The sequence below is a fragment of the Muscardinus avellanarius genome (assembly GCF_963383645.1).
Source record: "Muscardinus avellanarius genome assembly, chromosome: 5".
Taxonomy (NCBI): Eukaryota; Metazoa; Chordata; class Mammalia; order Rodentia; family Gliridae; genus Muscardinus; species Muscardinus avellanarius.
In genome coordinates this window covers 76,168,666-76,239,828 of record NC_137790.1, presented here as the reverse complement: position 1 = coordinate 76,239,828, position 71,163 = coordinate 76,168,666, and the positions used below count along the sequence as shown (strand labels likewise).

At 46.4% G+C, this 71,163-nt stretch overlaps 2 protein-coding genes and 1 pseudogene across 3 annotated transcripts in view; 2 read left to right on the top strand and 1 right to left on the bottom strand.

Moving 5' to 3' along the window:
- The window catches only part of PCYT1A (phosphate cytidylyltransferase 1A, choline), a gene marked incomplete at both ends in the record, with an annotated part of 44,794 nt that extends 26,343 nt beyond the window's left edge, over positions 1–18,451 (top strand). The window contains 6 exons of the mRNA XM_080696675.1: positions 1,703–1,819; positions 2,596–2,747; positions 6,326–6,404; positions 7,492–7,634; positions 16,721–16,909; positions 18,245–18,451. Coding sequence (XP_080552801.1) covers positions 1,703–1,819; positions 2,596–2,747; positions 6,326–6,404; positions 7,492–7,634; positions 16,721–16,909; positions 18,245–18,451 — 887 coding nt within the window. The remainder of the gene's footprint in view (positions 1–1,702; positions 1,820–2,595; positions 2,748–6,325; positions 6,405–7,491; positions 7,635–16,720; positions 16,910–18,244) is intronic.
- Positions 18,452–23,790: 5,339 nt separating this feature from the next.
- On the bottom strand, positions 23,791–41,469 carry SLC51A (solute carrier family 51 member A; the record flags this gene model as incomplete). Its single annotated transcript, XM_080696868.1, has 9 exons — positions 23,791–23,927; positions 24,644–24,749; positions 26,445–26,591; positions 27,052–27,163; positions 27,680–27,838; positions 28,117–28,190; positions 29,562–29,716; positions 40,294–40,388; positions 41,432–41,469. 9 exons carry the CDS (start codon positions 41,467–41,469, stop codon positions 23,791–23,793), a joined length of 1,023 nt encoding a protein of 340 aa, XP_080552994.1.
- Positions 41,470–46,734: 5,265 nt separating this feature from the next.
- LOC308263531 (NADH dehydrogenase [ubiquinone] 1 alpha subcomplex assembly factor 4-like) lies at positions 46,735–47,455 on the top strand (annotated as a pseudogene). Its single transcript has 2 exons — positions 46,735–47,061; positions 47,280–47,455. The product of its transcript is annotated as an NADH dehydrogenase [ubiquinone] 1 alpha subcomplex assembly factor 4-like (transcript).
- The last annotated feature ends 23,708 nt before the right edge of the window (positions 47,456–71,163 follow it).

Here is a 71,163-nt window from a genome sequence, read left to right as displayed (position 1 = left end):
CAAAGCAGCTTAAAAATGAAAGACTATGCCAGGCATAGTGGCACACACTTGTCATCCTAGCATTTGGGAGGCTGAGACAGGAGGGATTTCTGTTGCAGACAGCCTCAGCTACATAGTGAGGCCTTCTGCAACTTAGTGAGACCTTGTTTCAAAATAAAGAATAAAATAGGCCAGATGTGTTAAGCCGGGAGTGGTGGTACATGTTTATACCCCCCCCCTTGGGAGGCGGAGACAGGAGACAGGAGGATTGTGCAGGTTCGAAAGAGACCCTGTTTCCAAATTTAATATATATATATATATATATATATATATATATATATATATATATGTGTGTGTGTGTGTGTGTGTGTGTGTGTGTGTGTGTGTGTGTGTGTGTGTCTGGGAGTGTAGCCCAGAGGTAGAAGGGTTTCCAGGAACCCCAGTACCACCAAAATAATAATAATAATAATAATAATAATAATAATAATAATAATAATAATATAAGCTAGTGTGGTGGCATACACTTGTAAACCCAGTACTTGGGAGGCTCAGAGAGGAGGATCTGGGTTCATGGCCAGCCTCTGTTACTTAGTGAGGCCATCTGCTACTTACACCATTTTAAAATAAAAAGAATAAAAATAGAGCTGGGGATGTAGCTCAGAGCTAGAATGCCCCTGGGTTCCATTCCCAGTAATGGGGGGGGGGGGCAAGCAGCCAGAGTACAGTTTGAGTATACTTTATTCAGAACATAATTGGGACTGGGTGTAGTGGTGCATGTCTGCAATCCCAGCATTTGGTAGGCTGAGACAGGAGGATTCAGGTTCAAGGGCAGCCTCAGCTATTTAGTGAGACCCTTTGTTTACTTTATCAGTGAGACCCTGTTTTAAAGTAAACAATAAAAAATAGGGCTGGGGGGTGTAGCTCAGAGGTAGAATATCCGTGGGTTCCATCCCTAGTACCACACACACACACACAAAAGCATAACTGGGGGATCATAAGCTGAAGGTGAAGAGTTTAAATTTCAGGACAGATGCCTATTGAATAACTCTTCACTTTTAAAATAACTTTAAGAAGCTGTGTGTGGTGGCACATGCTTGTAATCCCATCGCTGGGAGGCTGAGACAGGAGGATCATGCAGGTTTGAAGCCAGCCTCAGCTACTTAGTGAGGCTCTCAGCAACTTAGTGAGACCCTGTTTCCAAATAAAGTATAAGATAGTTCTGGGAATATAGCCCGGAGGTAGAAAAGCCCCTGGGTTCCACCTCCAGTACCACAAAAATAAATAATAATAATAATAAAATAACTTTAAGAAGCCGGTCGTGGTGGTGCACGCTTGTAATCCCATCACTGGGAGACTGAGACAGGAGGATCCTGGTTCGTGGCCAGCCTCAGCTCTTTAGTGAGGCTCTCAGCAACTTAGTGAGACCCTGCTTCCAAATAAAATAAAAAAAAATATGTCTAGGAGTGCAGCTCAGAGTAGAAAGCCCCTGGGTTCCATCCCAAGTACCACAATCAATCAATCAATCAATCAATAAGTAAAATAACTTTAAGGAAAAGCAATCGCACTTTATTATTATTTTTTGTACCTGAGAAGTTTGATACAAGTAGACTAACTGAGAGTTAGTGGAGATGGATGGAACATTCACACAGTACCATTTTCATTTGTCAATTATAAGATAATGAATAAATGTATTTTTGTGATGAATTCTTTCATTTGGATTCAGATGAACGGCCTGTGAGAGTTTATGCAGATGGAATATTTGACTTATTTCACTCTGGTCATGCTCGGGCTCTGATGCAAGCAAAGAACCTTTTTCCTAACACGTACCTCATTGTGGGAGGTAAGAAAACATCTGGTGACCGTAGGTTCTGTCCATAAAAAAGATTATAGTAGTCTTTTACTCTCTCATACATGTGTAATCTGACCACATTGGCCTTTGTTTCCGTTTTTAAATGGAGGATATAGTACAGTGTCTCTAAAACTTGAAGTTGGTGAGGTGGTAGCAACCTCAAAGGAGGGAGAATTGCTGCAAACCCACTGACCTGAGAGTATTTATCTTACTATTTTGCAGTAATGGGAGTAACACTGTCTTGATTGCCTACTTAAGAATAGTATTTTCAAGCCAGGCTTGGTGGTGCACACCTGTAATCTCAAGTGCTTGGGAGGCTGAGATAGGAGGATCACAGGTTTGAGTATAGCCTCAGCAACTTAGTGAGACTCTGTTTCAAAAAAAAAAAAAATAGGCTGGGGATATAGCTTGAAGGTAGGATGTAGGTACTCAAAGGTAGGATGCCCCTGGGTGCAATCACCAGTAAATAAATAATAAATAGCATGACTGATGCAGAAATGCACAGCAGGTTCATTTCAGTCAACGATCATAGTCCCCAGTTGTATCCTTTCCTCTCACAAGTATGGGCATGCTGTTTAGTGAGTGTTGCTCCTGAGGGTGACTCTTGGATTAGGAAGAGCACTGTTACCTAGACTCAGCTACATCCAGAAGGCTTTTCTCCAGGTGGGGAAGATGGCTCCAGCCCTTAGAGGTGGGAGAGGTTGGTGACTGAGGAGGGTTAAGCAAAGAGAACCTCAACTTACAACTTTACGATGTGATGCACCCAGTCTGCAGTGATGAGTTAACGCACAACTTCAAAGGCTTCACGGTGATGAATGAAAATGAGCGCTACGATGCTGTGCAGCACTGCCGCTACGTGGATGAGGTGGTGAGGAATGCCCCCTGGACCCTGACACCTGAATTCCTGGCAGAGCACCGGGTAAGAAACTGCCAAGTCCCTCAGCTCCCAAGACTTCTGGCACTAGGGCCACTTTCCGTTAGCTCTATTGCACCATCTGTGTTTTATATAGTGATGATGACAGTGATATTGCTGATAATAGTTTTCATCTCTGACTTTTATATGGGATTTGATGATTTATAAGCACTTTTTTTTATGGTACTGGGAATAGAAGCCAGGGGTATTCTAAATCCGATATACCCCAGCCCTATTTTTATTCTTTATTTTTGAAACAGGGTCTCTCTAAGTTGTGGAGGGTCTCACTAAGTAGCTGAGGCTGGTGGTGAACCAGCGATCCTCCTGCCTCAGTCTCCCAAGTACTGGAATTACAAGTGTGCACCACCATGCCCATTTCATTTACTTCTCCTAACAGTCGTGTGGAGTAGTTATTATTTCCATTTTACATATGAGAAACAAGGTCCAGAGTGACCAAATAACCTGCTTCAGGTTACACTAGTAGCAGGGCTAGACCTAGATTCTTTTTTAGTGTGTGTGTGTGGTACTAAGGCTTGAACCCAGAGGCATTCTACCTCTGAGCTACACCCTCAGCCTTATTGATTTATTTCTAGTTATTTACTTATTTATTTACTTACTTAGTTTGTGGTAATGGAGATTGAACTTTTGAACCCAGGGGCATTCTTTCTCTGAGCTACACTCCCAGCCCTTTTTTATTTCAATTAATTAATTTATGGTACTTGAGGTTGAACCCAGGGGCATTCTACCTCTAAGCTACACCCTCAGTCTTATTTTTTAGTTTTATTTTGAAACAGGGTCTTGCTAGGTTGATGAGAGTCTCACTACTTACTGAGCCTGTCCTTGAACCTATGATCCTCCTGCTCAGCCTCCTAAGTACTGGGATTACAGGGCTGCACCACCATGGCTGGCTTATTTTTTATTTTGAAACAGGGTCTTGCTAGGTTTCTGAGGCTGGCTTCAAATCTGTGATCCTCTTGTCTTACCCTCCCAGGTACTGGGATTACAAGTATGTGCTACCACACCTGGCTTTGGGACTGGACTTTTAAATTGTGTGGTATTCCTCCCACACTATAGGTGTGTCCATCCTTGTAGGAGCCCAGCCTTTTTTTTGTGTGTGTGGTACTGGGGTTCCTAGAAACCCTTCTACCTCCAGGCTATACTCCCAGACCTATTTTTATTTGGAAACAGGGTCTCTTAAGCCAGCACGGCTGGCTTCGAACCTACGCAATCCTCCTGTCTCTGCCTCCCAAGCACAGGGATTACAAGCGTGCGCCACCACGCCCGGCGCCAGAGTACTTCTAACACAGTACTTGGGTAGGCCTGAAGCTAGGGGATATTTATTATATATAGTTATGGTTAGCACAGACCTTTTTCTAGTTCTCTCTCTCTCTTTTTTTTTTTTGTGGTACTGGGGATGCAACCCAGGGACATTCTGTATTCTACCTCTGAGCTACAGCCCTAGCCCTATTTTTTATTGTTTATTTTGAAACAGGGTCTCACTGAGTTGCAAAGGGCCTCACTAAGTAGCTGAGGCTGGCCGTGAACCATGATCCTCCTGTCTCAGCCTCCCAAATGCTGGGATTACAAGTGTGCACCACCATACCAGGCAGTTCTCTACTTTTCTACATCAGCACTTAGCAGCCAGTGGCATCATGGGGATAAAAAATTATTTTTAGCAATGCCAACAGGCAATCCCAGATGGAAGCAACTTCTAACTTCCTGTTTTCCTTGTTAGCATGTATCTCAAGAATAATCTTTCTTACCCCTCATGCTTTACTTTGCTGCTTATGATTTCCTGATGTGTTGTTCATGGATACTTGAGATGTTAGCTGAGTCTCAATGAGCATGTACCACAGTAGTTTTGGGGAGCTGGGTATAGTGGCATTGGTAATAACATTACCAAAGGCCTATGGCTTATTCAGGAAGGAGTAAATAAATGAGTATTAGCATGTCCCTAAAAAAAATTATTATTTTTTGTGGATCTGGGGATGGAACCCAAGGGCATTCGATCTCCAAGCTATACCCTCTGTCCTAATTTTTATTCTTTTATTTTGAAACCAGGTTTCACTGAGTTGCAGAGGTCTCATTAAGTAGCTGAGGCTGTCCGTGAACTGCGATCCTCCAGTCTCAGCCTCCTGAATGCTGGTATTACAAGAGTGTGCCACCACGCCTGCCTCAAAAAAATCATTGACCCCAGTGTCATTAATCTCCTACTCTTGCAAAGAGAATTTTTTTTCGAGTCTGGGGATAGAAACCAGGGATATTCTACCTCCGAGCTATACCCACTGCCCTTTTTTTAATCTTTATTTAGAAACAGGGTCTCACTGAGTTGCGGAGGGCCTAAGTAGCTGAGGCTGGCCACAAACAGCAATCCTCAGGTCTCAGCTTCCCAAATGCTGGGATTACAAGCATGCACCACCATGCCTGGCTGCAAAGAGTATTGATAATAGTAAAATGATATATCCTCAGACCTAAAAGGTCTTCTATAGCTTTGGAATTTGTATTTCTCAGTAATATAGACATATCTATTGCAGTAAAAGGGCTCTTGGTTGCTTTTATTCTCTCTGTCTTCTCTCCTACCCCTCAGTACAAAAGATTGAAACGGGATATTCTACCTCTAAACTACACACCTAGCCCTTTTTATTTTTTATTTTATTTATTCATGACCTGGGGGATGAACCCAGGGGAGTTCTACTTCTAATCTACACCCACAGCACTATTTATTTTTTAGTTTTGAAACAAGGTTTCATTAAGTTGCTAAGATTGTCCTCAAACCTGTGATTTTCCCATCTTAGCCTCTCAAATACTGGGATTACAGGTTTGTGCCACTGTCTCTGGCTTTGTTTGCTATTTTTATATCCCTCTTTTTTCATGAACTGAGAAAGAAACCAAAGAAACTAGTTAATGAAGAAATTTTTAGAATTTTTTATTTATTTATTATTATTATTATTATTATTATTATTATTATTATTATTTTGCAGTGCTGAGGATAGAACCTAGGGGCTTTCTACCTCTGGGCTATACTCCCAGACCTATTTTATATTTTATTTGGAAACAGGGTCTCACTAAGTTGCTGAGAGCCTCACTAAGTAGCTGAGGCTGGCTTCGAACCTGTGCAATCCTCCTGTCTCAGCCTCCCAAGTACTGGGATTACAAGAATACATCACCATGCCCAGCTTACTGAATGGTTTTAGAAACCCTTATTTGACCAATTCTTGTGTACCCAGAACAATAGGGAGATTCTTTCTCTCCTAGGCTCCACCCATCAACTAGCTCACCAGAAAATTCTCCTGTTATTGATCACAGCATGGAGCCTGGTGTACAAAGGGAGAGTGGCACTGCTAGTAGACCAAGAAAAATAGCTAGAAAAGAAACTAGCTAACTTAGCATTTGTGATTCATACATGACTAGGTTGGTGGTTTGTGAATAGATCATAGAATTTATGAGTAAAGCAGAGAGAGATACACAGAAAAAAGTTCATATGACATCTGCCTTCTGCTTATTGTCCTTTTCTGTGCTTAACAGTATTTACAGGTTTTTTTTTAACCTATCTTGGGTTTTAAATAATGTTTACTTGTTTTCAGATTGACTTTGTAGCCCATGATGATATTCCTTATTCTTCTGCTGGTAGTGATGATGTTTATAAGCACATCAAAGAAGCAGGTGAGTAAGTTGATATTTGTCTTCACCTAATGGGGTCTCGGGCAGCTACAAAGATTCAGTCATATCTCTGCTTTACAGTGGAACATTTGTACACTAAAAAATTCAACATCCTCCAGGGTGTGGTGGTACAAATGTGTAATCTCATTACTTGGGATGCTGGGACAGGAGAATTGCAGATTCAAGGCTAGCCTCAGCAACTTAGTGAGATCCTGTTCCAAAACTAAAAAATAAAATAGTGCTGGGGATATAGCTTGGAGGTATAATGCCCTTGGGTTCAATCCCCAGTACCACAAAAGCAAAACAAAACAAGAAATTCAGCATCTTTCAGGTCATACTTTTAATTAAAGGTGAGCATAAAACCGGCACACATCAATTCTTAGTCTAAATGTCAATTTTTTTTCCATACTGTAGGTGGAACCCAGAGGCATTCTACCTCCGAGCTACAACCCTAAGCCCTATTTTTCTATTCTTTATTTTGAAACAGAATCTCACTAATTTGAAAAGGGCCTCATTAAGTGGTAGCTGAAGCTGTACGCAAACTGTGATCCTCCTGTCTCAGCCTCCCAAATGCTGTGATTACAAGCATGCACCATCACACTCAGCTCTAAGTGTCAAATTTTGATATCTTTGTTAATTTTAGAAAACCTTTCTTACTCTCATATTTTTCTTAATATTAGGACCATGTAGCTCCTTCTTTTCTTACCTCTTGCCTTTACATTTGCCTTTTTTTTCACCCCCAGTACTGGGGATTGAATTGAACCAAGGGACATTTTACCTCCAAGCTGCACCTCCCACCCAGCCCTATATTTTATTCTTTATTTTGAAACAGGGTTTTTCACTAAGTTGGGGAGGGCCTCACTAAGTAGCTGAGGCTGGTGGCAAACCTGTGATCCTCCTGTCTCAGCCTCTTAAGTTACCCCTTGCCTTTGATTCAGTCCCTCTTCTATATGCCCATGTCTTTAGACTTCAATTTGTAATCATGGAGTCTGCTTTATGAGAAAAGGAGTATTGCTCCAGTTTCTATCTCACCCTCTGTTTGAGCATACCAGAACTTCACAGTGTTTGTCTGTATGTGTTCTTGAGTTAGGCATGTTTGCTCCAACACAGAGGACAGAAGGTATCTCCACATCAGACATCATCACCCGGATTGTCCGAGACTACGATGTGTATGCGAGACGGAACCTACAGAGGGGCTACACCGCAAAGGAGCTCAACGTCAGCTTTATCAATGTGAGTACCAACCTCACCCAGACTTCCCTGAGTCTGGAGGACACACATTGCCCCTGTTCCATCTCAGATGAACTGGCTTTCCAGTCTGATGTAGTAATCACTTCCAGAAGCTAATCAGTCCCTCTCTGTGGTTACACCATGCTAAGCTCCTTGCAAAGAGAGTAAGACAGAGGCAGGCTTAACATTCTAGTATCAAGGATATGCAGCCAATTAAAGAAACAATATGTAATTTACATAGTATACCATATCAAGACATTTAAAACAGTGCTCTTAACTTTTTTTTAATTGGAGGTGGGGTTTTTTGGTACTGGGAATTGAACCCAGAGGTGTTCTACCACTGAGCTACACCCTAAACTCTTTTTATTTGGTTTATTTTGAAATAAATAATAAAATCCTAAGTTGCTAAGGCTGGCCTTGATCCTGCAGTCCTTCTGTCTCAACCTCCCAAGTAGCTCAGAGGTAGAATGCCCCTAGGTTCAATCCCCAGCAACACACACACCACAAAAAAAAAAAAGAAAGAAAGAAAGAAAAAAAAGAAAAGAAAGAAAAAGAAAAGAAAGAAAATCTGATGGAAGCTATAGATCCTTTCCATGTATGAACAACACATGATATTTTGCATGGGATTTCCCCAAATAGACCCAAGTTTTAATTTTAATTTCTTTCTTTCTTTCTTTCTTTCTTTCTTTCTTTCTTTCTTTCTTTCTTTTTTGTAGCACTGGGGATGGAACTCAGGGACATTCTACCTCTGAACTATACCCCTGTCCTATTTTATATTTTTTATTTTGAAACAGGGTCTCACTGAGTTGCAGAGGGCCTCACTAAGTAGCTGAGGCTGTCCACGAACCTTGATCTTCTGGTCTCAGACCCCGAATGCTGGTATTACAAGCATGTGCCACCATGCCCAGCTCCAAGTTTAAAATTTTTAAAAGAGGCTGGGCGTGGTGGTGCACACTTGAAATCCCAGCAGTTGAGAGGCAGAAACCCAAGGATCATGGTTCATGGACAGCCTCAGCTATTTAGTGAAGCCCTCTGCAACTTAGTGAGACCCTGTTTCAAAATGAAGGATAAAAAATAGGGCAAGGGGTGTACCTCAGAGGTTGAATGCCCCTGGGTTCCATCCGTAAATCTACCAAAAATAAATAAATAAATAAAAAGAAAAGAAAAAAACACCAGGTATGATGCCAAGGCCAGCCTCAGCAACTTAGCGAGACCCTGTTTAAAAATAAAACATAGACTTCCGGGAAGGTGGTGACTGAGAAAAGCAGTGTTTTATGAGTCCTGCTAACAAACGATCTCTATTGCCACAAAATCAGTGCTTTTCATAGCCAGAAAACACCATCAGCAGAGAAATAAAAACTGTAAATACAAGGGACAGAGAAAAAGAAGACTAGAAGAACAACCAGAGACCAGAAAAGAAACCAGCCCGCATTATGGCAGCTGAGCTGTGCTGGCGCCATCTTGCCTCGCATCACCAGGCTCCAGAGAAGAAAGGGACTCAGAATGGAGTTCAAAACCAGAAAAGAAATACGCCAGCCTCATGGCTAAGGGTACAACAACAGTGCCATATTGCTAGCAGCGGCGGCGAGTTCACTGCGCCTGCGACATCTCCAGATCAGCGCACTCAACAACCCACCAGGCTCCAGAGAAGAAAGGTAAACAAGGAGCTGAAGTGAGCAGCTGCAGATCATTCGCGTGTAATTCAGCAATTTTTTCAGTGCAAAGAATGTCTAAAACTCCCAGTGGCCAAGCTCAGCACTCCCTCCAGGGACTCAGAACGGAGCTCAAAACCAGAAAAGAATTACGCCAGCCTCACACCTACCAAGGGTGTGGCAGCAGCTCCATATTGCCAGAAGCAGCGGCGAGTTAACCATGCCCGCGACAACTCCAGATTAGCGCACTCAATTACCGTAGGTGAAATTGTACTCCCAAGGACTTGTGCAGCTTTGATAATCTCCCTGGGTCTGAGATTTTGCAGTCCAACACAGTGAAGGAGTAGCAGTGGCAGAGATAATACACCCTAGTCGCAGCTCCCTGTGGGAAAACACCCACGCTGGCACCCCCATGGACTTGTGCAGCCTCTATTAACTCCCTGGGTCTGAGACTTTGTGATACAACCCAGTAAAGGAGTAGTGGTGACTGAGATTACCACAGACTTGAGATCCAGAGCACCCTAAGTGAAGTTGTAGTAACCCAGGGAAGAACCCAGGAAAGGCACAAACTTCTCAAATCATGGGAAAGAAGAACAACAATGGAGCAATGAATGCCCACAACCCCACAACATCAGAACCTGATAACACAGAAATTCAGAGATCTCCAGAAGATCAAATCAGGAATATAACTGTAGAAATAATATAGGACCTTCGAAAAGAATTTAGAGTTTAAAATAAATAAAGGATACAATCATTGAAGTAAAGGCCTCAATTCAAAGTATAAGCAATCGATTAGACCACATGGAGAATAGAATCTCGCTCCTAAAAGATGATCACTCCAAAAATGAACGCATAGTTTATAATTTAGAAAAAAAAATCCGACAGCAGGAATTTGACATTGAACAAATATGGGCTCATTTTAAGAGAGCTAACCTAAGAATAATTGGCATAGAGGAGGGAAAAGAAGGTGAAACCAAAGGGATCAATAATCTCTTCAGGGAGGTAATAGCAGAAAATTTTCCAAACATAGAGCAAGAGGTCAATACACAGGTCCAGGAAACTTATAGAACTCCCTTTATTTATTTATTTTATTTATTTTTTATTTTTTGATGGTACTGGGGGTGGAACCCAGAGGCTTTCCACCTCCGGGCTATATTCCCAGACCTTTTTTATATTTTATTTGGAAACAGGGTCTCACTAAGTTGCTGAAAGCCTCGCTAAGTAACTGAGGCTGGCTTCGAACCTGTGAGATCCTCCTGTCTCAGCCTCCCAAGCGCGGGAATTACAAGCGTGCGCCACCACACCCAGCTAGAACTCCCTTTAGACAAGATCAGAGAAAAGATTCCCATGCCACATAATAGTCAAAATGACCAGTGTAAAAGCCAACAAAAACAAAAGGCCAAGTAACATTCAGAGGCAAACCAGTTAGAATCACTCCAGACTTCCCAAACCAAGTCATGAAAGCCAGAAGGGCCTGGAGTAATATATTCCAGACTGTGAAAGAAAACAACTTCCAGCCAAAAATTTCCTACCCAGCAAAACTATCTATCAAATTAGATGGGGAAATAAGAAACTTCCATGACAAACAGAAACTGAAGGAATTTATGTCTTCAAAACCAACACTAGAGAAAATACTCAAGGAGATTAACTACAAAGAAGAAATAGGTAATATATGCCAGAACCAAAGAAACAAAGATTTTCCATCCACAGACAACTAAACAAAGAAGAATAAACAGTATCTCAAACATAATAAATATTTTAACATGTTAGGAATTAAAAATTATCTCTCAATAATCTCACTGAATGTAAATGGCCTCAACTCTCCAATAAAAAGACATAAAGTGGCAAAATGGATTAAAAACCAGAATCCATCCATCTGCTGCTTACAAGAAACACACCTTACAAGTAAAGATAGGAACAAACTCAAGGTAAAGGGCTGGAGCAAGGTAATTCATGCTAACAGAACTCAAAGGCAAGCAGGAGAAATAATTATGATATCGGACAAGTTAGACTTCAAACCCAAAATTATTAGAAGAGACAAAGAAGGTCATTTTTTATTGGTAAAAAGAATAATCCAAACTGGGCGTGGTGGCGCATGCTTGTAATTCCTGCGCTTGAGAGGTGGATACAGGAGGATCTCGCAGGTTCGAAGCCAGCTGCACTGGCTTAAGAGACCCTGTTTCCAAATAAAAATATAAAAAATAGGTCTGGGAGTGTAGCTCGGAGGTAGAAGGGCTTCCAGGAACCCCAGTATTACCAAAATAATAATAATAATAATAAAATAATCCAGCAAGAGGAAATAACAATAATCAACATCTATGCCCCAAACATAGGTGCAGCTACTTTAATAAATCAAACTCTTTGTGACATGAAGTCACACATATATCCCAGTACAATAATACTAGGAGACTTCAACATACCTATCACAACATTAGACTGATCTTCCAGACAATAGGTCAGTAAAGATGCCTCAGAACTAAAGAACACCATTAATCAAATGGTCCTGTTGGACACATATAGAATATTTCACCCAACTACAGTGGAGTTTACATTTTTCTCAGCTGCTCACAGAACCTTTTCCAAAATAGATCACATCCTGGGACACAAAATGAGCACTAGCAAATTCAAAAAATGTTACATACTTCCCTGTGTCATTTCAGACCATAATGGAATGAAACTAGAAATCAACTATAAGAAGACCCAGAGAAACAGCATAATGTGGAGACTGAACACCACACTTCTGAATGAAGAATGGGTCATAGAAGATATAAGAGGTGAAATCAAGAAATTTCTAGAAACAAATGAAAATAAAGATACAATATATCAAAACCTCTGGGATACTTTGAAGGCAGTATTAAGAGGAAATGTTATAGCACTGAGTGCTCACATAAGAAAAACAGAAAATCTTCAAATAAATAACCTAATGACAAACCTCAAAGCTCTTGAAAAGCTGGGTGTGGTGGCACATGCTTGTAATCCCTGTGCTTGGGAGGCAGAGACAGGAGGATCGCACTGGTTCGGAGCCAGCCTTGCTGGCTTAAGATACCCTGTTTCCAAATAAAAAAAATATAAAATAGGTCTGAGAGTGTAGCCCGGAGGTAGAAGGGCTCCCAGGAACCCCAGTACCACCAAAAAAAAAAAAAAAAAAAAAAAAAAAAATCTCTTGAAAAGCAGCAACAATTGAACCCCAAAGCTAGTAGAAGACAGGAAATTATTAAAATTAGAGCAGAAATTAATGAAATAGAGAATAAAAAAACTACAGAAAATCAACAAAATGAAAAGCTGGTTTCTTGAAAAAATTAACAAGATAGATAAACCACTAGCCAACCTAACTAAAAAAAAGAGAGAATCAACCCAAAATATGAAAATAAGAGATGAAAAAGGAGACATTACTACTGACAGTGTAGAAATCTAGAGGATTATCAGAAACTACTTTGAAAAACTGTACTCTAACATAATGGAAATCTGAAGGAAATTGACAACTCCCTAGATAAATACAACCTTCCTAAACTGAGTCAAGAAGATATAGAAAACTTAAACCAACCAATAACAATTAAAGAGATTGACACAGCAATAAAGAGCTTACCATCAAAGAAAAGCCCAGGACCAGATGGTTTTCCAAGTGAATTCTATAAAACCTTTATAGAAGAGCTAACCCCAATACTCCTCAGACTATTTCATGAAATAGAAAAAAGTGTGACTCTCCCAAATACATTCTATGAAGCCAACATCACACTAATACCCAAACCGAATAAAGACAGTTCAAGGAAGGAAAACTACAGGCCTATACCGCTGATAAACTTGGATGCAAAACTATTAAACAAAATACTAGCAACACGCATTCAAAACCACATAAAGAAAATGTTACACCATGACCAGGTAGGGTTCATCCCAGGGATGCAAGGCTGGTTCAATATACGAAAATCAATCCATGTAGTTCATCATATAAATAGAATCAAAGACAAAAATCACATGATCATTTCAATAGACGCTGAAAAAGCATTTGATAAAATCCAACATCCATTTATCATAAAAACACCGCAAAGAATTGGAATAAAAGGAACATATCTCAACATCATAAAGACAATGTACAATAAGCCCACCGCCAACATCATATTAAATGGGGAAAAACTTGAAGAATTCCCCTAAAAACAGGAATGAGACAAAGATGTCAATTATCACCACTTCTCTTCAGTATTAGAGACTCTAGCCAGAGCAATAAGGCAAGAAAAGGAAATCAAAGGAGTACAAATAGGAAAAGAAGAACTCAAACTTTCACTATTTGCAGATGACATGATACTATATTTCGAAAACCCAACAAACTCAACCAAAAGACTTATAGAACTGATCAACAAATTCAGCAAAGTGTCTGGATACAAAATCAATCTTAAAAAATCAGAAGCTTTCTTGTACACCAACCATAAATCCACTGAAAAAGAAATTCAGAAAACACTTCCACTGAGGATTGCCCACACACACAAAAAAATACTTAGGAATAAACTTAACCAAAGAGGTAAAAGATCTCTACAAAGAAAATTATAAAACACTGAAAAAAGAAATAGAAGAAGATCTTAGAAGATGGAAAGATCTTCCATGTTCATGGATAGGCAGAATAAATACCTAACTTCAAACTATACTACAAAGCCATTGTAATAAAAACAGCATGGTACTGGCACAAAAACAAATACATAGACCAGTGGAGTAGAATAGAAGACCCAGAAACAAGTTCACACATTTTCAGCCAATTGATTTTTGACAAAGGGTCCAAAAACACACTGGAAAAAAGATAGCCTCTTCAACAAATGGTGTTGGCAAAACTGGTTAACCATATGCAGAAAATTGGAAATTAATCCCACTTTCTCACCCTGCACAAGAGTCAATTCAGGATGGATTAAAGATTTGGAAGTCAAACCAGAGACCTTGAAGATCCTTTGAAGAGGGCATAGGTCCAACACTGCAACACATAGGCACAGATAAACACTTTCTCAACAAGACCCCAAAGGCACAACAAATTAAAAGGCGAATCAATACGTAGAATTGTATGGAACTGAAGAGCTTCTGTTCAGCAAAAGAAACTGTCAAGAACCTAAAGAATTTCTTTTTCAGAGCCAACAGAATGGGAGAAGATTTTTGCCACCTACCCCTCTGATAGAGGACTAATATCTAGAATATACAGAGAACTCAAACTCAACACTAAGAAAACAAAGTATCCAGTAATGAAATGGACAAGTGAACTAAATAGAAACTTCATGAAAGAAGAAATTTAAAAGGCCAATAAATGCATGAAGAAATGCTCAACATCATGGGCAATCAGAGAGATGTAAATCAAAACTGCCCTGAGATTTCACCTAACTCCAACTAGAATGGCAATCATTCAAAACACAAAGAACAACAAATGCTGGCAAGGTTGTGGAGAAGTGGGAACTCTAAAACATTGCTGGTGGGATTGCAAATTAGTGCAACCACTTTGGAAAACAGTATGGAGAATCCTCAGAAGAATGGGAACGAATCTACCCTTTGATCCAGCAATACCACTCCTGGGTATCTACCCAAAAGAAAAGAAACCAAACTACCAAACTAATGCATGTGTATCTATGTTCATAGCTGCACAATTCACCATAGTCAAAGTATGGAACAAGCCAAGAAGTCCATCAACAGATGAATGGATTACAAAACTGTAGGATATGTACACAATGGAATTTTACTCAGCCATTTAAAAAAATTCAATTACATCATTTTCAGGGAAATGGATGTAACTGGAGGACATTATGCTTAGTGAGATAAGTCACAAAAAATAAGAAATCAGATGCTTTCCCTAATATGTGAGAGTTAGGGAGAAATGGGTCATAGGAGGAACTCTAGATGAAAAAGGAAATCCTATAGAGGAGCAAACAAGACAACCTAAATGAGGGGATGGGAGGGGGGAAGAAGGAAATTCTCTAAAACACGCAATGTACTTAAACATATCGAAGTCAACCACTAAGCCAAGCAAGGGAAGGAGGGATGGGAAGAGAATGGGGTGGGAAGTGGGTAGGGGTTAAATTGGTGATGTGTACATGTATGTACACACAAGTTTTTTCCCCAATACGATGTATGAATATAATGCACCAATAAAAAATTAAAAATAAAATAAAATAATAAAAATATAAAAATAAAACATAAAAAAGGGCTGGAGGTGCTGGATGTGGTGACACATACCTGTAATCACAGTATTTAAGAGGCTGAAACAGGATTGTAGATTTGAGGAGAGCTTTAGCAAAGTGAGAGAGACTTTCAGCAACCTAATGAGACCCTGTTTAAAAAAAAAATAGGGCTGGGGCTGTATCTCAGAGGAAGAATCCCTCTGGGTTCAGTCCCAATACAAATAAATAAATAAATAAACAAACAAATAAATAGAAGGAGGAGGAGAAAAAAAGCTACTAATCATATCTTCAACATAATCAATTAACTATGCTTCCTCAGCTGCTCACAGCTCCGTGAATTATGCTATAACAGACTAAATTTTCTCAGCTCATCAGGTGTGGTGGTGCATGCTTGTAATCCTCACGCTTGGGAGATGGAGACAGGAGGATTGTGCAGGTTCAAAGCCAGCCTCACTGGCTTAAGAGACCCTATTTCCAAATAAAAATATAAAATAGATCTGGGAGTGTAGCCTGGAGGTAGAAGGGTTTCCAGGAATCCTAGTACCACCCCCCAAAAAAATTGTCTCAGTTGAATATAATTTATGTACACAGACTCTAGCTGTTATTAAATCAACTACTACAGAATCTATTTTCTCATAAGACTCAGGTATTTAAAAACCTTAAACTGGGTGGTATATGCCTATAATCCTTGTACATGCCTATAATCCCAATAATTGGAAATCTGAAATAGGAATACAGGTTCAAAGCCAGCCTCAGCAATTTAGTGAGACCTTGTTTCAAAGAAATAAAAAAATGCCTGGGATGGCCAGGCATGGTGGCACATACTTGTAATCCAAGCATTTGGGAGGCTGAGAAAGGAGGATCATGGTTTGCGGACAGCCTCAGTAACTACTTAGTGAGGCCCTTTGCAACTCAGTGAGACCCTATTTCAAAATAAAGAATAAAGATAGGGCTGGGGGTGTAGCTCGGAGGTAGAATGCCCCTGGGTTCCATCCCCAGTACCGCAAAAAAAAAAAAAAAAAAAAAAAAAAAAGAAGAAGAAGAAGAAAAGAAAAAAGGTCTGGGGAAAGCGAGGCATTGTGGTCCTGAGACAGGAGGATCGTGCAGGTTTGAAGCCAGCCTCAGCTATTTAGTGAGGCTCTTGGGAACTTAGTGAGACCTTGTTTCCAAATAAAAATATAAAATAGGTCTGGGAGTGTAGCCCAGAGGTAGAAGGTCCCTGGGTTCCCTCCCCAGTTCCAAAAAATAAAACAATAAAAAGATTATTCCTCAAAATAGCTTTATCTTTACCTAGGAGAAGAAATACCACTTGCAGGAACGGGTTGATAAAGTAAAGAAGAAAGTGAAAGATGTGGAAGAAAAGTCAAAAGAATTTGTTCAGAAGGTGGAGGAAAAAAGCATCGACCTGATCCAGAAATGGGAGGAGAAGTCCCGGGAATTCATTGGAAGTTTCCTGGAAATGTTTGGTCCAGAAGGAGCACTGGTATGGTTTTAACAATGGAGAATTTAGGGGAAATTTAGGGTATTTCAATGCTGTGGAAAAAATTATAGAAACCTTGAGCAGACTGGGATCTTGATGTTAGGAAGTTATCTAATATGATACCCTTTATCTGGGTAGAACTGTTCCAAATATTCTCCAAAAGTATTTAAAAATATTTACAGAATGAAGTTACACATTTTCCCTAAATAATTTTACCAGCTATCAGCCTCAAAATCTGGAGAAAAGATTGAGTAGCTTTACCTAGCTTACCTCTGTATCATAGTTTTAGATCAAAAGAAAGGCTAGAAGAAAGAATAGTAAAAAGGAAGCTGTTTTCATTGTAAAGAACTGATGTGGTATTCCAGGGTGAGGTGAGAATTCTGTCCCCGAAGAGTAAAGATCTTTTCAAACCAAACAAAAGATCCAACATCCAGACAATGGCCCAGAAGGGCCCTAGCATTCAGACATCAGGAAGGATCTGACTGTGAGGGTGTTTGGACACTAAAACAGATTTTTTTAAAAGAATGTGGAATTTTCTTTTCAGAGAATTTGAAAACTGGGTTTAGGCCAGGCATGGTGGTGCAGGCTTGTAATCCCAGTACTTGGGAGGCTGAGACAGGAGGATCACAGTTTCATGGCCAGCCTCAGCTACTTAGTGAAGCCCTCCACAACTTAGTGAGACCCTGTTTCAAAAATAATAAACCAGGCATGGTGGCACACACTTGTAATCCTAGTACTTGGGAGGCTGAGACAGGAGAATGGCAGGTTCAAAGCCAGCGTTGGCAACTTAGAGAGGCTCTCAGCAACCTAATGAGATACTTGTTTCCAAATAAGTAATAAAATCAGGGTGGGGGTGTAACTTGGAGGTAGAATGTCTCCTGGTTCAATCCCCCCCTACACACACACACATTAAAAGAATAAAATAGGGCTGGGAGTATAGTATAGTTCAGAGGTAGAATGCCCCTGAGTTCAATTCCCAGTAAAACACACACACACACACACACACACACACACACACACACACACACACAGAAAAAAAAGAAAGAAAAATGGGCTAGATACCCTTTTGGTCTAGTTAATGCCTTTGTTTTTACCTGGAACCTAGTCTGTAGACTAAGTAGCTTTTGAAGAACCTTTGGCATAGAAGTCAAGGATTTGGTGACTGTGGATAGCCTGGGGGAACCTTTAAATAAATAGTATAGCATAGACCATTTTAGGGAGAAGTCTATTACAAAGTGAAGAAAATGTGTAACTTCATTCTGTAATAGTCTCAGATGTTTCAGCAGTGATTTGTGCACTCCATGTGTGTCTTCTAACTCTTCCTTTTGATCTCCCCAGAAACATATGCTGAAAGAGGGAAAAGGCCGGATGCTGCAGGCCATCAGTCCAAAGCAGAGTCCCAGCAGCAGCCCTACTCGCGAGCGCTCTCCCTCCCCCTCCTTCCGGTGGCCCTTCTCTGGCAAGACCTCCCCACCTAGCTCCCCAGCAAACCTCTCTAGGCACAAGGCTGCAACCTATGACATCAGTGAGGATGAAGAAGACTAGCTTTTCATTCCTCCTTTCCTCTCCCCTCCCTCTGTCCCGTCACCTTCAGATGCTCTCTCTTGAATTCCACATTGTGATCCCAACACTAAACCTAAGGACAGCTACAAAGGAAAGATAATTGGGGCAAGAGGAACTGGGAATGGGGGAGCCCAAATTGCCCATCCCCTAAGAGACACCGGTCACTCAGAAAGCAGCTGACTACACCTTAGAAGCCTGTTCTGCATCCATCTTCCCTCCCAAGGACATTGCTTTACTCTTTATGTTATGTGATCTTGACAGGGAAATTGTCATTTTTATTAATTTTTTAAAAATTAGTCTGTCAAATATAGTAAGTAGAACAAATTTTTTGCCCTTAAAGAGTGGGCAGAAGAAGGAAGTGGCGTATACCCAGAGGCCTTTTCTCCCCGAGACACTGTAGTGTGCCTTCAGTTCTGAAGCGAAGTGGCTTGCAAAGTCCTTCAAGCAGTGAGCCTTGCTGATGGGTAACAGGGGCGGAATGTTGTAATTTTGGCTTCCTTTTAAAAAAACAAAAGCTGAGTTAGTCACAAATCCCCTAAATGTACTGCTGGCATTATGTCAGCATGGCTGAGGGAAGAAGGAGACCTGAGCCTAACTTTCCTAACTCCCAGAGGAGTTTCTTGTTGGACCCAATGGGGTCCATGGAGATAACTGATGGGGATCAGACCACATGGCATCAACTGTGGCACAGTGTTTGTCTTCTCCAAAAATTCTGTCACCCAGTTATTTGGGAGCTCTTATCAATCTCTTTCCTGTACCCTATTTTTAAAGAAAGGAACATTTTGAGGTTACTGTGATTGGGGAGGGGACAAAATTCTATACAAAGTCAGTTTAGATTCGTTTCTTTCTGAGAGTAAGTCTCTGGCTCTACTACTCCTATTTCAATGCTATTAGTTTCTCTCGCTCTCTCGCTCTCTCTCTTTAACAAAGGACAGTTTGTAAATGTCTGCAGTTTGGACTTGATCTGTTAATCCATGCTGCTCATAGCCATATTGAATACTTAGAAAGATCTGCACACAGAGCAGAGGCATAAGGGAACAGCTTCTTTGCTACAGCAATAGCTTATCTTGACCTCATCCCTCTTAAGAATGTTCTAAACTAGAACTGGTATTCCACAGTTTTTCTTTTCCTTTGAGGCCTGCAACTGGCAGGAATTCCCTCCACCAGTCCTTCAGAAAGCCAGAGCATAGATTGGCAGTACAAGAGTGTGTTAGGTTCTCTCCCTCTTTCCCACTTATGCCTGGTGATTGTAGTCCCACCTATCCCGTTAGGTTGCCCAGGGGGAATTCAGCACTTGAATTTCAAATCAAAGAATGCTGATGTGTAACACTTGCTGTTGCGCATGATCAGTTTTTTTTTATCCCCTAACATCCTGTCTCCTCAGCTATACATGACCTAGCACATAGTCAGCCATCAGTAATCCTACAGCTGGACTAAGGGGAAAATTATTTATGTTCAGGCCCCACCCCATCACTCATAAAATACCCCTTGTGGGGGTGGAGTTTGTTTTCAGCAAAGAAAACACGTCTTATCCTTCAGCTTAGGACTGTTAACAATTTCATAATCCCCTCCCTAAACCCTTTCTGGTAAAAACTGCTTTTCTGCCTGGGGATCAAGAGCTAGGATCACTGCCCTTCTGCAGAGCAGGACTATGCAGGCTTTTAAATCTAATCACCCAGATAGCTAGAACATAGCAGAGAAGAAGCATAGAGGAGACGCCCGTGGAAGCTACGTTTCTTTTCTTTTCTTTTTTTTTTTTGGTACTGGGGGTGGAACCCTGTGACATTTGACCTCCAAGCTACACCCCTAGTCCTATTTTTTATTCTTTATTTTGAAACAGGGTCTCACTGAGTTGCAAAGGGCCTCACTAAGTAGCTGAGGCTGTCCTCAAACCGTGATCCTCCTGTCTCAGCCTCCCAAATGCTAGGATTACAAGTATTTGCCACCATGCCCAGCTTGGAAGCTACATTTCTAACTCTGCTTCTGAAGAGCTTTTTTTTTTTTTTTTTTTTTTTTTTTTTTGTGGTACTGGAGGTGGAACCCAGGGGCTTTCTACCTCCAGGCTATACTCCCATACCTATTTTATACTTTATTAGGAAGCAGGGTCTCACTAAGTTGCTGAGAGCCTCACTAAGGCTGAGGCTGGCTTTGAACCTGTACGATCCTCCTGTCTCAGCCTCCCAAGTGCTGGGATTATAGGCGTGTGCCGCCACACCTGGCCTGAAGTGCTATTTTTTACTATCAAATCTGGTTCATACAAGCCTTGGGCTAGAATTTTTTATTTGAAATAGTAAAAGCTAATGTTTTCCCACATCACACAGCTCCATACAAGCTCATATTTTAACTTTGCTGCTTCAGTCTTCCTTCTTTTGGAATTCTGCCTTTACCTCTCTGCCTTCTTTTTCTTGCCTAGAAAGGTGTTAAAGGCACTACTGCAACCCACCGGCTAGTTCTCCAAGTGCACACGACACCCAAGTGCGTTGGAATGGCGAGGGAGATGCCCCGATGCGGCTTCCTCCCTACTCATTCCTCTCAAGTGTGTGTCTGGGCTCCCACTGTGGAGCCCCTCTGCTCTCAGAGGCTGCTTCTGGCATGCTTTACACTTGCAAGAGGTCTTCAGGCTGATAAGGTCTATGACACTGCTAGGCCAGCCTGTGTACATGTTACCCAGAGGCCTCCTTGCCCCTATACTGCCTTAGGTCCCACCATTAGTATAATTTGGATGGAAAACAAAAACTTACAGTGTGGCATGTTAGCTGCTGTGGGGTCAATGAGGTGCTGGACAAGGGTGCAGCTGGATGATGCATCGTTGGTCATCTGTGCCCAGCTAAATGAGGCTAGAGGTTTGTACACCCCGACCCTGCCGATCATCTGTAACCCTTAAAATGTGAATGCTTGCGGCTGCAGAGCTGTTGCCCTGAATCCCACACAAGACAGCAGTCAGCCTGGATGGGCTGAGGGTGGCAAAGGCAGGAGAGCCTGAGAAGCTGGCCAGCCTCAGAGCCTGTCTGCAAGACAGGAGGGGAAGCTCCTGAAGACAGCTCCTGAGTATAGCTGGTGGCGAGGAGGTGCCGTTTCAGCAGTTACCTGAAGGTGGCTGAACAGAAAGCTCACTCTTTCCACACACCAGGCTCAGGAGCACTGAAGAACAGAGGCTGCAACTTGAAAGGAATAGAAGTGGACGATTTGTACTGCTGGAGCTCCTTTTGATAACTGAAGCCATAGAGTGAGAAGGTTGGAGATGTGAGGAAATTGAAAATCCTGAAGAAGAAAAAACTAAGGAAGTTTGGGAGACTTCTGACTTTCCTGTCGCTGATCACTGAAGCAGCATCTGAGTTGCTCTTATTCTCTTGTGGCCACACAGCCATTTGGACACTTCCCAGGTCCCTCTGCAGTGGTTCTTCCTAGTGCATTGTTTCTGGATTATCTTCAGTTGTGTTGTGGGTAGACTTCTTTCTGGAGCTCATTGCCTTTATAATTCTCTTCTACATCCCTTATCTAAAATCTTTCCAAATCAATTATATTTTGCTGCTTTTCTTAATTTCCTAAAAGCCATAACTTCTAGATTTTCTGTTAGCATATACTCACCAGAAGTTGAACCAACACAGATAAAGTTCAAAAAGCTTCCCCTAATGATGTTTTAAAACTGAATGGTATTTTTTTTAAGCCTACCAAATGTATTTCTAAAGGTTATATTTTTCAAAGTCATAACAATGATCGTTCTTGTTTTTTCTCATAGATTGTCATGGGATAAAGAGTGGTCCCTAGCTTCTATTTTTTCAAATAAATAACTAGAATATGTTCTTGGACTTATACTAGTAAATGTTAATTTTCCTAGAAGAGTTTCTGTCTGCTGAAGCTTTATGTTAGTACTGAGATTGGGGTAGAAAACGAAAGCTTCAGGTTTAACATTGGGATGACTCAGATTGTGTCCCTGTAGGTGTGAAATGGCCTTTTACCCTTTTTTGGGAGGCACTGACTGTTCTGAACACCAGGAATTGATTGGTTGGGTGTTTTGTATTGAGAATCCCGTAAAGGAAATAGAGTGCTGGGAAGAACTGCCAGCCTTGGCATGAGCGTTTGCCCCATCCCAGGGCCAGTCTACAGTGAGGTTTTCTTCAGTCGGGGTTCAGTGTATCATCTTCCTGTCTGTTATTAACTTGTTCAGAGTTATTTTGGCTTTTGTCATTTAGCCAAATAAAGGCAACATGGTTTTACCTAAGTGTTTCATTTTCTGTATACTTATTTATGGTATGTTTTATGTATTTAGGACTTTTGTCTGTTTCATGGTACTGGGGATTAAACCCAAGGGCATTCTACCTCTGAGCTACATCTCTATCCCTTTTTAAAATTTTTATCTTGAAACAGAGTCTTACTAGGTTGCTGAGTGTCTTGTTATGTTCCCAGGGCTAGCATTGAACCTGTGATCCTCCTGTCACAGCCTCCCAAGTACTGGGATTGTAGGCATGCACCGGTGTGCTTGGCGTGGTTTTACTTGTACTCTCATTCCATTGCTTTTGCATATTAATTGCTCTCCTCAAAACCAAACTTTGTGACAGTATTACCAGGTGATTTTTGCAGCTTGAAACAGAAGATTTTTTTTAAAAAGTTACTGTTTCTTAAAGGGAAGCTCAAGACCTCACAGACCTACTGACATTAGTGCCCCAGTGATACAGCTATAAGGAAAGAACACTTCCCATTCATTCTCCAGAAGCCTGGCTTCCTTGAGATGTGGGGCCAGTGCTGTTTTGCTCAGTCAAGGCCTACTGCTGTGTACACTAGACACACTGATGTTTACTCTTCCCCTTTTCTTCTGGTTTGGGAAAGCTCAGAGTGACCTTTCGATATACAAGCTTTCAGGAATAATATTGGCACCTACAGAGGCTATGTGTCTAGTTATAGTATTTTATTTTATTTTGGTGGGGTACTGGGGATTAAACCCAGGGGCAGTCTACCTCCTAGCTACACCCCAGCCCTATTTTTTATTCTTTATTTCAAAAGGTCTCACTAAGTAGCTGAGGATAGCCTTGAACTGTGATCCTCCTGTCTCAGCCTCCCAAATACTGGGCTTACAAGCATGTGTGCCACCACACCCAGCTCCTGTTTATTTATTACAAAACTTAAAAATACCCTCCTGGAGCAAGATCTGAAACAGTTTCATTCTATTACATTGTTTGCTTTCATCTCTACAGTCAAATTCAGCGTGCCAGCTTGTGTTGACAGTTTCCCATTTGGCGAATGTCCCATATGATGAAGGACAGTGAAGAAATCTGTGCTCCCCTAATGAGTACGGTGCTCTTCCATTGTCCCAGCCATCCGCCTCAGGCTTTGAGGTTCAAGTCCAGGTGTGGAGACGGGCAGGTTTCATATCCGGCCTTGTAATCTTTCCTTCGGTAGTACATTCTTGTCAACACAGTCAACAAGAAAGTCTCCAGTATGAGCATGTGGCAGTTCATCACTGCAGTATGGGGTAAAATATAACAGAGTTATGCTAAGTCCTAGAGGTGGTATCCCACTAACAGCGCTGGCATGTGAGCTGAGCACGTGTCTCCAGTTTATCCCCAAACCAAGACCTAGAGATACTAAATTGCCAGAGTAACAAAGCAGGTCAGTGGTAGAGCCAGAACAAGAATGTGGCTGCCCACCATGATCTGAGGCAAGCATTAAAGCCTACTCCTGACCAGGCGTGATGGCGCACACTTGTAACTGCAGTACTCAGGAGGCTGAGACAGGAAGATTGAGGTTCATAGCCAGCTTCAGCAACATGAGGCCCTCTGTGACTTAGTGAGACCCTACTTCAAAATAAACAATAAAATAGGACCGGGGGTTGTAGCTTAGAGGTAAAACACCCTTGGGTTCACGTCACAGTACCACAAAAAGAAAAAGAAAGAAAAAAACACTGCTTTCTTTTGCCCTTCATTCAGCATGATCTTCAGCTTCTTAACCATTCCCACTCCTTCCCTGGAGTCGCAGATTGAACCCATGGCTGCCTGGGTTGGCTGTTAGTGCTGGCCTCAAACACAGAGAGGTTATAGTCTCCTTAAAGTCTTTGGAAACCCCTTTCTGAATATGCTAAGCAGAAGTCAGGCTGATATAATCTTTGTTCCAAGGTTCTCTCTCCTGACCCTCCCATCACATCCACCTCACAGAGCAACAGGACCTCTCTATGCTCACCTTGAGACCTGACCTTAGAGGAGAAGGGAGGTGAACAAGCAATCTGTCCACCATTGGCCAGGATGGAGAAGACGGAGGGCTGCAGGGCAGTCAGGACGAGAAGCACCTGCAGAGCAGGAGAGAAGCGAGGTGGGTCAGGCTCCGCCATTCATGATGCAGGGCTGGCTGGCCGCCGCAGGCCCACCGTTAGATCTGTGCAGTTACAGAAGTTAGGACTCACACTCAGCTAAAAATTTGGAGTTTTACTACTTGGGTAAATTACAATCTGATCTACCTAGTGTTTTATTCGAGTTGTTCACAAGAAACAACTTGTCTGAACCATGGCCACAAATGGACACTTTAATGGCTAAAAAAGGCAGCGGTTAGAGAAGAGCACTTCCATTTAGCCCAAGTTGCTGAGATCTGTGTTCCTAGATTGATGGGTAGTTAACCATTAAAGTCCCCTTGATAATTCTGTCATGCCAGGAGTGGGCAGGAGGGAGGCTATAGGTGACTAGTGCTTAATGAGTACAGAGTCTCAACTGAGGAGGACAAAAAGTTCTAAACGCAGACTGTGGCAATGGTTACACAACTGTCCATGGGCTCACTGCCATGAAACGGAACCCTTAGAAATCATTAAGAGGGTGAATTTGGGGATGGGAGCAGAGCTCACTCAGTGGCAGAGCACTTGCCGAGCATGGTGTGAGACCCTGAGTTCAATCCTTAGCATATTATGTGTGCACACATGCGCGCACGCGCGCACACACACACACACACACACACACACACACACACAAAGATATGTGTATTTTACCAAATTAAAAAAGAAGAAAAGGATGAGGATGCTAAAGATGACAGAAACCAAAGATGAAGACAGAGGAGGAATACTTGAAAATTCACATTTGGGAGGTACCTGCTTAGATCAAATAAGAATGTATGTGAAATCACTGTTAATTATGAAGCAGATTGTTTTGTGTGTGTGGTACTAGGGACGGAACCCAGGGGCATTCTACCTCTGAGCTATACCCCCAGCCCTATATTTTTATTCTTTATTTTGAAACAGGGTCTCACTGAGTTGCAAAGAGCCTCACTAAGTAGCTGAGGCTGTCCTTGAATCACGATCCTCCTGTCTCAGCCTCCAAAATGCTGGAATTACAAGTGTGCCCCATCAAGCCTGGCTATGAAGCAGATTTATATACCTTGACAGTAGGAGAAGGGCCAGCAAGGAGAAAGAAGAGTGAAGGAAAACAAGATCAGGTCCAAAGCCAGCCTTGGCAAATAGACCCTGTTTCCAAATAAGAAATAAAATTGTGCTAGGAGTATAACTTGGATGTGGAATGCCTCTGGGTTAAATCCCCAGTGCCGTGTGTGTGTGTGCACACGCGCGCACGCGCACGCACACACACACACACACGTCACTGCATTTGGTGGAAAGGGAACCTTTGGGCTTAGAGAACACAAAGTGACCCTGCAGACACCTTGATTTCAGACTTTGGGCTTCCAGAAACCTGAGACAATACATTTCTGTTGTTTTAAACTACCTGGTTTGTAGCATCCTTGGGAAACTGTAACAGCACAGAAAGGCAAAAGAAGGAGGAGGAGGAAGGGGAGAAGGAGGGGGAGGAGAATACACAACAAAAGAAAAATGAAAAACGGAAAGGGTAAAGATCTTTTTCAAATCTCACAGGAAATCCAAAGTATTTAAGATTCTCAAAGCTGCTTTTAACCTTTAGTAGTCTCACTCCTCTTTAGTAGTCTCACTCCTCACCCCAATCATTTGTAGCTCTATTATTAAACACTTTCTCTCCAAGGGCATAGTTACCTGGAACAGAGCAAATTTGGCTCCCATGTTCTGCTCACCCAGGTGTAGCTTTGCTTGGCGAAAAAGAATGCCCAGGGCCCAGAGGGCCAACAAGGTGGACACACCGAGGAGAGTGTTGATCCACAGAGCTGTGCTCTTCTCCGAAATCTGTCGTCAGACCAGAAAGTAGTCGGTGAGGGAGGCAAGCTCGTTCTTCCTTTTATTTCTTCTACCCCATGCCAGGAAAGGTAATTAAAAAGCCCCCAAAGCTGGGCATGGTGGAACATGCCTGTAATCTTAGTACTTGGGAAGCTGAGACAGGAGGATTGTAGGTTTGTGAACAGCCTCAGCAAGTAGTGAGACTTAGTAACCTAGAGAGACTCTGTTTTAAGATGTCAAGTGTAGTTTGGAGGCAGAATGCCCCTGGATTCAATCCCCTGTACCACAAGGCCCCAAAGCCTGTTGGCCTATTCCAGTCCCATCTCTCTCCACCAAAGTCCCTGGGCCTCTACTTGCCCACAACCCCCACATGGTTGCTAGGGCCCTATGTCAGGGGGTGCTGGCTCCAGCTATTACTTCTAGACCCCAAAGGATCATTGAACTTTTCCACCCCTTATGCCTGGCTTACGTCTGCTGGGTCATAGATGCCATCGGGGATGAGGAACAGGCCTATCAGGTTCAGTGTTATCTTGAAGAAGACATATTGGAAAGGACCCAACATCAGCAGCTGAAGCTTCTTTCTGAGGGGGAAAGAAGGTTAGGAAGATGGACCCACCAACCATGCACACCAAGAAGACCTCCTATTCTCTCTCTGGGCTCCGGAGCTGAGGCGAGGCTGCCATCATTGACCCCAAAATGGTTTCATGGGTGGGGCACAGGAAGAATGCAGGATGCTGAGAGCCTTGAGCACCCTTACCTCCAGACCAGAATGCTGTCTTTTGGGCAACAGCTATCAGAGTGCAGAGCTCAGGCTCATTAATCAAAATGGCAGAGGGGGCAGATAAGTAGCCCAGCGTCCACTTCTCTGTGTCATCAGAGTTTATGGGGACAGTGAGCCTCCGCAGCTTCCTTCTTCCCTGAGATTGGGTGCCCATGTGTGGGTCCTGGCTGTAGGATGTCCATCCTTTGATCACTGGCTTGTCCCATGCAAAGCTAGTTTCAAGAGCCTTGAAGCAGGACGAGGCACCAGGAGAGGCTCTCAGGAGAGTGCAGGAAGAGGCCGCGGGCCTGTGCCAGGATGCCCCCTCCCGCCTTACCTGGTGAGCAACAACCGAGGGCAGCAGGGGCAGCAGCAGCAGCAGGGGCCGGTGTGGACTCTCATTGGGGTGTCCTTCAGTGTCCTCAGTACTGCCTCCTTCCCGCCAAAGCCTTCCACCATGACCATCAGGAGCAGGTAAAAGCATACGGAGTAAAACCTGGGGTGGGGAGTGGGGCTGCCGTTCTGGATCTGTGACCCAGGAGGAACAAGAGCGAGCACAGGGCCCGGGGGCTGGGGGAGGGGAATTGGGGGCTTTGGAAAAAAGAAGTGACTGAGGAATGTAGCAAAATAAGATGTTCCAGGCAGAACCAGCAGTTCAAGAGCTCCGGATTAGCACAGGCTGGGAATTCATGAACAGCCAGCATCAAAGATAGGAGCCATGGGGAGCACGAGGGACCCCGGGGGTTGCCACCCAGGGGCGGGGCGGACACTCACGAGGTTATGGCCATTTCCACAAGCATGAGGGAGCGAGGGATCCAGATACCAAAGCAGGAGAACACAGACACCACCTGCTTGCAGAGGAGCAGGAAGCAGGTTAGGCAGGGAAGGAGAGGCTTCCAGCCCTTTCCGCAAGGCTCGTGTGTACACTGAGGCAAAAGTCTTAGAGCTGAAGCTGGACGTGGTAGTGCACGCTTGTAATCCCAGCATTTGGGAGGCTGAGACCTGAGGATTGCGGGTCACGGACAGCCTCAGCTACTTAGTGAGGCCCTCCGCAACTCAGTGAGACCCTGTTTCAAAATAAAGAATAAAAAAGAGGGCAGGGGTGTAGCTCAGAGGTCACAAACCCCTGGGTTCCATCCCCAGACCCGCAAAAAAAAAAAAAAAAAAAAAAGTTAGAGCTGGGGTGGTGGTGTGTGTAAAGCTCAGTGGCAGAGAGTATGCTTAGCATGTACAAGGCCCTGGGTTCCATTCTCTTCATCCTCCTCCCCCCCAAGTCCCAGTTGGAAAATAATTAAATCAAGGACTTATATAACAACTATAGGGGGAGTTTAAAAAAAAAAAAGCCGGATGTGGTGGTGCATGCTTGTAATCTCAGCATTCGGGAGGCTGAGACTAGAGGATTGTGGTTCGCGGACAGCCTCAGCTACTACTTAGTGAGGCCCTTTGCAACTCAATGAGACCGTGTTTCAAAATAAAATTAAAAATATAGGTCTGGGGGTGTAGCTCAGAGGTAGAATGACCCTGGGTTCCATCCCCAGTACTGGAAAAAAAAAAAAAAGAACCCTATAGCAGAGCCAGGTGTGGTGGCACATACTTGTAATCCCAATAATCCCATGCATGTAATCCTATACATGTATCCCTTGGGAAGTTTAAACAGGACGACTGCAGGTTCAAGGATAGCCTCAGCAACTTAGCAAGACCCTGTTTCAAAATTAAAAAGTTCTGGGGTGTAGCTCAGCAGTAGAACGCCCTTGAGTTTAATCCCCAGAACCAAAATAAAAATAAAAGGAACTGGGTTGTAGTTCAGAGGTAGAATGCCCCTGAGTTCAATCTCTAGTACCAAAACAAACCTATAGCAGAAGGACAGAGCTAGAAATGCACCTATGGGGGAAATTCTCTTCTACACTCAGGAATCACTGCCTGCCAATCTAGGAAAGGGGCTGGCTTTTTTAACATCAGCCTTGTGGCAGGGCGGTAGTGGTTGGATTCTCCCCAGCAGCAGGGGATCTGAGCAGGTTCTCCGGCTGACTTGATAGCTCTTAGAATCTGACCTGCCTTTTGCTAGTCCAAGCCTAGGGAGCTCAAATTACAAGCCTCTCTGCCCTGTGCAAGTGGCAGGCAACTTTCTGCTGACATAAATTGTTGGTTTAGAGGAAATTTCTCAAAATGGCATGAGCCTTGTTCCAGAACCTCCCAAAGGGCAGCTCCGGGCCCCTCACCGTGGGTGCAGAGCTGCTCCAGAGCAGAGTCTTTCTCTTGATCGGGCAGCCAGTGTTCTTGTACAGATAGACGGCATCCTCCAGGAAGATGGCAACCGAGCCCAGGGGGAGAAGGGTCATGATGGTTATGAGGGCGATTTCCACAGGGCCCAGTGCTACAGGAGGAAGGGAAGGTAGACTCCAGTGGGCTTGATATAAGAATTTGGAGATACAGAGAAAAAATGATGCACTGACTCTAAAAAGAAACGTGTACAAGAACCATTGGAATTCAAGAAAACCACCACGAACCATTTGAATGCAAAACAAACAACTGGTGAGCGATTCAATCTGTATTTTTGTCTGAAAAAAGTAACGAGAGCCAGGCGTGGTGGTGCACACTTGTGATCCCAGCACTTGGGAGGCTGAGACAGGAGGATCATGGTTCGCGGAGAGCCTCAGCTACTTAGTGAGGTCCTTTGTGACTCAGTGAGACCCTGTTTCAAAATAAAGAATAAAAAATAGGGCTGGGGTGTAGCTCAGAGGTAGAATGTCCCTGGGTTCCATCCCCAGTACCCCCCCCCCAAAAAAAAGATAACGAGCTGAGACAGGAGGATCATAGGTTTGAAGCTAGCCTCAGCAAGCAGTGAGACTCTCATCAATCTAGATATACCAATCTAGATACATTTTGTTTCAAAATAAAAAAATAAAATAAAATAGGGCCAGAGGTGTAGCTGAGAGACAGAATACCCTTGGGTTCTGGGCCCTTGGGTACTCCTAGAAATACACACACACACACACACACACACATACACACACACACACACACACACACACACACACACACACACACACACTGAACACAAAGGCTGGGCATGGTCGCACACACCTGTAATCCCAATACTTGGGAGGATGAGAGAGAAGGATTGCGGGTTTGAAGTCAGCCTTAGCAACCTAGTGAGACTTTGTTTCCAAACAAAAAATTAAAAGAGCTGGAGGTGTAGCTCATGTTAGAATGCCCGAGTTTAATTCCCAATGCCAGAAAAAAAATCCAAGTAGGGAATATAGAAAAGAGAATTGCATTTTCATCAAAACATGGGAGAGGGAAGACCATCCTAAGAATCCATGACATCCCACAAAGAATGATAGCCAGATTCAATACAAGAAGTTCAAACTTCTCAATGTAAAAAAGCCTGGCATGATTGCGCATGCCTGGAAGTACTTGGGAGGCCGAAATAGAATGGCAGATTCCAGCCAGTCTCAGCACTTTAGCGGGACCTTGTTTCAAAATAAAAAGTGGGGGCTACAAGTGGAGCTGGGAGGCAGAGCCCCTGGGTTCAATCCCCAGTACCCTTCCCCAAACACAGACAAGAGGTAAGTCCAGAGAGGAGAAAACAAATATTATTTCAGCAGATTTCCCCAAATCAACGTTCCTGCCAAGGCCTCTGCAGGTCCCTGCCCTCAGCTCACTGGGAGTGGAGCTGCCCTTCCCAAGCCACAAAGCCAAAGCCTCTCCCAGTCTCCTCTTCGAAGATCTCCCAGGATCAGTTTGTTCCCCTCCTGGCCCCAGAACGCTGGGCTCCTCCCCTGTGTCCTCACGCCCCACACCCTGCTCCCCAGACCCAGAACATTCTGTGAAGTGACTGGTGTAAGCCAGACACAGGAAGACAGACACAGGACATTCTCGCCCATGTACTGAAGCTTCAAGGGCCCAACAGAAAGCAGAGTGGGAATTTCTAGAGGCCAGGACGGGCGAGGGGTGGCACAGGGAAGTTGGGAAACAGGTACCACCACACTGTGAGATGGGAGAAATAAGTTCAAGTGTGGCCCAGCACAGTAGGGCAGCCGTGGCTTACAAATAAATACCTAGTACAGGCCACACCCGTAACCCCAGTAGTTGGGAGGCTGAGACAGGAGGACCGCGGGTTCAAAGACAGCTTCAGCAAATAGTGAGATTCTCATCAGCTTAGAGCCTGTTTCAAAATAAAAATGAAAGCCGGGCGTGGTGGCGCACATTTGTGATCCCCGCTCTTGGGAGGCGGAGACAGTCAGGTTCGAAGCCAGCCTTGCTGACTTAAGAGACCCTGTTTCCAAATAAAAATATAAAATAGGTCTTGGAGTGTAGCCTGGAGGTAGAAGGGTTTCCAGGAACCCCAGTACCACCAAAAAATTAAAAAATAAATAAAAATAGAAAATAAAAAATAAAAATGAAATAGGGCTGGGGATGGGTGTAGCTCGGAGGTAGAATGCCCTGGGTTCAATTCCTAGTACTCCTCCAAACAATACAGTGATGGAAATGCTGATTACCTGATTTGATCACTTCATACCGTATACAAGTACTGAAATATCAGACTGTGCCCCATAAATATATGTATAGTTCCTTTGCATTGATTGCTATTTTTTGTTTGTAATGGAGATTGAACCCAGAGACATTCTCCAGCCCCTGGCCCTTTTATTTATTATTTTTTAAGGGTCTAGGGATGGAACCCAGGGACATTCAACCTCCGAGCTTAGGATCTTGCTAAATTGGCAAGACTGGTCTCAAAACTGGAATCCTCCTGTCTCAGCCTTTCAATTTCCCACTGTCTCTCAAAGAATAAAGAATACTTTTTTATTTTATTTATGTATTTATACATATTTTATGTATTTATTTGGTACTAGAGGTTGAACCCAGAGGCATTCTATCTTTGAGCTACCCCCCCCAGCCATATTTTAATGCGGGACATGTAGCTCAGTGGTAGAGCACTTGCCTGGCATGTGCAAAGAACTGGGTTAGATCCCCAGCACTGCTAATAATAATAATGAAGAGAAGAAGAAAAATTAGAGTCAAGGAGACTTATTATTATTTTGAAACAGAGTCTTGATAAATTGTTAAGGCTGGCCACAAATCTGCAATCCTCCCGTCTCAGCCTCCCAAGTACTGAGATTACAAGTGTGTGTCACCACTCTTTATTTTTAAATTAATTAATGTGGTTTTGTGTGTGTATTTTGGGGTAGGGGTCCTGGAGATTGAACCCAGGGCATTTTACTTCAGCCCTTTTTAGTTTTTGTTTTGAAACAGGATCTCACTGTGTTGCTGAGGCTGTCCTCAAATCTATGATCTTGCTGTCTCAACTTCCCAAGTACTGGGATTACAGGTGTATCCACTGTGCTGGATGCTAGCCCCTTTTATTTTTATTTATTTATTTATTTATTTATTTATTTTTAAAGAAAGGCAGACTGCCACGTGCAGCGCCTCATTTGAATGTGTCTTGAGTCTTGGAAGCTTGGCTACCCTACGCTCTCCTACAAATGGACCTTGAGAGCTTGTTTGGAGGTTCTAGCAGGGGAGCGCAGCTACTCCTATACCCTTGACTGAAAACTGGTCCTCGTCTATTCGGGGAAGGTCGACTTCTTTGACCGAGCGCGCAGCTTCTGGAGGGACGCACACGGAGCGGTGAAGGAGGAAGGGGACACCCGCCTAGCCAGCCAGATCAGCCGAATTACTCTGGCATTCAATGGGGCGACAGATGTCGCAGCCAGATCGCCCTCACATCCCCTTTTATTTTTTAAAAAAATGGGATCTTGCTAAATTGGCAAGACTGGTTTCAAACCTGGAATTCTCCTGTCTCCGCCTTTCAAGTACTGGGATTACAGACATGTGCCACTACTACCCGCTGTTTTTATCACTTGAAAAGGCATTCTTGAGCTGGGTGTGGTGGCACACACTTGTAATCCCAGCATTTAGGAGGCTGAGACAGAAGGATCACGGTTTGCGGACAGCCTCAGCTACTTAGGCCCTTTGCAACTCAGTGAGATCTTGTTTCAACATAAAGAATAAAAAATAGTGCTGGGGGTGTAGCTCGGAGGTAGACTGCCCCTGAGTTCCATCCCCAGTACTGCAAATCAATCAATCAGTCAATCAATCAATCAATCAATCAAAAGTATTCTTGCAGCCGAACATGGTGGCACCGGGTTGTAATCCCAACATTTGGGATGTTGAGACAGCAGGATCACGGTTCATAGACAGCCTCAGCTATTTAGTGAGACCCTTTGCAACTCAGCGAGACCCTGTTTTATTTTTATTTTTATTTTTAAAATTAAAAAAAAATTTTTTTTGCGGTACTAAGGATGGAACCCAGGGGCACTGTACCTCTGAGCTACACCCCCAGCCCTATTTTTTTTGTCTTTTATTTTTTGAAACAGGGTCTGAGTTGCAAAGAGCCTCACTAAATAGCTGAGGGTATCTGCAAACCAATATTCTCTGGTCTCTACCTTCCAAATGTTGGGATTACAAGCATGTGCCACCACACCCAGCTTGAGACCCTGTTTTAAAATAAAGAATAAAAAAATAGGGCTGGAGGTGTAGCTTGGAGGTAAAATGCCTCTGGGTTTCATTTCCAGTACCTCACATACACAAATGTATTCTTGCTGGGGCTTGGTGGCACATTCCTGTAATCCTAGTATTTGAAAGATCGTAAGTTTGAGGTCAGCCTCAGCAACCTAGCGAGGCCTTGTAGAATGCCCCTGGGTTCAATCCCCAGTATCGACCCCCCAAAAAAAATACCATTAGAGATATAGCTCAGTGATGGAATGCCCCTAGGTTCAATTCCTAGTGCAGATAATAATAAAAATAATAGTAGCAACAACAACAACAATAATAATAATCTCTAAGAACATTGCATGAAATTTTGAAAAAGTAATCATCAATAATTCCAGCATCCAGCTTGTAATTCTAGTACTTGGGAGGCTGAAACAGGAAGATTGCAGGGTTGAGGATAGATAACTTAGCAATTTAGTGAGGCTTTCAGCAACCTAGTGAGACCCTATTTCCAAATAAGAAATAAAATTGGTCTGGGGGTATAACTCAGAGGTAGAATGTCTCTAGGTTCAATTCAATTCCCAGTAAAGCACACACACACACACACACACACACACACACACACACACACACACACAATCTCAGCTTCCTTCTCAAAATTCTTTTGTTGTTTTGTACTCAGAGGCATTCTACCTCCAAGTTATACTCCCAGTCTGATTTTATTTCTTATTTAGAAACAGGATCTCACTAGGTTGCTGAGAGCCTGGTTATGTTCCCAAAGCTAGCTTTGAACCCACAAACCTCCTTTCTCAGCCTCCCACGTAGTGTGTGCCACCATGTCCAGTGACAAATTTTTTGACCCAGGAACATTCTACCACCCTCAGCCTTATTTTATTTTGGAACAGGGTCTCACCAAGTTGCGGAGGGCCTCACTAATTGCCGAGGCTGGCCGTGAACCTGAGATCCTCCTGTCTCAGCCTTCTAAGTAAAGTGTTGCCGGCATACGCCACCACACTTGGCTCTCCTCAAAAGTTACTTCCGCTTTTGCATATTTGCTTCCTGGAGGTTAAGATCATAGGCTTTGGAGTCAGAGGCACTTGAGTTCAATGTAAATGCCACTTTCTACCTGCTCTATGACCTTGGATTGGTTAATCATTTTCTCAGCTTCTTAGGAAAGCACCTGGAATATAGTATTTGCTCAATAAAAAGTAGCTTTTAACGCCGGGCGTGGTGGCGCACGCTTGTAATCCCTGCGCTTGGGAGGCAGAGACAGGAGGATCACACTGGTTGGGAGCCAGCCTCACTGGCTTGAGAGACCCTGTTTCCACATAAAAAAGTTAAAAAATAGGTCTGGGAGTGTAGCCTGTGGGAGTGTATCCCGGAGGTAGAAGGGCTTCCAGGAACCCCAGTACCACCAAAAAAAAATAAATAAATAAAGTAGCTTTTAAGCCAGTGTGGTGGTGTACGCCTGTAATCCAAGTACTTGGGAGGCTGAGACAGGAGGATTGCAGGTCATGATCAGCCTAGCAACTTAGTGAGGCTCTTAGCAATTTAGTGAGATCCAAATAAAAAATGAAATAGGGCTTGGGGTACAGCTCAGAGGTAGAATATCACTGGGTCCAAACCCCAGAACCACACACACATACACACAAAAAGGCAATTATTCTCAATTTCTAATCATAAATTTATCTTTTGATATTATTTTTGTAAAAAAAAAAGCTCAAATTTTACATTTAAGTACTTTATCTGAATTAAATCTACTTTGAAGCTGGTTTTCTGTGTATGATTTTTTTTTCGGTACTGGGAATTAAACTCGGGGGCATTCTATCTTTGAGCTACACCCCCAGCCCTATTTTTTTATTCTTTATTTTAAAACAGGGTCTTACTGAATTGCAAAGGGCCTCACTAAGTAGCTAAGGCTGTCCGCGAACCTCAATCCCCCTGACTCAGCCTCCCAAATGCTGGGATTACAAGTGTGCACCACCACGCCCGGCTCTGGTTTTCTGTGTATTTGCTGCCATAGACACAGGCAGTTGTCTGGCTCCTTCAAGAGCCTGTCGCGCCTCGCACAGCAGTCCCAAGCAGGCTGCATTTCTGGGCCCTCTATTCTGGTTTACTCCTTGTCAGGCCTTTTGCTTTAATTACTGTGACCTTATTATTAGCCTTCATCTCTGCTAGTGCCCCTTCCCTCCTTACACCTTTCCAGAATTAGCTTTCATGATTCTTCTATTTAAATGTTTCGATCAGTTCATAAAACAAGACTAAACTAAACCAAATACTGCCAGGTGTGGTGGTGCATGCCTGTATTGCCAGTATCTGGGAGGCTGAGACAGAAGGATTGCGAGTTTGAATACAGCCTCAGTGCCTTAGCAAGGACCTCAGCAACTTAGTGAGACCTCATTTCAAATAAAAATGAATAAATAAAAAGGGCTAGGCGTGTAACTTGGAGGCAGAAGACCCCTGGGTTCAACCCTAGTAAAGACAGACAAACAAAAGCATGCCCCCTGTAAGGATTGTAATTGCAGTCACATCATAGGCACTTTAAAAAATTGGTTTCTGCCGCGCATGGTGGTACACTCTTGTAATCCCAAGACTTGGGAGGCTGAGACAGGAGGACTGCACAGGTTCGAAGCCAGCCTCAGTAGTGAGGCTCTCGGCAACTTAGTGAGACCCTGTTTCCAAATAAAGTATAAAATAGGGCTGGGGGTGTAACCCAGAGGTAGAAAGCCTCTGGGTTCCACCCCCAGTAACACCCAAAAAAAAAAAAATTGGTTACTGAAATATGTACTAGTACTTCTAAAATAGCTCTTTCTTAAGTCACAACATAGGAAGCAACAGGGTTCTCAAGTGCAGGAGGGAGGGCTCCCACGGCATCCTCCTGCTCCTGCCGGGGATCACCATTACCCAGAACCTGCACTTACCTGGTTAAATATTTACCAGATCTTTTGCTCCTTCTTCCAATTGCCTATAATTCCCAACCCGTCCTTTCCTTTTCCTGACGTGGCCCTGGCTCTGACTCTTCTTCTCCCATGCCGGGAGGGGGCAATGACCTCTATATCCTGCCTCTTCGGGCTCTTCTTCCCCCGCGGTCCATCCTGATTACTGTTTAATGATCCTGAAGCTGGACCTCACCCAGCCCCTCCCAACCTCAGAGCCCTCACCAGCAGCTTCTGTCTGCAGGATAAAGTACAACTCTTGCACCTGGCCCTCACAGGCCGCACCTCACCTGGCTGCCCTCCTGCTCCTCCACCGGCAGCTCCCCAGCATCTGGGGACCCTTCATCTCATTCCGTCACCACCCCGCCCCACGAGTGCTCACCGCCCCCAATCCCGCCTGCTCTGTCTGAATGAGGGATGCGCGCAACTAGCAGACCACAGTGGTCCACCCCCTCTGCTCACTCGTGGGGTTTTACTTTATACATTTTTATTGGTACCAAGAATTGAAGCCAGGGCCATTCTACCTCTGAACTACATCCCCAGCCCTTTCTATTTTCTATTTGGAAACAAGGTCTTGATGAGTTTGCTGTTGCTGGCCTCAAACCTGTAACCCTGCCGTCTCAGCCTCCCAAGTCCTGGGATTACGGCTGCGCACCTCCACGCCTGACTTATGTGCACATTTTTAGCAAAGCTGTGTGAGAACTATTTTGTGTGTGAGGCGAGGTTTCTCAACCTGAGCGCTGGTGATGCTCTGGCCTGGATGATTCTTTGCTGTGGAAAACTATCCTGTGCCCTGTAGGAGGTTTGGCGGCCTCCCTGGCCTCTACCTACTAGATGCTATTGGTGATCTTCAGTGTGACAACCAAAACTGACTCCAGACATGGCCAGATGCCCCCTGGCCTGAAAACTACGGGTGGAAGAAAACGTGCACCTCTGGCTTATACCTTGTATTCTCTGAATGGAAGGTTCCTGGCGCTGGATGCAGCAGCCTCCTGCTGGCACTAACCAGAGCTCCGCCAGGTGTCGCCCAGCACTGTGGCAGTTGGCAGCGCTATGGAGTTGTTTGTAGCCAGAGGACGTGTCCTCTCCGCCTCCCAATGCATGCTGATAGCGCCCTGTTGCTTAGTATGTCTACTCTATGAGGTGACAACATCTGGGGAAAGGCTTGGAAAAGCATTGTGCCCCGTTCAACATCTCAGTGCTGGCCATCTAAGCAGAAAGAAAACAAAACGTGCACTCGAGCCACATTCTTACAAAGGAGCAGGGCCCAGTGTGGTGACTCAAGCTTATAATCCCAGTCCTTGGGAGGCTGAGATGTGAGGATCACAGGTTCAAGGCCAGCATCAGCAGTTTAGGCCCTCTGCAACTTAATGAGACCCTGTTTCAAAATAAAGAATAGCTAAGGCCTGGTGGCATATGCTTGTAATTCCAGCATTCGGGAGGCTGAGATAGGAGGATCGCAGTTTGCAGACAGCCTCAGCAACTTAGCAAGGCCATCTGCAACTCAGTGAGACCCTGTTTCAAAATAAAGAATAAGTTGGGCATGGTGGCACATGCTTATAATCCCTACGCTTGTGAGGCTGAGACAGGAGGATCGCACAAGTTCAAAGCCAGCCTCAGCTATTTAGTGAGGCTCTCAGCAACTTAGTGAGAACCTGTTTCCAAATAAAATATAAAATAGGTCTGGGAGTATAGCCCAGAGGTAGAAGCCCCTGGGTTCTACCCCCAGTACCACCAAAAATAAATAAATAAATAAATAAATAAATAAATAAATAAATAAAGACTAAGCTGGGCATGGTGGCACACGCTTGTAATCCCAGCATTCGGGAGGCTGAGACGGGAGGATTGCGGTTCACAGACAGCCTCAGCTACTTAGTGAGGCCCTTTGCAACTCAGTGAGACCCTGTTTCAAAATAAAGAATAAAAGATAGGGCAGGGGGTATAGCTCGGAGGTAGAATGCACCTGGGTTCCATCCCCAGACCCACAAAATAAATAAATAAATACAAACTAAAAAAGGGTGTAGCTTGTAGGTAGAATGCCCCAGAGTTCCATCCCCAGTACCACAAAAAGAGGAAAGAAAGAAGATAGATGACAGATAGAAAGATGATAGATAGATGGATGCAGGGCCACTTGATTCTCAATGTTTTTGTGTCCAGGGAATGGACTAAGTCATAGTTTATGCCTTTCACTTTCTTTTTTTCTTTCTTTCTTTCTTTCTTTTTTTTTTTTTTTTGTGGTACTCGGGTTCCTGGAAACCCTTCTACCTCCGGGCTACACTCCCAGACCTATTTTTATACTTTTTAAATTTGGAAACACGGTCTCCTAAGCCAGCGCACGCGGCTGGCTTCGAACCTGCGCGATCCTCCTGTCTCCGCCTCCCAAGTGCGGGGATTACAAGCGTGCGCCACCACGCCTGGCGCCTTTCACTTTCAAAAGCACCAGGTGTGGTGGTGCACAACAGTAATCCAGTACTTGGGAAACTGAGCAGGAGGATGACAGGTTCAAGGCCAGACTCAGCAATTAAGCAGGACTCTCAGCAAATTAGCAAGACTGTCTCAAAAATAAAATATAAAATGGAGTTGGGAGTGTAGCTTGGAGGTAGAATGCTCCTGGGTTCAGCCTCCAGTACCAAAAAGAAGGAGGAGGCAGAAGAGGAGGAGGAGGAGAAGGGGAAGAGAAGAAGTAGAAGACAACAAAAATGAAACCAATTCAGCAATAAGATCCAGTTGGTCAATACTTTGAGAACGCTTTCATAGACTCTCCTAGGTTGAGCCCAGTGCTGACAAGCGTTGCCCCTCTGCAGTGCCATGGGCCTTTTCTTTTCTTCTTTCTTTCTTTCTTTCTTTCTTTCTTTCTTTCTTTCTTTCTTTCTTTTTTCTTTCTTTCTCCCTTTCCTTCCTTCCTTCCTTTATTCCTTTCTTTCTCCTTCTCCTTCCTTCCTTCCTTCCTTCCTTCCTTCCTTCCTTCCTTCCTTCCTTCCTTCCTTCTTCTTGTGGTACTGGAAATGGAACCCAGGAGCATTCTACCTCCAAGATACACCCCCAGCCCTATTTTTTATTTCTTATTTTGAGACAGGGTCTCACTAAGTTGCAGAGAGCCTCACTAAGTAGCTGAGACTGGCCACGAGCCTGAAATCCTCCTATCTCAGCCTCCCAAGTACTGGGATTACAAGCATGTGCCACCACACCCAGCATAACCATGGCCCTTTTCCAAAGTGGCTGTTGTGCGGCCTCCAGGGGGCCCTGTGGGGGCATGGGCCATTGGGGTACCATCTAAGGTGCTGGAGTCTGAAAAATGCCCAGTGTCCCCCATTTGACTGTGTCTTGAGGCTGGGATCCTGGGCTAGGCTGTCATGGCCTCCTTTGGGCTCCCTGACTCTTGGGGAGTTGTTCCTCTCCAAGACCTCTGTCAGAGGGAGCCAGGCCAGCAGACCCCCAGGCTGGCCTGGTTGGCCAGCTCAGGGTCAGCTCTGCTCCTCACAGTCCTCCTGACTGCCTCCGGGGAGGGTGCCTGACTCACCTCTCAGGAGCTGGGTGGCAGTGGGCGGGATAGAGAAGCAGGCTGGGGGGATGCTGTAGTTGGTTTTCAGCACCTCCAGGAGGTCCGCTGTGTACCTGCAGAGACAGCAGCCTGTGTTCAGAATCAGGGGGCTGGGGAAGGGGGTGACCCCTAGATACTCGCTGCTTCTCAACCACTCCCCACTGCAGGGGGGCTTGTCCATTTCCCCTCAGGGCCCTGCTTCTGGTCCAGTCTAGTGTGAGAGGTGAGTGGCCAGTTAGCCATGGCAGGTCTGGCTGCAGTGTTCAACAATCCTCAAGCCAGGCGTGGTGGCGCACGCTTGTAATCCCCGCTTGGGAGGCTGAGACAGGAGGATCGCACAGGTTCAAGGCCAGCCTCAGCTACTTAGTGAGGCTCTCAGAAACTTAGTGGGACCCTGTTTCCAAATAAAATATAAAATAGGTCTGGGAGTATAGCCCGGAGGTAGAAAAGCCCCTGGGTTCCACCCCAGTACCACACACACACACACACACACACACACACACACACACAGCCTCAAAATCTACGTGTGTGTGTGTGGTGGGGGGTGATGGGGTTTGAGCCCAGGGGTGTTCTACCTCTGATCTATACCCCCAGCCCTATTTTATTTTAATATTTATTTCAAAACAGGGTCTCACTAAGTTGCTGAGCCTGTCCTCAAACATGAGATCCTCCTACCTCAGCTCCCAAGTCCTGGAATGACAGGCATGTGCAACGCGCCTGGCTTCCCAAATCCTTTTCACTCTATCAGGGTGGCAGCCAGAGAGGTTGGCCAGGGACAAAGAACAGGGTTCTGGAGAAAGAGTGGAGCCTTAGCACAAGGGGTCCCCTGCTGGTTAGGGGCGCTGTGCATTACTCCTGGAAACGCCTTCCACAGCCCCCACCTTGGGATCTTCCTCTGCCCAGCTTGGGGGCAAAGCCAGGGCACAGAAGGAGTCATACACTGGCCCCATTCCGCAATTTCTCTGAGGACCTAGGGGACAGGCAGACCATTTCAGTCTGGCCACACTCCTCCTGCTTGGCGCCAGAGGGTTCTGGTGGGAGGAAGGGAAACAGGCCAGACCGTGGCCCCATCGATGAGCACCTGGCTGCTGGCCCAGGGCCGGCCACCCTCACTTACCTGGGGTCAAGTCTTATCTGAGTCCTGTCTGGCTCCATTATCTCCTTCCCACGGGATCCTGGCAGGACTGAGGGTGCAGAGCTGCAGGGGGGCTGGCAGGTGGGGACTCTGAGGAGCGGCTGTGCTGCACACCTTCTCCAGAGGACCAGGGCAGAGGACAGGCAGAGGACCAGATCTTCCCTCTAGCTCCCTTCCTTCTTGTGCCTCCGTTGCCAACCTCAAATCTCAGAGTTCACTCTGGAGGAATTTGATCCTTCAGCTGGCTGAGTTCCCAGGTGCTTAGGTGTGGTCCCTCTCACCTCTCAGACAAATGCCTTCAGTACCACCTTGCCCCCTCCCATACCACACCTCCCTTAAAAAGCACCTAGGGAGCCAGGAGTGGTGGTACACCGGAGGCTGCAACAGGAGGGGTGCAGGTTTGAGGCCAGCCTCAGCAACTTTTTAAGCCTCTCAGCAACCTAGCAAGACCCTGTTTCAAAATAAAGAGCATAAATAAATAAAAAGGGATGGTAGTATCACAAGAAAATTAAAAATAAAAGAGTGTCTAAAGCTGGGCATGGTGGCGCACGATTGTAATCCCAGCATTTAGGAGGCCGAGACAGGAAAACTATGCAGTTTCGAAGCCAGCCTCAGCTACTTAGTGAGGCCCTTTGCAACTCAGTGAGACCCTGTTTCAAAAGAAAATAAAAAATAGGGCTGAGGATGTAGCTTCTACCTCTAGGCTACACTCCCGTATATATGTATATATGTATAATGTATATATGTAATATATGTAATATATGTAATATATAATATATAATATAATATATTATATATATATACAAATAAAATTTTGGGAAACAGGATCTCTTACGCCAGCGTGGCTGGCTTCGAACCTGCGTGATCCTCCTGTCTCCGCCTCACAAGTGCGGGGATTACAAGCGTGCGCCACCACGTCCGGCTATTCTTTGTATGTGTTACTGGGGATGGAACCCAGGAGCATTTTACAAACTCTGAGCCATACCCCCAGACTGATTTCTTATTCTTTATTTTGAAACAGGGCCTCACTGAGTTGCAAAGCATCTCACTAAGTAGCTGAGGCTGTCCGCGAACTGTGATCCTCCTGTCTCAGTCTCCTGAATGCCACCGGGCCTGGCTATTCTTTTTCTTTCTTTCTTTCTTTCTTTTGTCCTTTCTTTCTTTCCATACCTGGACCCAAGGGCTTCCAAGAATCAGTTAGGAGTGATTACTTGAAAGTCATCAGACAGTTTACTCTGTGTTCATGGCTGGAAGCTGTAGTCCAGGAAAAGTGGCGGGAGGGAAGGAGGGAGGGAGGGAGGGAGGGAGGGAGGGAGCGAGCGTAGGCAGAGCAAGAGCAGAGGGGAGCATGAAAGAGCATGATAAAGAAAAGTGGAAAGAGGAGTGGAGGGGAAAGAAGAGGAAGAAGAGGGCAGAAGAGAGGAGAGTGGAGAGGCAGAGAGACACAGAGAGCCAGACATGGTGGTGCACACTTGTAATCCCAGGACTTGGGAGGCTGAGACAGGAGAGCCGGGTTCGAGGTCAGCCTCAGCTACTTATGAGGCCCTGCACAACTTAGTAAGACACTGTTTCAAAATAAAAATAAAATAGGGCTGAGGGTGTAGCTCAGATAGAATGCTCCTAAGGTTTAATCTTCAACACCCAAAACAAAACAAGTGTCTAGAGCTGGCTTGTCCCAAGAAAAAACTCTTCCCATCTGGTCCCGGGGAAGGGAAACAAGCCTTGTTTCTCTCTGCAAATCCTTTTGGAGACCTGCTGGGGGCTTTCCCCTGGAACCCGGAGGCTCAGGGCTAGACCACAGCTGTGCTAAATGCTGTGGATTTGGCCTGAGGAGAGGAGGATTGGCTGGAAAGATGAGACCTGAGGGGATTTCATAAACTCAGCCCATGAACCAGGTGTGTTGGCTCACGCTTATAATCCCAGTACTTGTGAAGAGGTAGAAAGAAGAAATAAAATTTTAGGTAGAAAGGAGACACGTTGGAAAGGCAAGAAATATATATGGTATTCAAATCTAAAATCTTCAGTTAACAGAGCTTGGTTATTCTTTTTTTTTTGGATAGAACCCAGGTGCATTCTACCTCTGAGCAATACCCCTAGCTCTATTTTTTATTTTTTTATTTCAAAACAGGGTCTCACTGAGTTGCGAAAGGCCTCATTAAGTAGCTGAGGCTGTCCACAAACCTTGATCCTCGTGTCTCACCCTCCCAAGTACTGAAATTATAGGTGTGTACCACAATGCCCATCTCTATCATATGTTGATGATGGGTTTATCCAGCCAAGCAGCCGAGCAGAGGCTTCCTTTAAGAGTCATAGTGCCTGAGCACAGTGGCGCACACATATAATCCCAGTTTTTGGGAGGCTGAGACAGGAGAATCGAAGATTCAAGGGCAGCCTCAGCAACTTGAGGCCATTTGTAACTTAGACCTTGTTTCAAAATAAAATAGGGCTGGGTGAATGTGTGCCATTTTCAATATGATCCACATTAAAAAAAAAAATAGGGCTGGGGATATAGCTCAGAGGTAAAATGCACTGGATTCAATCTCTAGTACCACAAAAACAAACAAACATGCGGGGGGGGGGGGGGCTCACGCTTGTAATCCCCGCGCTTGGGAGGCGGAGACAGGAGGATCGCGCAGGTTCGAAAGCCAGCCACGCTGGCTTACGAGACCCTGTTTCCAAAAACAAAATAGGTCTGGGAGTGTAGCCTGGAGGTAGAAGGGCTTCTAGGAACCCCAGTACCACCAATCATAATAATAATAATAATAATAATAATAATAATAATAATAATAATAATAATAATACAAAAACAGTACTTGGGAGGCTGAGACAGGAGGATTGCAGGTCTGGGGTCAGCCTTATCAATTTAGTGAGACCCTCAGCGATTTAGGGAGATCCTGTTTCCAAATACAAAATAAAAAGGGCTGGGTCTGTAGTTTGGAGACGGAATAACACTGGGTTCAATCCCCGGTACCAAAACAATAACAAAAACAAAACAAAACAAAACAAAAAGACGGGTAGTTTGAGGATAGAAGGCCTCTAGGTTCAACTCTCAGTATCCCTTTTACACACATCAAATAGAAGAGTCAGAGTCCTAGAGGAAATTTCCTGAATATTTTAGCAGTTTTTGAAAAGCTGCCAAATAATAAGCTTTTGAACTATTTTATTGGCTTGTAATTTCTCTTCTCTTTTCAAATAAATTTAAATTTCTTTGATGGTGCATACCTGTAATTCTAGTACTTGGGAGTGCAGGAGAATCGTGGGTTCACCACCAGCCTCAGCTACTTAGTGAGAACCTGTTTCAAAATAAAGAATAAAAAATAGGGATGGGGGTATAGCTTGGGGGTGGAACACCCTTGGGTTCAATCCTCAGTGTCACAAAATAATAAATAAATAAATAGCCAGGCGTGGTGGTGCACACTTGTAATCCCAGCATTTGAGAGGCTGAGACAGAAGGATTGCAGTTCGCGGACAGCTTCAGCTACTACTCAGTGAGGCCCTTTGCAACTCAGTGAGACCCTGTTTCAAAATAAAGACTAAAGCGGCGGGCGTGGTGGTGCACGCTTGTAATCCCCGCGCTTGGGAGGCGGAGACAGGAAGATCGCACAGGTTCGAAGCCAGCCTCAACTACTTAGTGAGGCTCTCAGCAACTTAATGAGACCTTGTTTCCAAATAAAATACAAAATAGGTCTGGGAGTATAGCCTGGAGGTAGAAAGCCTCTGGGTTCCACCCCCAGTACCACACACACAAAAAAGTAAAAATAAAAATAAATTTAAAAAGAATAAAGACTAAAAAGTAGGGCTGGGAGTGTAGCTTGGAGGTAGAATGCCTCTAGGTTCCATCCCCAGTACCTCAAATAAATAAATAAATAAATAAATAAATAAATAAATAAATAAATCTATCCCTTTGAGGCCAAACTCCCTAGGCTCCTGGCATGACACAGATGAAGTATTCCTCAGCATTTGGATATAAAACATAAAATAATAAAGTCAAGCTGGGTGTGGTGGGCACACTTGTAATCCCTGTATTTGGGAGGCTGAGACAGGAGAATCCTGGTTTGCAACAGCCTCAGCTATATAGTGAGGCCCTTTGCAACTAACTCAGCGAGAACCTGTTTCAAAATAAAGAATAAAAAATAGGGCTGAGGATGTAGCTCGGAGGTAGAATGCCTCTGGGTTCCATCCCCAGCACTGGAAAAAAAAAAAAAAAAAAAAAAAAGAGCAGCAGCTGCAGCTGGTGTCCACCAGCTCTACCCTGTGCTGGCGTGCGCCATGCCGCTTCTGGGCTAGGAAACAGTGTCCCTTACCTCATTTCAAACTTCAGGAGGATCCTAGCTAAGTACTATCTTCATTCCCACTTTACCTACCGATAAGGAAGCTGAGGTCAAGAGAGGTTAAGAAACCAGGTCAGAGAGCCGTGGCCTGTGAAGAGGGGCAGGGCGGGGCTCCGTGGGGTTCAGGGGGAGATTTTAGATAGTGACCAAGGGCCCCTGGCGGGGGAGAGGTCCACAGGTACCAGGAAGACGGCCTCCCCCTGCGCCCTACTCCTCTGACAGACTCAGGGTCAAGATGAGCCTTCGCTTGTCCCATCCTTCTCCAGGGCAACCCCTGGGACAGGGCAGGGAGTGATCCAGGGGCCTCAGGGCCAGTCCCCCCAGAGGTGGAGGTCCAGCAGGAAAAGAAGGCAAGGGCACTCACCCCTAGAGGGTCAGTGGCCTCGGCCCCACCCTGACAGAGCCACAGGCTGACTCAGCTGCAAACCTTTTCCACCAGAACATTCCTCAGGTTGTTCACCCTTGCGTGGTGCGAGGCCTTGAGCGGGCATGCCAAAGCCAGACTTTAGACTTCCCTGGAGCAGATAACAAGGCGCTAGGCATTCTTCTTCCTCGAGCAGAAGCTGGGGTCAAGGGGTGCAGGGGAAGGGTTACACCTGGGCTGAGCTGGTGCTGGAGACCCCGGAGAGCCCTGGGCCCACCAAGGGAGGCAGGAATGCCGGGCTGTCTGCTAGGGGAGGCGTCGGCATGAGGGCTGCTCCCGAGGCAGGGCAGAGGACTTGGAACCAGAAGAATTAAAGCAGCCATCTGCATCTCCCTTTTGTGAGGTCGGGACGGTGAGCAGGGAGGTGAGAGACTGGTGGGTGTCCGAGAATCAGGCCTGGACGGCCCACAGAGAATCATCCAGATTAAGGATGAAAACTGTGCAGAAGGTGAGCACCGTGCTGTGGTTTTCCCACGCGGGTTGGGAACCGGAGGCAACGTGCTGTGGAGAGATGGGGGCTCGGGTGACTCATGCCCGCGTTCAGGAACTTCAACAGAGAACCGCGCAGAACGGGAAACTAGCAAGATGAAGCCATCTGTGGCTCCCAAGCACCCTTCCACCGACAGCCTGCTGTGGGAGCAGGTGAGCCACCATCCAGAAGTCAAGGGAGAAATTGCTAGAAAAGACGACAAGCTGCTGTCATTGCTAAAAGATGTGTATATGGATTCCAAAGATCCTTTATCTTCCCTGCAGGCAAAAGATGCTGAAACAAAGGAATTTGGATTGCCAAAAGACCACTCTGATATGACAAACATTAACAACATGCCCAAAGGCAGAATTTTCATTGCAGAAACATTAACACTTTTATTTATTTATTTATAGTACTGGGGATGGAACCCAGGGCTTTCTACCCCTGGGCTAAACTCCCAGCCCTATTTTATATTTTATTTGGAAACAGGGTCTCACTAAGTTGCTGAGAGCCTCACTAAGTAGCTGAGGCTGGCCTCGAACCTGTGCGATCCTCCTATCTCAGCCTCCCAAGTATGGGATTACAAGCCTGCGCCACCACGTCCAGCTGCATTAACACTTTTAATAATCATAAACTTCATCCAGAAACACGGACTACTGAAAAAAATAGCACAAGAGTGCCATTTAGAACTGAAAGATGTAAATTCTCTTATCAAGGATTTTGTTGTTTTTGAAGTCAAAGTCTTTCCTCCTGAAAATAAGAAGGCAACACACTCAAAATGAAGAAAATCATGAAATGACCAGTCCTGTGTGAGTTTCCCATTCCTGTGTCCTGTTTATGTCCTCAGTCTGAGCATATTAAATTATAGAAATTACTAAATGTTTGATGCTCCCTGCTTTGAGAGCATATTTCACAAATAAAGTAGAAGTTGTAGGAACTAGGATTGCCAGACTAGAGGATCAAGGTTTGCAGCCAGCCTCAGCTACTTAGTGAGGCCCTTTGCAACTCAGTGAGACCTGTTTCAAAATGAAGAATAAAGAAATAAGGCTAATGCCGGGCGTGGTGGCGCACACTTGTATTCCCCGCACTTGGGAGGCTGAGACAGGAGGATCGCACAGGTTTGAAGGCAGCCTCAGCTACTTAGTGAGGCTCTCAGCAACTTAGTGAGACCCTGTTTCCAAATAAAATATAAAATTGGTATGGGAGTATAGCCCAGAGGTAGAAAAAAGCCCCTGGGTTCCACCCCCAGTACCACAAAAAAAAAAAAAAAAAAAAGGCTAGGGATGTAGCTCAGAGGTAGAATGCTCCAGAATTCCATCCTCAGTACCAAAAAAAGAAAAAGAAAAAAAGAAAGGAAGAAAGAAAGAAAGAAAGAAAGAAAGAAAACAAAGCACAATCCAGTAATTTTTAGTATAGTCACAATATTTGGATTGAGGGTGTAGCTCAGTGGTAAAACACTTGCTTAGTGTTCATGAGACCTTGGGTTTGATTTCTAGCAGCACGCAGAAAAAAAAAAAAGTAAATAACAAAATAAAAATAAAGCTGTAGCCCGAACCGTGTCACACAATTGTAGTTCCAGTACTTGGGAGACTGAGACAGAAGGATTGGAGGTTGAAGGCCAGCCTCAGCAATTTAGTGAGACCTCATTTCAAAATAAAAAAATAAGCAGGGTCTAGTGGCGTATGTTGATAAATACCATATGTTGGTAAATATAGGGACCAGGAGTGCAGGGCTCGACAGCAGGAGCAAATTTATTTGGAGATAAATCTGGGAGGAGGCACCTGACCGGGAGAGAGAGTCCACGATAGACAGGGGTCTCTGCCTTACAGACTAGGGGCCTTTTATGGGGCATTAGGAGGGACGAATGGTCACACCGTCGTGGCTTTTCCCCTTTGGTGGTCTTGACAGGGGCCAGGCAGGTAGTTTTATGGGCTGGGGCAGGGATGGTTAGGGCCACTTTTCCCACCACTGCTAGAACTCTTTGTTGTCCATCTCCTCTGGCCAGACCCCACAGTGCCCACACCACACACCTGTTATCCCAGTGTTTGGAAGGCTGAGACAGGATCACAGGTTCATGGTCAGCCTCAGCAACTTAGTGAGGCCTTTTGCAATTTAGTCAGACCCTCTGTGTGTGGGGAGAGGCACTAGGGGTTGAATCCAGGAGCATGCCAACTCTGTACACCCCCAGCCCTATTTTATTATTATTATTATTATTGTTAAATTTTGAAACAAGATCTCATTAGGTTCATGAGAGTCTCACTACTTGCTGAGGTTGTGAGAGTGCTGTGAAAGACATCCCCCTCCCTTTATAGAATTAAGTTAGGGAAATCCCTCTCCCCTTATACAATTAAGATATTAGGATATAGAGTTAAGATATAGAATTAAGTTGGAGTAATGTTAGTAATGTTAAGAGTTGTTTTTGAGAATTAAGATGTTTGGATTTAAAATTTAGTTAGAATAAACTTGTAAGTTCCTGCTTCTGATAACTGCCTGCTCAAGTTCTGGCTTCTGTAAAACTGCTTGCTTATGCCCCGTTTACTTTAATGTTAAAAGTTGTTTTAATCTAAGAGCCTGGTTTGCTGTTAAGAATTGTTTTAAGGGTACACCTGTCTTTTAAGATTCTTGTCTTGATGTTAAGGAGCCGTTTCTTTAAAGTTTGAAATATTCCTGAAGTTTTAAAAAAATGTTTTAGAACGTAAAGCTAGTTTTCTTGGAAATGAGTTCTGAGCCTGCCACAGTCTTATCTGCAAGCAAACATCTGGCGGTTCATAGCCGGGGCTAGAGGTTACCATAGTAACCGAGCATATACCCTGCATGAGGGAGACAGTCATTCCTTGGTGAGCGGTGACGTAGACAGGCTGTCTTTTAAAGCTATTTGCTGAGATTCAAGTGTGTAGCGTGCTTTCTTTGAAATTATTGGTTGTACTTGTTTACCTTCTTATTTGATTGGTTGTATCCTAATTTTGGCGGGCCATGACATGTGTGACCACTCCCTTCTGGGGCTATAAATTTGGACCCTGAAGTGGGCTCTGGGTCGAGCGACCGCTTTCCTTGCTGTCTACTGAGGCTGAATGCTAGCTCGGCCAGAGGCTCCCTCTGGTAGCTGCTGGGCAATTCCTCTACTGACAGTCAAGCTAGTGAAGGAGTTCCGACCACTGGCGTGCCAGTAAGAGCTGCAGCACAATAAACTCTGTTTGTGATTTACAACCTTGGTGTGTCCTTCGTTATTTGGGTAAGGGGGCGACTCTTGGACCCTTCAAGGTTGTCCTTGAACCTGTGATCCCCCTCTCAACCTCCCGAGTATTGGGATTACAGAGGTGTGCCACCACATGAGACTCTGTTTCTTTTTTTCTTTTTTCTTTTTTTTGGTGGTACTGGGGTTCCTGGAAACCCTTCTCCGGGCTACACTCCCAGACCTATTTTATATTTTTATTTGGAAACAGGGTCTCTCAAGCCAGTGAGATCCTCCTGTCTCTGCCTCCCAAGCATGGGGATTACAAGCATGTGCCACCATGCCCGGCCGAGACTCTGTTTCAAAATAAAAAAATAAAATAGGGCTGAGGTGTGGCTCAGAGGTAGGACACCCTTGGAGTCAATCCCCAGTACCACAAAAAATGAAGGGCTGGGGCTATAGCTCAGAGGTAGAATGTCCCTAGGTTTAATTCCTAGTCCAAATAAAACAATTTTTTTCTTTTCCTAGTATTAAGGATTGAACTCAGGGACATTCTACCTCTGAGCTCCACTCCTAGTCTGATTTTTTATTGTTTATTTTGAAACAGGGTCATATTAAGTTGCAGAAGGCCTCACAAGCAGCTGAGGCTGGCTGCCGTGAACCTGCAATCCTTCAGTCTCAGCCTCCCTGGGATTAAAAGCGTGTGCCAGCTGGGCGTGGTGGCTCATGCTTGTAATCTCTGCGCTTGGGAGGCTGAGACAGGAGGATCGCACAGGTTCGAAGCCAGCCTCAGGTACTTAGTGAGTCTCTCAGCAACTTAGTGAGACCCTGTTTCCAAATAAAATATAAAATAGGTCTGGGAGTATAGCCCAGAAGTAGAAAGCCTCTGGGTTCCACCTCCAGTACCACACACACAAAAAAATAAATAAATAAAAATACATAAATAAAAGTGTGTGCCACCACGCCCAGCTATAAACAATTTATCTTCATATTATGACACTACATTTTATGTGTGTGTGTGGTACGAAGATTGAACCCAGTGGTATTTTACCTTTGAGCTACACCCCCAGCCCTATTTTAGTTTTTATTTTGAAACACAGTCTCACTCAATAGCTGAGGGCCTTGCTAAGTTGCCGGGACTGGCTGACCTTGGGAGTCTCAGCCTTCCAAGCACTAAGGACTGCAGGTGTGCGTCACCACATCCAGCTGGATTCTTTGTAAGGGAATGAGGCTTGCTTCGCTCGGTTATAGAGGCCTAAAGTCCCCGTCTGGCCTTTGGTAAGGTCTCCTTGGTTGCATCACCCATGGTGAATGGCTCCGTGGTGGGAGGACCTGCAGGAGGGAGAGATCACCTGGGGATTTGCTATTTTTATAACCAACTCTCACTGAAACAAGTGACATTAATTTCTTTGGGGGGGTTGCATTCCCAGGGATCTAATCACATCATACTGTTACAGGGGATAGGTTGGGGGGGAAAGGTGCGTGGTGTGTGTGTGGAAAAGTAACCCCCCACCACCACCACCACACAGACAGACAAACAGAAAAACCGTGGATTCTTGTCCTAAGCTAAGAATAAGTATTCATAGCTTGGACAGCTGCTGAAGATTTAAAGAAGTTTATTAGAAAGAAATACAGAGATAGTTACAGCCCTGTGCCGGAGCTGGGCACAGGGGGGCAATTCGAATGAAAATGCCAAAGAACACCAGTTTACTGAGTTTTTATCCTGTCTAAGTCCAGCAGGTCCCTCTGATTTTTGGAGATCATGTTACCCCTTATCTCCAACCCCGGCTCTGCTTCTGTTATCTCTCCAGCCGAATTTATGGCCTAAAGGGGGAGACATCTCTGTCTCCAAACACAGGCTCAGATTTATGGCCTGAGAGGGAGGCATCTCTGTCTCCAGACACAGGCTTTTACCTTTCGTATTCTCCCCCAAAATGTGTTAAATTGTTCTTAGGAATGCAAGGACATGTTAGCTAACCCTGGCTTTCTTAGTAAAGAAGACATATTTCAAGATTGGACATCTTTCCCAGTATTGACACATTAATACATTTTAAACCCTCTTCCCAATACCAGTACAATACGAGGCCCCATCTCAGCCACACGGAGGACCAGGCCTCCAGCACACGATTGGGGACAAAGCACAGGCCCAGGATGGTCACCTCCACCCTCGAGTGGGCAGGACATCTCAGCCTCCAGTGTGTGTGTGTGTGTGTGTGTGTGTGTGTGTGTGTGTGTGTGTGTTGGGGTGTTACTACTGGAAGCTTCAGGCCCCCACTCCTCAGCCTCTGTGATGTCACACTGGGGCTTCTCCAGTCTCCCCTGTGCCCGGGCTTCCGAGGCCGCTGTAGTCATGGGACCCTGGGAGCCAGCGGGGGAGAGGAAGCCTGCTGACTCTGCTTTCCCCTGGGGGAGCAGGAGGCCCAGCCATGCCTTTCTCCAAGGACTCCACCCCGCTGGTGAGGGAGCCCCCGCCCCCGCCTCTGGTCCCCTTTTCCTGGTTCCTCCCAAGTCTGTTTGCCGCCTTCAATGTCGTGCTCCTGGTCATCCTCAGCGGCCTCTTCTTCGCCTTCCCGTGAGTCTCCCCAGCAGGCCGGCAGGCTTCTCACAGAGACAGAAGCAAGATGGATGACGATGGTGCGGGGGATGCGGGCGAGAGGGGGCAGAGGCGTGGGGTGTCTGGGGCCGCTGGGAGCTGCAGGTGGCTCCGTGCTGGTGGCATGGCGGAGCCCCCACGCTGTGTCCCTACCCGGGTATCCAGGACTGGCTCTAGGTGGATGGGTCCTGCCCCAGGCGAGCGGGCGCTGAGGGGGCTCTGGTCTCAGGTGCAGGTGGCTGGCCCAGCACGGGGACTGGGCCTTCCCCACGGTCACCGGCCTCCTCTTCGTCCTCACCTTCTTCAGCCTCATTTCACTCAACTTCTCAGACCCTGGTATCTTACATCAAGGTGAGGCCTCAGCCCCGGGAGGAGGAGGAGCACCCCAAGGGCTGGCGCCTACGGGCGGCTTCTACACGAGCCCCTTCACCCCACGCCACTGTCACTCCAGCCTGGCACTTCAACAGCCGGGAGCTCTTCCAGTTGCTTTGGAAGGGAGGGGCAGGCAGGCTGGCGAGAGAGGCCATCGGGCTCTTGCAAACCCCCCACTTCCTCAAGCACCACCACTGCTGCAAAGGCTGGAGCCCCACACAGAGCTTCTGGCTGGAAACCCCCGTCCTTCCCACTGCCGGCTCCCCAAGGGGTCAGCATGCTCAGTAGGGACAGGGATTCCCCTGGCCGCCTCCTCTGCCCTCCTGTGCCCAGCATTGCTGTGGGGCTGCCCCAAGCAACAGAGCAAAGCCTCCTGCATCTGCCCCACCCTCTTCCCACGCCAGGCTCCAGGGAGCAGGGCCCCATGATGGTGCACGTGGTGTGGGTGAACCACAGGGCCTTCCGCCTGCAGTGGTGCCCCAAGTGCTGCTTCCACCGCCCGCCCCGGACCTACCACTGTCCCTGGTGTGACATCTGTGTGGAGGTGAGTGCCCCTCCCTCGGCTGCCCACTCGCCAGCCTGTCACTCAGCCATGATGTGTGGCCACGACCAGAGCCTCACATCAGACATGGACCAGGGATGGGCATGAGACCATCTCCCAGAGCTGCTAAGGGCCAACGGTGGCAGTGATTCCCAGCCACTCTTGGGCACTCACACAGGTCCCAGCCTCTGCGCTGCACCTGTCCTGGGAGGCTGGCCTTGCCTGGGGGGGGGGGGGGCGTCCACAGGTGTGCTGGGCCTGGGAGAGCAGGAAGGGGGAGGCAGCCCCTGCCCATTCCTGCTCTTAGGCTGGCTGCAGGCCTGGTCTGGGGAGCTTTGCCTGTCTCCCTCCTGATGTCTAAGCTAGAGGCCCCCTTGGGTCCAGAGACCCCTCCCACATGCACAGCCTGCACTGGGTTGCATTTTTATTTTCATCCAGTAGATGAGAAAGTAGGGGCCATGAGATATTCTATGTCCTGTTCATAGTTACACAGGACGTGTCTTACAGAAGACCAGGCAGCCTTGTCTCTAAAGGCCTAGAGAGGTGACCTCATGAGCCATGGAGCCCTAACTGCTCTAACAATAGAAATGCCTTTACTAAGGACTTCTGTGATTCGGGCTTTTCTCTAGAGATGGGCACCAAGGGCAGGAGGCCTACAGAGCAGGGTTGGGGAGGCCTCAGAATTGGGAGTGATGAGTCAGGTGTGGAAGCACATGCCTGTAATCCCAGTACTAGGGAGGCTGAAGCAGGAGGACTGCAGATTTGAGGACAGCCTCAGCAACACAGTGAGACTTTCAGCAACCTAGCGAAACCCTGCTTCAAAACAAAAATTAAAAAGGGCTGGGGGTGTAGCTTGGAGGTAGAATGCCTCTGGGTTCAATCCCCAGCATCCCCCCAACACACACACAGAATTGGGGGTGATGGAGACTGGGCCAGAGGACCGATCCTGGAGGCCTGCCCCTCTCCCTGTCGCCCAGGACTTTGACCACCACTGCAAGTGGGTCAATAACTGCATCGGACACCGCAACTTCCGCTCCTTCATGCTGCTGGTCCTGTCCCTTTGCCTCTACTCCGGCTCTCTGCTGGTCACCTGCCTGACGTTCCTGGTGCAGACGAGCCACCTGCCCTTCTCCATGGACAAGGCCATGGCGTATCCACGCGGGCGAGCTAGGGAGGAGCCACGGGGGAGGGCTGGGGTAGGCGGTGGGACCCCAGGACAGAGGGCGGGGTTAGGGAGATGGGAGCTTAGGGAGCACTGCGAAGGAGTCAGAAAGTAGCAGGAGGCACGCCTGTAATCCTAGTATTTGGAAGGTTGAGCCAGGAAGATCGCAGGTTCAAGACCAGCCTCAGCAAGTTGGCAAGGCTCTCAGCAACCTAGTTGTTCAAATACAAAATATAACAAGGACTGGCGGTGCAGCTTGGAGGTAGATTGTCCCTGGGTTCAATCCCAAATACCCCCCCCCAAAAAAAGAAAGAAAGAAAGAGAAGGAATCTAGCAGCAGCCAGACACCTGTAATCCCAGTACTTGGGCGAGACAGGAGGGGCACAGGTTCAAGGGCAGTCTCAGCATTTTAGCAAGACCCTGTTTCAAAGTTAAAATGAAAACACAGGGCCGCGGTTGCAGCGCAGAGGTAGAAGCCCTGCTTAAGTCCCCAGGAGAGCGCCTGGCGCTCAGGGCCGGGCGGCCGGGGAGGCGCGGCCAGGCTCCTTAGCCCCCAGCATCGTGGTGGCCGTGCCCGCCGCCGGCTTCCTGCTGCCGCTCGTGCTGCTGCTGCTGATCCAGGCCATGGCGGTGAGCGCGGCCGAGCGCTCCTACGAGGGCAAGGTACGGGCCGCGGCGCTGGGCCGGGTGCCTCGCCTTCCCACCCACTTCCAGGACGCAGCTCAGACCCCGCGCCTCCGGGGCTCCCGCCACGGCTCCCATGGCCCCGGCCAGCTCGCGAGAGGGGCGGGGCGGGCCGGCTGCGCCTGCGCGCTGGGCCGCGCGGCGACGAGGACCGCCCTCCGGCGCCGCCTCGTGGTTAGAGCGGGTAGAGCACAGAGAGGAGGCAGGGCCCCGAGGGCACACCTGTGCTGAGGCAGGGCGCCTGAAAGTGCATGGATGGGGCGGTAAGGAAAGAGCTCCACGGCCAGCAGAAGGTGACAGGGGAATTCAGTTGATACCTGGAGTTGGCCACAGTAGAAAGGCAAGCACCGAATCGAGTCTTTATTATTATTATTATTATTATTATTATTATTATTATTATTACTAATTTTTTTTTTTTTTTTTTGCGGGTCTGGGGATGGAACCCAGGGGCATTCGACCTCCGAGCTACACCTCCTGCCCTATTTTTTTTATTCGTTATTTTGAAACTGGGTCTCACTGAGCTGCAGAGGGCCTCACTAAGTAGCTGAGGCTGTCCGCGAACCGTGATCCTCCGGTCTCAGCCTCCCGAATGCTGGGATTACAAGCGTGCGCCACCACGCCCGGCTTTTATTATTATTTTTATGTGTGGTACTAAGAAAGGAACCCAGGGGCTTCCATCTTCAAGCCACAGCCCTAGCCCTATTTATTTATGTATTTATTTATTTATTTATCGCGATACTGGGGATGAACCTCAGGGACATTCGACCCCCGAGCTACACCCCCAGCCCTATTTTATTTTATTTTGTTTTATTTTGCGGGTCTGGGGATGGAACCCAGGAGCATTCGACCTCCGAGCTACACCCCCTGCCCTAGTTTTTATTCTTTATTTTGAAACCAGGTCTCACTGAAGTTGCAAAGGGCCTCACTAGGTAGCTGTCCACGAACCGCGATCCTCCAGTCTCAGCCTCCCGCATGCTGTGATTACAAGCGTGCGCCACCACACTCGGTTTATGGCAGGATTTTTAAAAAGTCAAGTTTAGTGAGGTGCGGTCCTGCCCACCTGTAATCCCAGTACTTGGAAAGCTGGCACAGAAGGACTCCAGGTTTGAGGCCAGCCTCAACACTTTAGCAAGGCCCTCGGCAATTTAGTGAAACCTTGTTTCAAAATTAAAAAATAAACCAGGTGTGGTGGTACATGCTTGTAATCCCAGCGCTTGAGAGGCTGAGACAGGAGGATTGCATGGGTTCAAAGGCAGCCTCTGCTACTTAGTGAGGCTCTCAGCAACTTAGTGAGACCCTGTTTCCAAATAAAGTAGAAAATAGGTCTGGGAGTGTAGCCTTGAGGTAGAAAAGCCCTGGGTTCCACCCCCAGTACCATAAATAAATAAATAAATAAATAAATAAATAAATAAATAAATAAAAAATAGAGCCAGGAGTGGTGGTGCCCACCAGTAATCCCAGAGCTTGGGAGGCTGAGACAGTAGAATCACAGGTCAAGGACACCCTCAGGAAATAATGAGACTGTCAGCAACCTAGCGAGACCTTGTTTCAAAAGAAAAAATAAAAACATTTAAAAATAGGTCTGGGGATGTAGCTTGGAGGTAGAATCCCCCCCCCCCAAGTTCAGTCCCCAGTACCATGTAAATAAATAAATAAATAAATAAATAAATAAATAAATAAAAATAAAAAGGCTGGGTGTGTAGCTCAGAGGATTGCGGTTCTTGGACAGCCTCAGCTACTTAGTGAGGCCATTTGCGACTCAGTGAGACCCTGTTTCAAAACTAAAAAGACTGAAAAATAGGGCTGGAGATGTAGCTCAGAGGTACTATGCCCTTGGGTTCCATTCCCAGTACCTCAAGAAAAGAAAAAATAATAAAATCACCCTAGAAATTTAGCAGGGCATGATGGCAGACACCTGTAACCCCAGTATTTGGGAGAAGAATTATAGGTTTAAGGACAGTCTCAGCAATTTAGTGAGACTCTCAGAAACCTAGTGGGATCCTGTTTCAAAACAAAAAAATAGCCAGGCATGGTGGTACACACTTGTAATCCCAGTAATCCCAGTACTTGAGAGTTTGAGACAAGAGAATTGCAGGTTTGCATCCAGCCTCGAGAACTTAGTGAGGCCCTCCACCACTTAGTGTAGACCTTGCCTTAAAATAAAAAATAAAATAGGGCTAGAAGTGTAGCTCAGTGGTAGGATACCCCTGGGTTTTCCTCAGTAACACACACACACACACACACACACACACACACACACACACACACACTAAAAATTTCTATCCCAGTATTTGGAAGGCAGAGATAGGAGGATTCCAAATTCAAATCCAGCTTAGGTACTTTAGTGAGACTCTGTCTCAAAATAAAAATGGCTGGAAGTGTAGCTCAGTGGTAGAATGCCCCTGGGTTCAATCCCTAGCACACACACACACACACACAAAATCTAAAAACATCTGTTCTTTGGAAAATTCTGTGAAGAAAATGAAATGACAAGCCACAGATGGTGAGAAAATATTTGCAAAACACATATTTGAATCCAAAATATATAGAAAATTCTTAAACTCAATAAAAAATAATCCCACCAGTTTTGTAATCCCCGTACTTGGAAGGCTAAGATTGGAGGATCGCAGGTTTGAAGCCAGTCTGGACAATTTAGTAAGACTCTCAGCAACCTAGTGGGATCCTGTTTCCAAATAAATAAAATTGGGCTGGGGGTTAGTTCAGAGGTAGAGTGCCCCTGGGTTCAAACCCCAGCACCAAAATAATAATAATAAAATAAATCTTTTTTTGTTTGTTTTGTTTGTTTGGTTTTGTGGGTATGGGGATGGAACCCGGGGACATTCTACCTCTGAGCTACACCCCCTGCTCTATTTTTTAGTCTTTATTTTGAAACAGGATCTCACTAAGTTGCAAAGGGTCTCACTAAGTAGCTGAGGCTGTCTGCGAACCGCGATCTTCCTGTCTCAGCCTCCCAAATGCTGGGATTATAAGCGTGTGCCACCACGCCCGGCATTAATATTTCTTTTTTTAAAAGTGGGCAAAAGATTGGAAGAGACACTTTACTAAAGACATACAGATGGCAAATAAGAAAATGTTAAACATCATTAGTCATTAGAAAAATACAATTGAGCCGGGCGTGGTGATGCACACTTGTAATCCCAGCATTTGGGAGGCTGAGACTGGAGGATCGTGGTTTGCGGACAGCCTCAGCTACTTAGTGAGGGCCTCTGCATCTTAGTAAGATCTTGTTTCAGAATAAAGAATAAAAAATAGGGCAGAGGGTGTAGCTCAGAGGTCGAATGCCCCTGGGTTCCATCCCCTGATGCGCAAAAAAACCCAAACAAAACAAAACTACAATTGAAACCACAATGAGACACCACTACATATTTATTAAACTAGCTGCGATTTGTTTTTTAAATTTTTGGTGCTGGGGATTAAACCCAGGAGCATTCTACCTCTGGGCCAGACCCCCCACCCCAGCCCTATTTTTTATTCTTTATTTTGTGACAGAGTCTCACTAAGTAACAGGTTGGTAGGAAACCTGCAGTCTTCCTGTCTCAGCCTCTCAAGTATCAGGATTACAAGTGTGTGCCACCACGACTGGCAGACTAGCTGCAGCTCACAACCGATAGTGTCAAATGTTGGTGAGGCTGCAGAGCGACTGGAATTCTCATCCCATGCTGGTAGAAATACAAAATGGCACACATATTTTTAAAGACAGTTTGGCAGGGTTGTTTTGTTTTGTGTTTTGTGGGACTGGGGATAGAACCCAGGGTCATTCTACCGTCAAGATACACCCCCAGCCCTATTTTTATTCTTTATTTTGAAACAGGGTCTTATTAAGTTGCAAAGCGTCTCACTAAGTAGCTAAGACTAGCCACGAACTGCAATCTCCCTGTCTCAGCCTCTCAACTGCTGGGATTACAAGTGTGCACCATCATGCCCGGCTAGGTTTTTGTTTTTTGTTTTTGTTCTTGTTTTTTTGGTACTAGGGCAGTCTAGTACCATGGGCAGTCTACCTCTGAGGTATGCTCCAGCCCTTTATTTTTTGTTTTGAAGCAGGGTCTCCCTATGTTGTTAAGAGTCTTGCTAATTTGCTGAGAGTGGTCTAGAACCTGTGATCCGCCTATCTCAGCATCCCAAGTACTGGGATTACAGGCATGTGCCACTACCCCTGACTCGTGTGTGTGTGTGTGTGTGTGTGTGTGTGTGTGTGTGTGTGTGTGTGTGTTTTACTGGGGATGGAATCCAGAGGCATTCTGAGCTACACTCCTGTCCTATTTTATTTTTTATTTGGAAACAGGGTCTCACTAAGTTTCAGAGTGAGTGGCCTAGAACCTGCGATTCTTCTATCTTCTCCTCCCAAGTATTGGGATTAAAATCTACCCAAAAGAAATGAAAACTTATGTTCACAGGCCTGTGCACCAATGTTTATAGCGGCTTTATTTACAATGGCCAAAAACTAGAAACAGCCGGGCGTGGTGGCGCACACTTGTAATCCCAGCATTCAGGAGGCCAAGACCGGAGGATTGAGGTTCGCAGACAGTCTCAGCTACTTAGTGAGGCCCTCTGCAACTCAGTGAGACCCTGTTTCAAAATAAAGAATAAAAAATAGGGCAGGGGGAATAGCTCAGACGTCAAATGCCCCTGGGTTCCATTCCCAAACCTGCAAAAAAAAAAAAAAAAAAACCCTACAACTAGAAACAATGTAAAAATCTTTTAAATAACGAGTGAATAGTCTGTAGTATATTCATACAATACTACAGGGCAATTAAATGGAAAACTACTAATATGAGCTATAACACAATAACTCTCAAGTGCATTATGTAAGAGAATGGAGACAGACTCAAAAGTCAACAATTCTGGCTGGGCGTGGTGGCGCACGCTTGTAATCCCCGCGCTTGGGAGGCAGAGACAGGAGGATCGCGCAGGTTCGAAGCTAGCCGCGCGCGCTGGCTTAGGAGACCCTGTTTCCAAATAAAAATGTAAAAATAGGTCTGGGAGTGTAGCCCGGAGGTAGAAGGGCTTCCAGGAACCCCAGTACCACCAAAAAATAATAAAAAAAAAAAGTCAACAATTCCATTTAAAGGAGATTCTGGAAAAGAAAAAAAAAAAAAAAACAGAAAAGAACAGAAAAAAACAGAAAAGAAACAGAAAAAAAAACCAGAAAAGAAAAAAAAACAGAAAAACACATCTGTGGTTTTCAGGCAGTTTGCAGTGCAAAGTGAAACTGACTACAAAAGACAACGAAAGAAATTTTGGGGGCAACTAAACTGCCTAATTTTTTTTTTTGGTGGTACTGGGGTTCCTGGAAGCCCTTCTACCTCTGGGCTACACTCCCAGACCTATTTTATACTTTTTTATTTTTTGAAAACAGGGTCTCTTAAGCCAGTGCGGCTGGCTTCGAACCTGCGTGATCCTCCTGTCTCCGCCTCCCAAGTGCGGGGATTACAAGCGTGCGCCACCACACCGGGCAAAACTGCCTAATCTTTAGTGTTTTGTTGTTGATGGTCCTGAAGGCTGACCACAGGGGCGCTCTACCTTCGAGCTATTTTATTTATTTATTTGGAACAGGGTCTCACGAGTTGTTGAGAACCTTGTCAATTGCTGAGGCTGGCCTTGAATCTGCAAGCCTCCTGTGCCAGCCTTCCAAGTATTGGAATTATAGCCTGTGCCACCATGCCTGGCCCATACGGTCTAATCTTAATCATGGTGGTGGTTGCAGGAATCCATTCATCAAAAGTCCTAACTGGAGGTAGGCATGGTGGCACATGCTTGAAATCCCAGCGCATGGTTTCGAAGCCAGCCTCAGCTACTTAGAGAGGCTCTCAGCAACTTAGTGAGACCCTGTTTCCAAATAAAATATAAAATAGGTCTAGGAGTATAGCCTGGAGGTAGAAAAGCCTCTGGGTTCCACCCCCAGTACCTCCCAAAAAAGTCCTAACTGTACAATTAAAAAAAAAAGGTGAATTTTACTATTCATTTATTATTCCTCAATAAATCTTTTCTTTCAACCCTGGAGATGAAAACCAGAGAGTATTCTGTCACTGAGCAACATCCCCAGTTCTTTTTATTTTTTATGAGACAATTTCCCTAAAAATACTCAGGCTGACCTCAAATTTGCCATTCTCCTGTGCTGGGTCTCTGCCTCTCGAATGCTGGGATTACAAGGTGAGCCATCACGCCTGGCATAGTTTTTTTTTTTTTTTTTTTTTTTTTTTGTGTGTGTGTGTGTGTGTGTGTGTGTTACTAGGGATTTAAATCAGGACATTCTACCTCTAAGCAACACTCCCAGCCCTACAGCCCTATTTTTTATTTTATTTTATTTTGTGGTAATAGGGATGGAACCCAGGGACATCCACCTCTGAGCTACAATCTCATCCCTATTTTTTATTTTTTATTTTGAAACAGAGTCTGAGTTGTAAAGGGCCTCACTAAGTAGCTGAGGCTGGCCATGAACCGCGATCCTCCTGTCTCAGCCTCCGTAATTCTGGGATTACAAGTGTGCGCCACCATTCCCGGCTCTATTTTTTTATTCTTTATTTTGAAACAAGGTCTCACTAAGTCGCAGAGGGCCTCAGTAAATAGTTGAGGTTGGCTGCGAACCCACGCTCCTCCTGTCTCTGCCTCCAAGTACTGGGATGACAAGTGTGCGCCACCATGCGTGGCTATTTTTTGTTTTGAAACAAGGTCTTACTAGGTTGCTGAGAGTTTCACTCAATTGCTGAAACTGTCCTTAAAACTGTGTCCTTAAACCCAGCCAAGTGTTTAGTTTTTATGAAGAATTTAGCAGGTTTTTTCTTCTATGGGTCACACTTTTGGTATTGTCATTGAAAAACCTTTGCTTAATCCAAGGTCACAAAGATTTACTTGTGGTCTTCTTGGGAAGCTTTTATATTTTATAACTTACCTGTAAGATTATGATTCATTTTGGGTTGAATGTTGTAAGTGGTGCGGGCACAGGGTGCAATCAATTTGCATGTGGATTTTTCTCCAGCACCATCTCTTCTTCCACTGAGCTACATTTACACATTTGTCAAAAATCAACTGACCAAAAAGATGTGGGTGGCCTGGCGTGGTGGCGCACGCTTGTAATCCCCGCGCTTGGGAGGCGGAGACAGGAGGATCGCGCAGGTTCGAAGCCAGTCGTGCTGGCTTAAGAGACCCTGTTTCCAAATAAAAAAGTATAAAATAGGTCTGGGAGTGTAGCCCGGGTAGAAGGGCTTCCAGGAACCCCAGTACCACCACCAAAAAAAAAAAAAAAAAAAAAAAAAAGATGTGGGTATATTTGTGGGATTCTGTTTTTTCACCAGTCCTTATTACTTACTTCACAACAGGATCTTGCTGAGTTGCTGAGAGTGTCACTAAATTGCTGAAGCTCTTTTCAATTTGCAGTCTTCCTGTCTCGGCCTCCCAAGTACTGGGATTATAGGCATGCCACTGCACCTGGCTCTGGTTGGGTTTCTTTTCTTACTGCACTTCTCAGAGCTCTAGGTAGGAATGGTAAGATTGAATATCCTTTCCATGGGATTTAGAGATTTGACTAAAGGCTGGTTTAAGACTGGTGGGTAAGCCAGGCGCGGTGGTACACGCCTGTAATCCCAGCATTCAGGAAGCTGAGACAGCAGGATCGCAGTTCGAGGACAGCCTCAGCTACTTAGTGAGACCCTCTGCAACTCAGTGAGACCCTGTTTCAAAATAAAGAATAAAAAATAGGGCAGGGGGTGCAGCTCCGAGGTCAAATGCCCCTGGGTTCCATCCCCAGTACTGCAAAAGAAAAAAGACTGTGGGCAGCGTTAGTGGAGGACACGGAGACAGCCGAAAACACAGAGGAACCTCGGCCCACGACTTCCTAACCTGGTCACCGCTCAGCCCCTCCATCACACCATGCAGGACCCCCAGCCATGACCTCTGCTCGCTCACCAGCCCCGTGGCCTCCACGTCTCTCTCTCCAGCTTCCGTCCATCATTCTGGTCTGCCGGACAGCAGTCTCCCTCCATCCTGTGCTTCCTCCAGCCCCAAATCAAGCCATAGGCCATTGCCCTTCCTCCGCTTGGAACGAGGCCCTCTGAGTCCAGGATCTCTAGCCTCAAGAGATCTAAGTGTTGCTTGCCTCTGGGGTCCACCAGACGGGCTCTTCCGCTACTTGCAGCACCTATTTCGGGCACTGGTTATGTACTTTATCTTTCCCACCTCCGTCCCGCAGCTGCTGCTCCTCCAGGATCACTTCCTTGGTGGTGGACAGCAAGGGCTCTGGGGCCAGAGCACACAAGGTCAAACCACAGCTCTGTAACATACCAGCGGGTGATCTTGGGCACTTAGCCAGCAGTCACTCAGTTTCCCCATCTGTAAAACGGGAAGCACAGGTTAATGTGTGTAAGATGCAGAGACCTCAGCTGGCACAAGAAGGTATCCTCTACCATTAACACCCCTTTCACGACCATTGCCACATGCCCATCTCTCTTGCCTTTTTTTTTTTGCAGTACTAGGGATGGAACCCAGGGCCATTCTACCTCCGAGCTACACTCCAGCCCTATTTTTTATTCTTTTTTTTGAAACAGGGTCTCACTGTGTTACAAAGAGCCTCACTAAGTAGCTGAGGCTGTCCTCGAACTGCAATCCTCCTCTTTCAGCCTCCTGAATGCTGGAATTACAAGCATGCGCCACCACGCCCATCTTTGCTTCTCTCTCTCTCTCTCTCTCTCTCTCTCTCTCTCTCTCTCTCTTTCTCTCTGGTACTGGGATTAAAACCACCCAGAGGGCTTTCTCCCTCTAAACTACATCTCTAGCCCTTTTTTATTTTCCATTCTGAAATAGGGTCTCACTAATTTGCTGAGGCTAGCCTGCAGCCTGTAATCCTCCAGCGTCAGCCTCTCAAGTACTGGGATTATAGGTGTGTGCCACTGTGCCCTGCTCAAATTCTGCAAATTTAGTCCAACTCTTCCAAACATTGAATTGGAATCACCGAGCGAACGTTAGTCTCTGTTGAGTGCTGTGCGCGCCTTCATAAAGGCAGACCCTCAGAGAGCACGCTGGCCTCTGTTGCTTTCAACCCTGGTGGGGTATTCCGAAGCTGTGCTAACACGAGCCCTGATTCCTTTAGTGTTGAGGTCTAGGCCTTGGTGATGGAGCATGGGTGCAGGAGTGTCGGGGTGGGCAGAGATGGTCTGGGCTACTTCTAAAGGTGTTAAAACATTTGCTAGCGAAGGCTCTTGAAGCTGGGGTGAGGCTCAGCCGGCCTGGGGAGCAGGAGCTGAGGCTGGTGGGGGGAGGGGAAGGGGGGAGAGGGAGGAGGGAGGGAAGCACTTGGTCAAAGGTCCAGGGGAGAACTTGACCTCTGGGCTTGGCCTTCACTGCACTGTTCACTGAGGCCCTCACATGCGCCTTGGGTTAGGAAAATATGATCCGTCTCTGCTCTCTGGCCTTCAATGAAGGCACACATCTAAAGAAAAATGGGGGGGGGGCGTCTTCGGAGCATTTCAGCAGCTAAAGGAAGATCTAAAGTGTATCTGAGAGCAGGTAGCAGGGTATGTGGGGGCGACAAGGTGGGGCTGTGTGGGGGCACAAGTGACCCCAAAGGCAGAGGAGGTGGGTGCAGGGTCAGCATTCGCTCAGGGAGAGCCTCTCACACTGAGTGGAGGCCACCCTGCCTGGAGCCCAGGGAGGCCCGAGGCCTCGGCCCACTCTCTGGCTTCCCTGCCCTTAGAGTCCAGCCACAGCTGGGCTGAGCTGAGCGGCTCTGGGCGGTCACCCGGAAGCCGCCTGCCCGTGCCGCTGCTCTGAGCGCCTCTTCCCCATCCCTTTCCCCTTCAGTGCAGATACCTTCAGGGATACAACCCCTTCGACCAGGGCTGTGTCAGCAACTGGTACTTAACAATCTGTGCACCGCTGGGACCCAAGTAAGTTGGCGAACCAGAGGCCCAAGTGTTGCGTTGGGGAGCCGGTGGGGTGGGACAAGCGGGGCTTCTCCCTGGCCCCTTACCTGGCTCCTGGGCCCTGACACTTTTCCTTCCTTTCAGAGCTTCTCCAGGGCACTATGGGAACCTCCTCCTCTTTCTTCCCTCTGCAAGTTCTTGCCCCTAAAACTGTAGAGGGGACTGTAGCCTGGATACGCTTGGCCTGAGCTCCCCACAGGGCTGAGAGTGGGGTGAGCAGGGGCCCAGCCGAGGAGGGCGCTAACTTTGCCTCTGGCCCGTCTCTCCCAGGTACATGTCTGAAGCTGTCTGGCTGCAGAGAGTGGTAGGATCGGAGTGGGTACCCATGCCAACCCTGCACGCCCCGACGTGCCCCTCAGCGCACTGTCCCCCGGCCTTCACTGGGCCCCAGCCCCAACCTCCGGGTCTCTACACACCAGGGAAGGGCCCCCCAGGGAGTGGGGAGGCTGCAGCCCTCCAGGAGGTGAGGAATGGGGTGCGTGGAAGAGGGCTGTCTGTGGGCTACACTGTTGGGGGCTGGCCCCGAAGCTGGAGCTCAGGGGACGGGGATCACAGACCTGGAGGGGCATCGCGGGAGGGCCACGGTCCCCAGGGAGACCAGGAGCCCTGGAGACACAGAAAGACTGCACCACTAACTGGCTCGCTGGACTCTGCGAGCCGCAGTTCTCTTAACTATTAGAACAGAGACTAGTCCAGTAGTTGTACTGTTCTAAAGAGGATTCCTTTATTACTCTGTTTTTTTTTTTTTTTTTTTTGGTGGTACTGGGGCCTTCTCAGGCTACACTCCCAGACCTATTTTATTTTATTTTATTTTTTATTTGGAAACAGGGTCTCTTAAGCCAGCGAGGTTGGCTTCAAACCTGCGTGATCCTCCTGTTTCCACCTCCCAAGCGTGGGGATTACAAGCGTGTACCACCATGCTCGGCTGGATTTCTTTATTAAAAAGGGTTTTATTTTATTTTATTAATTTATTTATTTTTCTTGTGGTACTGGGGGTGGAACCCAGAGGCTTTCTACCTCTGGGCTACACCCCCAGCCCTATTTTTTTATTCTTTATTTTTTGAAACAGGGTCTCACTGAGTTGCAAAGGGCCTCAGTAAATAGCTGAGGCTGTCTGCGAATCGCAATCCTCCTGACTCAGCCTCCCGAATGCTGGGATTACAAGCATGCGCCACCACGCCCGGCCTATTTTATATTTTATTTGGCAACAGGGTCTCACCAAGTTGCTGAGAGCCTCACTAAGCAGCTGAGGCTGGCTTCGAACCTGTGAGATCCTCCTGTCTCAGCCTCCCAAGCGCGGGGATTACAAGCGTGCGCCACCACGCCCGGCTTGTTCTTTTGTTTTTTTAATTTGAAGTCCCACATGAAGCCTGTGGAAGTAGAACCCTACTGTCTTGCTCTGCCTCAAGGGGTCCCGGGGCCTGGTGTGGGGAGCGCCCCCCTGTGTGTAGCGCCCTCTCTGTGTTTAGCTCCAGGCCAGCTCAGTGCCGCCCCTGCTGCGGGAGGTCCCCCGGCGAGGCTCCGTCTCTCATTCGCCCCTTCACACCCAGCGCTGCCAAGACCTGCACCTGATCGTCTCCTGAGCCCTCGGGGAGGCCCTCCAGGCCGGCCCCAGTGCCCATTAAACCCCCTCTGCTGCTTCCTACAGCTGCGCTGCCGCGTGTGTGTCCTGGGTTCAAGGGGGCGTGGGGTGTGAGGGTGTGGGCGAGGCTTGGGACGGAAGAGCCAAGATCCCTGGAGCCCCGAGCTCAGCACCCAGCAGTGCTTGGACAAGACACATAGGTTCTCTGATCTTAAAAGTGGGCAATAACAGCAAATGCAGTGACTGGCCAGGCCCACTTCCTGGCAAGGGCTGGCGAGCTTGGAATCTGCACTGGGCAAGAACCCCGCCTCAGCCCTGCAGCACCCGTGTTTGGCTGCAGGGGGCGCCAGCTGCTCAGGAATTCACAAGCCCAGCCTGCCCCAGCCCTGCAGCTCTGGGCCTGCTGGTGGGCTGGGTGGGCCCTGAGGTGGAAGGCGAGCACCCTCTTGGCAGCCTCATCCCCGGGACGTGGTGGGTGCGGGGTGAAGTCCTCAGTCCAACCCCGCGTCTCTCCTACAATCGCCCGGGTCCCTTCCTCTTGCGGGGGGCATAAGCTGCTGGTTCTGGTTCTGGTTCTGGTCTTGCCCCTGGGGTGGACCCAGGCCTGGGAGCCTGCAGGTCCTGCATATGGAGGTGGAAGACATGTCAAACTGTGGCTCTGTTAGTGGCCAGAGTGTGCCCTTGGGACTGGGAATACTGTCCCCTTCATGGAAGGTCAGAGGAAGAGAAGGCGTTTCAAACAGAGCACCACAGGCCTGAGATGAGCACTGAGCCCCCCTGCTCAGAGTGACCTGACCCCCCCAGCTCAAAATCTCAGGGGAGGGGGCATCTGAATATTTATCAAGGGTCTCATGTCATTTTGCCATCTGAAATAACAGGATGGGCACAGACCACTGCTTCCTGCCACCCTGGCATCCCGGTGAACCCAGAGTGCGATGGAGGTGGACGGGGAGGATGTCATTGGGGTTCCGATGCACGCCCCAGGGCTGTGTGCACATGTGTGCTTGTGTGTTGGAGGCGGAGCGTACCCTCTGAGATGTCAGCCCAGTCCCTCGGCCTCCCTGTCCAGCCTCAGGAGATGGATGACCTGTGAGGCAGGGCGTCTCGCCAGCTCTAGACCACTCAGTGCCATCTGGAGACTGCACTTCCCCACTTCCTCCAGCCCTCCCTGTCCAGGCTGCAGCCCCGCGGCCCACCCTGGCTGGGCTCTCAGGGTCGATGGCCGGCCCTTCATCTCTTCTCTTTCCCTTTCTCTGTCCAGTGTCTCCTTGAACTCCTTTGGGGTTCAAGCCTTTTCTCAAATCTTATCTCCACTCTACCCTGGGGTTCTGGGTAGGGAGGGGCTTGGGGCACCCACTAGCATATGAAAAGGCAGCTCAGTTGGGCCCTGCTGTAAACCACTTCTGGGGACTCATTTAAAGTTCTTATGAAGCCGGGCGTGGTGGCGCACGCTTGTAATCCCCGTGCTTGGGAGGCAGAGACAGGAGGATCGTGCTGGTTTGGAGCCAGCCTCGCTGGTTTAAGAGACCCTGTTTCCAAATAAAAATATAAAATAGGTCTGGGAGTGTAGCCCAGAAGTAGAAGGGCTTCCAGGAACCCCAGTACCACCACACACACAAGAATAAATAAATAAATAAATAAATAAATAAATAAATAAATAAATAAATAAAATAAACTTTTTATGAAGCTGGGCGTGGTTGGTGATGCACAATTGTAATCCCAGCACTTGGGAGGCTGAGACAGGAGGATCACGGTTCAGGACAGTCTCAGCTACTACTTAGTGAGGCCCTTTGCAACTCAGTGAAACCCTGTTTCAAAGTAAAGAATTAAAAAAGAAATAGGGCTGGGGGTGCAGTTTAGATGTAGAAGGCCCCTGGATTCCAGCTCCAGTACTACAAAAGCAAAATAATAAAGTTCTTTTTATTTTGTGGTACTGGGGTGGAACCCAAGGACTTTTCTACCTCCAGGCTATATTCCCAGACCTATTTTATATTTTATTTGGAAACAAGTTCTTGCTAAGTTGCTGAGAGCCTTACTGAGTAGCTGAGGCTGGCTTCGAACCTGTGCGATCCTCCTGTCTCAGCCTCCCAAATGCTGGGATTACAAGGGTGCATAAATGAAGCTCTTATGAGCTAAGCTAGGGTGGTGGTGCATGCCTGTAATCCCAGTACTTGGGAGGCTGACACAAGATTGCAGATGTGAGGCCAGCCTCAGCAATTTAGCAAGACCCTGTTTCAAAATTAAAAATAAGCCGGGCGTGGTGGCTAATCCCTGCACTTGGGAGGCTGAGACAGGAGGACCGCATGGGTTCGAAGCCAGCCTCAGCTACTTAGTGAGGCTCTCAGCAACTTAGTGAGACCCTGTTTCCAAATAAAATATAAAAAAAGGTCTGGGAGTATAGCCCGGAGGTAGAAAGCCTCTGGGTTTCACCCCCAGTACCACCAAAAATAAAAATAAAAATAAAATAGGCCTGGGTGTGTAATTTAGAGATAGAATACCCCTGGATTCAATCCCCAGTGCCCAAAAAGAAAAAGAGCTGAGGGTATAGCTCAGTGGTAGATTGCCCCTGGGTTTGATCCCTAGTAGTATAATAAAGTTCTTATGACCCACATTTAAGCATAAAACTGAAGCAGCCTTCCTCTGTCTGGAAAGTCCAAAATTCAGGACATGTGGGAGAGCTCTGTGTGTGTGTGTGTGTGTGTGTGTGTGTGTGTGTGTGTGTTACTGGGGATTGAACCCAGGGGCATTCTACCTCTGAGCCACACCCCTACTCCATTTTATTTATTTTTTATTTTCATTTTCATTTTTATTTTTTTTTTTTTTTTGTGGTACTGGGGGTGGGACCCAGAGGCTTTCTACTTCCAGGCTATACTCCCAGACCCATTTTCTATTTTATTTGGAAACAGGGTCTCACTAAGTTGCTGAGAGCCTCACTAAGTAGCTGAGGCTGGCTTCGAACCTGCGCGATCCTCCGGTCTTAGCCTCCCAAGCACTGGGATTACAAGCGTGCGCTACCACACCCGGCTCCTCCATTTTATTTTGAAACAGGGTCTCCCTAAGTTGCTTAGGATGTGCTTGAACCTGGGATCCTCCAGTCTCAGACTCCCAAGTACTGGCTGACAGGTGCGCTCATCACAGGTGGCTCAGGAGTTCTTTTGACCCCTGACCCAGGTGTGCATGCCTGTGAACCTGTGTGGGTCTCCAGTCTGCATGTCAGGAGGACCCGCTGCCCAACAGGAAGAGAGCTTTCCAGGCTCACTCCCCAGGCCAGGAGGCTGAGCCAAGGCCTGGAGTGAGTTGTGGACTGTCTGGGTGGCGAGTAGAGAGCTGCTGGAGGGAGTCTGGGCTCCATTGGATGGAGAAGTCCAGGCCCCAGGTCCTGGGGAGGCTGCCGTGCCTCTGGCCCTGCCTGGTTCAGGACCTGTGCTTAGTGGCTCCCAGCCTCGGGGTGTACAGGGGACTCACCCGGTCTCGGGCAGGGGACTTCCAAGCTCTAAACCAGATGTGAGTCACCTCCCCTGAGAACCTGGGCCTCCATTACCCCAGTGGGCAAGGACATAATTTTTCTGATTTTCAAAAGAGGCCACGCCTTCTCCAAAGAATGACTTCTACCTTGGGATGAAGATTTTGGGTGTGTCTTTCCTCCCAGCCCAGGATTTCTAGGGCTTCTTTAGAAAAGCCCCTTGGATCAAGGCTACCCCCTACTCTGCCCTCTCCCCCATCTCCGGCCTCTCTCATGGCCTCTTTCCTGCCAGGCGGGGCGGCCTCTGCTGAGTTGCACCCACCTTCCCTTTCTGCTGAACCTGCCTTGGATACTCAGATGTGCTCCACCCAGGCCTTGGCCCATGGATAAGGCCAAGAGTGTTATCAGAACCCAGTTAGGAGGCTTGCTTCCACACGTTCAGGAAGCCCTGCCATCCCGGCCTCACCCTGGGCCACAGCCAAGAAAAGGCCACAGCCTGCAGGTCTGCTGGGGGCCCACGTGCTGGATCCCCTCTGAGAGGTCCCAGCTTTGGCTCCCATCACCAGACCTTGCCTTCTCAGCCGCCTCCTGGAAGGTCAGGGCATATGGGGTGAGACTCAGCCGGCACCCACCTCTGCTGTCCACTGGAGAGCTGTGGAAGAACCTCAACTCAGCCCTAAGTCCTCTTGGTAATCATGGCTGCCTCCCAGGGGCCAGGGCTCCTCACTGTAGAGTTGGAAGGGACTCGGGCTGCCCCACACAGCTGCTCACTACCCCCAGATACCCAGACGGGGCCCTGGGGCCCCAAGAGGGACGCGGTTGCTCCGTGATGACCTGGTGGCAGTGAGGGAGGGCCACTCTGGTTTGGGGTGGCTGCTTCCATTCCTGCTCCTGGGGCCAAGCCTGTGGTGGAGGGCCTAGGCTGTGACTGCGGGCTGCTCTGATAAGACCAGCCTCAACTCCCCTCCAGCCCTGGGCTGTGCTGA